This window comes from Vigna umbellata, chromosome 7, assembly GCF_029865625.1.
Source record: "Vigna umbellata cultivar VRB3 chromosome 7, Vumbellata_1.0, whole genome shotgun sequence".
NCBI lineage: Eukaryota > Viridiplantae > Streptophyta > Magnoliopsida > Fabales > Fabaceae > Vigna > Vigna umbellata.
Genome location: NC_142171.1, coordinates 48175625 through 48247713, shown reverse-complemented (window position 1 = coordinate 48247713; position 72089 = coordinate 48175625). Strand labels below are relative to the sequence as shown.

General features: G+C 34.7%; 4 protein-coding genes and 2 pseudogenes across 4 annotated transcripts; 3 read left to right on the top strand and 3 right to left on the bottom strand.

The window, feature by feature from the left end:
• Positions 1-8779: 8779 nt before the first annotated feature.
• LOC148196473 (uncharacterized) lies at positions 8780-10459 on the bottom strand. The gene is made up of 7 exons (XM_088095399.1): positions 10010-10459; positions 9702-9922; positions 9463-9621; positions 9283-9387; positions 9145-9218; positions 8957-9054; positions 8780-8875 (listed from the first exon to the last, which is right to left on the bottom strand). The coding sequence occupies exons 1-7, from the start codon at positions 10271-10273 to the stop codon at positions 8780-8782; spliced, it is 1017 nt and encodes a 338-aa protein (XP_087951525.1). The 5' UTR covers positions 10274-10459.
• A 3063-nt stretch (positions 10460-13522) lies between these two features.
• LOC148196472 (uncharacterized) lies at positions 13523-16259 on the top strand (annotated as a pseudogene).
• A 10048-nt stretch (positions 16260-26307) lies between these two features.
• On the bottom strand, positions 26308-27507 carry LOC148196471 (uncharacterized; annotated as a pseudogene).
• Positions 27508-31762: 4255 nt separating this feature from the next.
• Positions 31763-47976, bottom strand: LOC124830837 (WAT1-related protein At5g40210-like). Its single transcript, XM_088094066.1, has 6 exons — positions 47665-47976; positions 47473-47586; positions 44435-44660; positions 32591-32749; positions 32328-32479; positions 31763-32246 (listed from the first exon to the last, which is right to left on the bottom strand). The coding sequence occupies exons 1-6, from the start codon at positions 47901-47903 to the stop codon at positions 32084-32086; spliced, it is 1053 nt and encodes a 350-aa protein (XP_087950192.1). The 5' UTR covers positions 47904-47976; the 3' UTR covers positions 31763-32083.
• LOC148196470 (uncharacterized) lies at positions 39917-41293 on the top strand. The gene is made up of 2 exons (XM_088094065.1): positions 39917-40556; positions 40653-41293. The coding sequence occupies exons 1-2, from the start codon at positions 39917-39919 to the stop codon at positions 41258-41260; spliced, it is 1248 nt and encodes a 415-aa protein (XP_087950191.1). The 3' UTR covers positions 41261-41293.
• Positions 47977-56287: 8311 nt separating the features above from the next.
• LOC148196469 (uncharacterized) lies at positions 56288-57209 on the top strand. The gene is made up of 3 exons (XM_088095398.1): positions 56288-56584; positions 56717-56941; positions 57024-57209. The coding sequence occupies exons 1-3, from the start codon at positions 56288-56290 to the stop codon at positions 57207-57209; spliced, it is 708 nt and encodes a 235-aa protein (XP_087951524.1).
• Positions 57210-72089: the final 14880 nt, after the last annotated feature.

The following is a 72089-nucleotide window of genomic DNA, read 5'->3' as shown; positions in this document are numbered from 1 at the left end:
GTATTAATATTTTATGTAATGATGAAATTAATAGTATAATACTATTAATTAGAATCGTTACACAAAGTACTTATTTGTGAAAACTCAATGAGAGAGGAAGAAGCAAGACACAATTGTAAATATAAACAGGAGATGAGAGCAGACCACATGAGTAACTATGTTAGTGAAGGAAAAACGATTTGAACAGAAAACAAGAAAAAACATAAAAGAGATGAGCAATGAAAAAATTATGAAATAAAAATATTTTTCTTAAGCTAGTAAAAAATACTATGTCGAATACTAAATTAAGAGTGAATTATTTAGTATCAGAGTTTTTTTATAATATGATAAATATTTAATATGATGGTTGTTTTAATAATTAGTATAATAATGTTTTTCATAATTATTATTATATTACATGATAGATAAATTAAAAATTATTATAATAAATACTGATTATGTTTTTATGGGATGACTTTTGTGTGGCAGAAATATATAAAAAAACTATAATTATTAATAGTTATCGTGGTAATTTTTTTTAATGTAATATATATTTTAAACCTTTGAAAGGAAGTGTAAAATATTTTAATTTATTTTTTTACATACCGTTATTTGAAATTTTATATGAAGTTATATATATATATATATATATATATATATATATATATATATATATATATATATATATATATATATATATATATACGCCTCATGCTAATTTTTTATTAAATAATATTAGTTTAATTTTTATATAATAAAAATATGAAAATTATTTATAAGTAAAAATAGTTATATAATCATTTAATATAAAAATAATAAATATAACTTTTTATGACCGTGTAAATAGTTTATATTGTTAATTGTCAAAACCAGTAAAATCAAATATCAGAACCATTAAAATCCAAACATGTGTCGTTAGTGGAATTCACGTGTCAAGAGGAAGGCTCGACACTCAGGTGAAGAACGCCAGGTGTCAAGCAAAGGAGACCCGGGGAATCAGTTAGTGGAAAGCAGGTGTCAACTGAAGAGGTCGTTCGTTGTGACGTGTGCAGCAAAACTTGGATTTTTCAGAAAAACACTCCACTCTCTGCATGCACCCTCTTTTCAGATTTCTGAAGAATCCCAATCTCTCCTCCTCCTCTCTACATCCTCTTCATCTTCTTTCTGAGAAAACACCCACTTTCTCTCCTCCGATCATTATTCCGGCACCGTAGAAGCACTTCCGGCGTCAAGGGCTTCCAGATAAATCGTTCGGTTTGTGAAGCTGGGCTGGTAAGTCTTTCTCTGCGCTCTGTCGTTCGTTTTCCTAAACATGCAAACCCAGTTCTGGGTTCGTGCATGGATCACCATTCTTAAAATGAGTGGTTCTGATAGTGTCGGGTTATCACTTGTTGTAGTTTGAATTTGTCGAGCGTTGACGGTGGGAGAACCTGTGGTGGGGAAATTGTATTTCGGCATCTGGGAACGTTCGGTCACGCTCAGAGGTAAGGGAAACTTATTTAATTTAATTGGTATTTGTATGTTGTTGTACTGGATGAACGTTTGTTATTTGACTGAATTACTTTGATGCATGATGATTGATATGATTAGATTGCATGAACGTTCGTTTGTTTAATGAGTGGAAATGAGATATGGTTGAGTTATGTTTTAATGCATAAAAGATATGAACCTTATATGATATGGATTGTATGAAGTATGAAAGTTGATCATGATATAAATGTATAAAGTTATGAAACTATATGTTAAGAAAGGAGATAAATACAAATAGATTCTGAATATGAAATTTCTCATATGAAAGTGTACGTTCGTAACTGAATGGTTATTGACCGTTCGGTTTTTCTGGTAAACATAGTTCAAATGGGATTCTTTCATTTGGAGAGAATCCTAGTTGAGGACGAGCGTCCTCGTGTGGTAATACTATGCTTGAGCGTTCGACCAAGCACAGTTGTATCTGGGTATCCTTTGATAAACTCAATATATATATATATATATATATATATATATATATATATATATATATATATATATATATATATGTAATGGTATATTCTCGTTGTTCGTAAACACTACTTCGATAATATCTTATTCTATTTATCAGGCCTTTTATTTTAAGTTCATTAGTGCTCAGTCTTACACCAAGAACTCGTACTGAGTAGTGCTCGGTCTTACACCAGGCGCTCGTACTGAGTAGTGCTCGGTCTTACACCAAGCGCTCGTACTCGTTTCTTGTATAATCTATCTTGATGAAAATAGCGTTCGTTTAACTTCAATAGAATTTTATTCTCTACCGTGCTCGGTCATTTACTGGCATTCGGATTTCTTGATGTAAAATCAAATAAGTTAAATATTCATAAGCGTTCGGTTTCTTCATGAGAATTCTTCTAAGTATTATTGTTGGAATATCTTGAAGTGTCTGTATCGAATTGGTTCCAGCCTAGAGTTCGTAGCCTTTGGCGAGGTCTTTTCAGCGTTCGGTCAGAGTTATCAAGAGTCGGTTCATATAATTGATTCACTTTGTAATGAACGTTCAGTTCATTCGTTCCTTGCTATATCTATTACACTCGGTTCTCTCTCAAACCGAGAGTAAACCTCTCGGTCTTATTCTATTATGTAACTGGAGACCTATCTGTCTCGTCTCAAGTGTTCGTCCTCGTTCTGAGTGAGGATTTACGTTCAGTCTGGCGTCTTTATAAATTTTTGATCAAATAGGAAATTGAAATGGTTGAAAGTGAAAGTTGAAACTAAAATGATTGGTAATGAAAGACAAACTTGAGATGATTGATAAATAATGATGAAGAAAATATGAGATGAATAGAATGTTGTGGATTTGTACGAGCGTTCCAGGGAGGAACGACTCAGGATTGAGAATTAAGATTTGTAAAGTATGACTGTGGTTATGCTAGTGCTGACAGTTCATCCTGATGTTTCGTGAGTACTCGTCCTCACGTAGAGGAGGGTAGGTCATGTGTGGAAACGGCAGGAGGTCCCGTCCTTAGGGGTACTTTGGATGAATAGGATTAACCTCGGGTGGCAGCTGATGAGAGTATTCCAGTTACTACATCACCCGGGTGCACGAACGCCTGTAGCTACACAGATTTCATACAGTCCAGACAGTCAGTCTAGTACTAGGCTTCGTATGATATGTATGCTAAAATGTACTTTGTTTTGTTGGATTGTTTGGAATGTATATTTATCCATGAATTAAATTACATAAGCTTACCCTGCGTTTCCTGTCGTGTCTGGTTTTGTACGTCCGTCCTTGTCATTGTAATGATCATCCGTGTGGATGTGAGCAGAAGGAGTCGAGCTGCTGGATAAGGCGCTGGAAGAAATCGAAGTCAAGACCAGAGAGTAGGACGTTTGGGCAATAGTCTAGTTATAGTAAGGTGGACGTCCGCTCACCTTTCCTTTTGTTTAAGTATGAACGATCGGTATTGTTATTTTGTAAACCGGTCGCATAGTTTGGGTAGTGAGGTACGACTTTAATTTGTAACTCTTTCTGTAAGGCCGTTCGACCATGAGCGTACGCTCGTCTCTAGTGTAAGACTAATCTGGATTATTATTAATGTAATTATTCTATCATATGGTTTATTGCTGTATTTTGGGATGTTACATTAATAAAAATATATGATTTTTTAAAATAATATTATTTTAAGACTTAAAAATAAAATATATTTTTCTAAAATTAATTTTATCAAATGATCAAGTAATTAAAAATCATAAAAAAAAATATAGTAGAAAAATAATGAATTATTTATTTATCTTCTTCAGTTCTATATTTTAATCTATATATATAATTATAATTTTTGATTATTTGGCATTAGCAAGAGTAAAATATATGGTTTCTTTCACATTAAATTGTTAATAATATAAGGTGTTTTAACTGTTTGGTTCCTTATTTTTTTTTTTATAAAAAAGTAACATTGAATAAATATTTAGACTGATACATGCACATTTATGTTATATGTCTTACCACCTATCAAAGTAAAAGTGGATCACAAATGTTATATTTATTGAGGGGAAAAGTAAAAAGTAAATATAAATTTTACTTTTGTAAATAAAATCAAATATAATTAAATTCAAACTTGACCCGTTACTTTTTGCTACGAAAAATGGATTAGGAGATCATATGATAAGATACAAAGATGAGAAATAAAGTAAAATTAAATTAAAATAAAATAAAAGTGTTTCTTGAAAATATAGGTAATTTATTATGTTTAGATACCTGAAAAAGAAAAAGAAAAAGGATAAAGTAGATTTTTTTATTTTCTTATAATAGTAATTTAAGATCATAAGAAATATACTTTTTATTATAATATTTTTAATTTGTTATTATCTTACAGAAATTACGATTCAACATTAAAAGCCTTCCCCCACACTCAAACAACTACAAAATTGAAATTGTCTTTCTATCGCTCTCATTGGCTGGTTTCCATTCAAATCATACAAAAGAAAGGTCACTCTACCAACCTCCTAAGAAATCCATTTTACCAACCTTGTAAGAAATCATTTTTCTCTTGACATTAATGAAATTTAATACTAACTTTATTGGACCGAAATCTTACAACAAAAAGTAAGCAAAGGAAAAAGATATGTAATCACCTTTTTGGATACTAAGAAAAAAAAGTTGGGAAAGTAATAATGAAAATGTATAAACAAGTATATAGAGATAAACAAATATAATGGTGAAGGCATCTATATAGAATATGTTTAAATGATTTTTTATTATGTTAGTTTAGGAGAAAAAAATAAAACTAGTTTTCAAAAGGTTAACGTAAGCTTATTTACAATTTAATGACTTCAAAAATTTTCTACATTACTTCTTGAAATATTTATTTTTTTAAAGCATGCATAAATTAATTTTAGGATAAATATGTTATTTATATTTGAATTTGGACACAAATTAAAATTCATCATTGCTTTAAAAGTTTAATACAAAATTTAAAAAATAAATTAATATAGTTTTTTTAACTTGTCAACCTTCTTTTACCACTAGTATAGAAAGAGCTTTAGACGTCTGTTATTTTGGGCTTTTAATGTCAGATCCCGATCCGATGTTTTTATGAGTGACGTTAATGGGACGTCAGACTCTACAGGTCCGACGTTTTTATAGACGTCAAATTACACCAAAACCGACGTCTATAGACGTCAGACATGACATTAACCGACGTCTACTGCAGCTAGTGTCTTTGGGTAGCGTAGTAGCACTTTCTTCCTTTGCTTGTTTCGTCATAAGAAAAACTTGCGTCTTTTGGACCTTTTACAGCATTTCAACCGAAAACCGAATCTGGGTCCTTGCTTAGTTCTAGGTTCGGTGACATGAGAACTAGGCAAGGACCCAGGTTCGGTTTTGGGTTGAAATGCTATAAGACATCCAAAAGACGCAAGCTTTCCTTACCAGGAAACTAGCAAAGGGAGAAGGTGCTATTACGCTACCCAAAGACATGAGAAAAATTGCACCAAAACACAACGAAGACTCATTTTAATCGGTTCAAATGGAAGACAATCCATCAAAGACTAATTTAATCGGAGTAAACGTAAGTTTAAACGGTTAAAAAGAGACAAAACACACCTGGAAATGCAATGTCGCGAAGAGAAAAGGCGAGAAGGAAGACGATGAAGTGCGCGTAACCGCGTGTTCGATTTCTGATGTAACAAGAACCCAGACGTCGGGCATAGGGGGCACCGACGTCTATTCTCGACTAGACGTCGAGGACCTCACTAATATGACGTCCATGCATTTTAAAAATTAATATTCATGGTGTATATAGACGTCGGACGTAAGGGTAGCTGACGTCTAAAACAACTTTTCACCTACCTTGTCAGGCCATTTAGACATCGGATGGCGGGATCAGACGTTCATATGGTGGAAAAAATAACTTTTCACCTACCTGTCAAGCATATAGACATCTGTGACAGGGGACCGACGTCGGTAATCGTATATAGATGTCGGGGATGGCGGGATCGGACGTCTATATGGCGGAAAAAAAGAATTTTTCATCTACCTGTCAGACATATAAACGTCCGTTAGGAGGGACACCGACGTCTATAATATTAGAGACGTCGGGGACCCCCCTACCGACGTCTATATGCCCAACTTATTTATGAAATTGCCACCGGTTAATAATTTACGTTTGTTATTATGTGGACCGACGTCTACGGGATGACGTTAAAGGCCAATTCTGCACTAGTATACATGTTAAAAAGTGTCCTAAATTTATATTTGAATTAAAATATGTTAAATGGTGTAAATAATTTAAATATTAGTTTAAAATATTGTTTAACACGTAAAAAGAATTCGCATAGTTAGATTAGAAGAATTACATCTATTATTTTTAGTGCTTAAATTCAAAGTTTGAAATAAAGATAACTTTAGAACTTATATCCTTAATGTTAACTTATAATAAAAATTAGTTAATTAATTATTTTATTCTTTATCTCTTAAAATTTGTTAATACAAAAAATTTCTATCATGAGTAATAATGTTAGAAAAGACAATATGAATAAGGAAAATAGAAAAAAAACATAGAAGAGAACATCAATTAAAAAAAAGTGTGAAATAGAGAGGTTTTTCTTAACCTAAGGAAAACTTATTATGTCTAATACTAAATTATTAAGAGTAAATATTTAGTATGAGACATATGATAAATATTTAATATGATGGTTGTTTAATAATTGGTATAATAATAATTTCTTCATAATTACTATTATATCATGATGGATAGATTAAAAATTCTTATAATAATTAATATTATCATATTATCTTAAATGATGGTTAGTAACAAAACAATAAAATATATAAGAGAAATAATTGACATAAGAATGATTTAGTATACAATTTATATATTTATATCCATGACTACATTATAAAGTATTTATATTTTTGTACATTTCAAGTTTTAATCTTATAAAGTAAAATGGAGAACAAAATCTTATAATATTAACATCTTATAATATTAAGAGATGTGGGATTACATTAAACTCCACAATGCTAACTATATTTCCACTTGGAGCTTGATTTACATTATCACTTAGTGTAGTTGCCTTCACCATCAATTATTCTTGAAGGTCAGTTGAGACAATACAAAACCTCAATTTATTTGTTGTGACAATCTTGATCAATATATAGTTGGATTCTTTGTACCTATAATCTTCGACAAAGAAAAATCTCCATCATTTATCAAGTTTCTGATAAAATGATACTTCAATTCAATGTTCTTGCATCTATAATGAAGACTTGGAATTTTAGCAAGATATATAACACTTTGACTGTCAGTGAACAATGGAGAGTCACTTGTTTTGAAAAACCTTATTATTTTCTTTTGGTAGCTTAGTCAAAGACCATGTTTAATTCTTCTGAAGAGGTTTTATCTCACTTTTCATTGCTAGCTCTCACTTAATATATTCATCTCCCTACATAGCCTCAACAAAATGCTTTAACTCACCAACATCTTTCAACAACAAGTAGTGTAATGAAAGAGAATACATTTATGGTGCTACAATTGTTCTGCTAGATTCTAACCATGACTTCGGGAGTTTCTAACTCTACTATCTGTTCAAGTTCTAATTCAGGCTCTACCTCTATATTTTTTTCTTCTAATGATAACATCATTTTTTGAAATTTCATCTAATGATACTTGTTTTGGCTATTTATTTGAAATTATGAATTTTTCACTCCTTTCTTTATAGAACATGGTGCAACAAAGGGAAACGACAACAATTGTTTTTGACAATATGTTTCGGCCTTCGAACCGAGGCATATACTGGTGAGGTAAAGAGGTGGGGGACTTTTGGCCTCGGTTCCAACCGAGGTAATATGTCAAAGGTTTCTGCTTTGGTTCCCTTACACTCGAAGTAGTAAGAAAGAAAAAAAGGGGGAAAGGGGGAGAGGGGTTATTACCTCAATTCAACCGAGGTAATAACGTGGGCTTATGGTAGCAGTTCAGGCTAGAACCGATGCTAAAGCCTTTTGTTTTTTTTAAATCACGTGCCTCCATGCCACCGGTTGTGGTTGAACCGAGGCGGTAGATAGGCTTTCTGCCTCAATTTTTGCCACAACCGAGGCCTATTCTCTTGGATTTTTTTAACAACAGGTATATTTTTGTGATATCCACTATCACAAAAACAAACCTACATATAAAACATAATATATACAACACAAAATCAATATTTACAACACAATGTTTAAAGGATAATGTACAAAGTCTAATAACTATACATCAAAATGTGCTAATGTATTTTAAATCCTAATAACTATGAACTATTGAATAATATAATTAAATGCTTTACAAGTGCCTTCCTTAGGAAATATGTCAAAGGTGGGGGACTTTTGGCCTCGGTTCCAACCGAGATAATATGTCAAAGGTTTCTGCTTCGGTTCCCTTGCACCTGAAGTAGTAAGAAAGAAAAAAGGGGGGGGGGAGGGGGGGAGAGGGGTTATTAGACTGGTTCAACCGAGGTAATAACGTAGGCTTAAGTTAGCGATTCAGGCTAGAACTGATGCCAAAGCCTTTTGCTTTTTTTTTAAATCACGTGCCCCCTATGGCACCAATTGTGGTTGAACCGAGGTGGTAGATAAGCTTTCTGCCTCGATTTTTGCCACAACCAAGGCCTATTCTCTTGGAATTGTTTTTAACAGCAGGCCTATTTTTGTGATATCCACTATCACAAAAACAAACCTGCATATAAAACATAATATATACAACAAAGAATCAATATTTACAACATAATGTTTAAAGGATAATGTACAAAGTCTAATAATATACATCAAAATGTGCTAATGTATTTTAAATCCTAATAACTATAAACAATTGAATAATATAATTAAATGCTTTACAAGTGCCTTCCTTAGGTATGTAAGTGGCTTCTCAGGAAGTGGAGTAGGAGTCTTGAATCTCTGCACAAGACACATGATATTAATTAATGTATATGAATTCCAAATGATGGAGAAAACAAAATTCATTAAATCTAAATATACTGTTTCCCAGCCTCTTGTGATATGGGCACAAATAATATGTGTCATCCAATACATTACGTAGTATCCACACTCATATGACACACTCTGTCTATTACACTACAATATATCATCACAGTTGTAAATAGTTAGTGAAATTCATTAAAACAAAACAAGTATAAGAAAGTATGACTTTAACATATGTCAAATCTTGAGAGCAACCCATGCAAGCTTTCTACCGTTAGCGGTTGATCTTCCAACCAACATCATACGTGCTGCAATAAAACTAAAAAAAAGGCTTTTAGCATTCATTTATATAACAAAGAAAGTCCAAACATTGAAGTTCTTACCAATCAACTGCTTGTCTCAGATGTTTGGGAGGAGACTTGTGCAATGAGCAAAACCACACAGCATAACTCTCTGGTACAGAAACAATAAGTAGATGCCAATGGTGCCTGAAATTGATAATAATTTAATTATTATATATTAAAGTCACATATGGAACTTTGAAGTTAACAAACTTCAGTTACCCAGATATATAAGGAATAAAATATATGTCCTTACCCCTTGCAAAGCTGCTTGTGAGATATGTTGTGATGTCATCAAAATTATTTGCTTCGTGAGTGACTTCGGGATCAATGAACCCATACACATCATTGTACCCCAAGTTGTTACTTACACCAAACATACTAAAATAAAAAATTAGCTTTGATATAAGTATACTTGATATATACATCAATTTTATATAAATAATTGCTCATAGACTTACATCATCCATAGCTGAATTAATGTGATATTCAACTCTTCTCTTCCCGATGCAAGCTCCCTGACATCTTGGCTATGCAGGTATATTGGGACCTTAGAGCCTCTCCCAAATACATTAGCATCATATTCAACCTTCATAGGCTCATTTGCAATGATGTCACAAAGTTGCTGCAGTGCACCAAGAGGATCGTCCTCAGATAAACGAATCTTCTTCTGTCCATGCGTCTGTTGTTACATGGAAAAATAGGATAAGTTTCGACATCAATAACATGTAAACTTTAAAATTGAAAAGTGTAAAGTAGAAGTCCATACCGGGGGGTCAAACACCAAACCAACCATGTGTTTAGGCCAAGCGATAAAAGATTGGAATGCTTGTGCCAAAGTGAAAATCTCATCTCTAGGTAGAGGAACTAAGGCATCTGGTATGATAATATCGTCTATTGAGATCTTCACCTCATCCTTTGATAACTTTATACCATGAACAATAGTCGTTGCCTGAAACACTGTTGCACGAGCTACCAACATCGTCCCGGTACCATCTAAAATGTATAGCAGATATGGACTAGCATCATCCATGTGATCCCTTGGGACGGCTGATGTTGAACAACTTCCTTTCCCGCTTCCCCTTGTCAAAGTAAATGTTAGATTATACAAATAATAAATTATTCAACTTAAATGTTTATTAATTTTACTTGTGGGAGGCACAATAGGTTCCTGTACTGGAGATGGCTGCAGGCGCATCCCATAATTCTTAAATTGTTGTTGGAATTGACGCATAACTGTGTCAGTAACTTCTATAGTGACTTCATCATACAATTTTGCCCTAAGCTCCGCCCTAAGCTTTTTTGAGATCTCTTGTGTCAGCCTTTGTTCTTGTTCTTTGCTGTATGCATATGAAGTCTGACGTGAAGAACTCCCAAAATAATCTCTAATGCCTACTCCAGTACCAGCAGCACGTACTCGTCCAAGGGGCTCAGGTCGTCCAATTGCAGTGGTAACAATATCCTGGCGACCCTTTGGAGTGAATTCACCTTGGGAACATAAAAAAAGCATTATTCTTTAAAAATTTCAATATAGTATGTATAATGAAACTATTATTATTTTAGGAATAATGATAACTTACAATTCTTTCAGATATTTCTCGTGCAGTCTCAGAAGACTAGTCCTCCGATGATCTTAAACGAGCCAACTTCCATTTCTCATGCCGAGAAGGTGGGGAAGGAGGTTGGGGACTACCACCCTCAGATGAGGGTCTACCTTCTGCCTTTTGCTTGAGGATTTTATCCTCAAGCTTCTTATACCTACCACGAGATAATAGGTGGGGGGTTTTATTTTGGAAACTTATTCCTTGTGCTTTGGTTCTTGTTGCTTATCACTTATAATGATTTAGTTCATATGATATAAATTTGTTAACGAGGAATTGACACTAGTGCAAAAAACAGCGTATAACGTCACGCGTTCAACGTTTAACCACTCAATAGCCAACATTAAAAATGACCGGTGACAATTTTGTAAATAAATGCAATTGTTAAACGTCATTTAGAATTATAATTCAACGTAAAAGGATATAAAACGTCAAATGCCTCAGCGTTAGACGTCAAAAGGTTAGTGAATTCAATAAAAATTTGAGTAGGAGATTGAAAATTCATTCACTTTATCTTAGCGCGCGAGACCCTCTTCTCTGCTCAAACTTTTCTTGAACGAAGTTTGACGACAATCAGATGTAATCTTTCTTTCATTTGATACAAATGAATGTTAATTAACTACTTTAGGTATGATTTTCATTTTGTTTTCACCGATTATTTTCGTGTTCTTGTCCTTCATAGACACATTCTACTTTCGCTCCTACTAGTGGCAACACTTTATTCCAATGAACCCACCTTTTGAATGTTAGTTTTCGTTTTGGTTTTACTTATTTGTTGAACTTGTTTGTTGTTTTTTTGTTGAACTTGTTTGTTGTTGTTGTTTAGTTGAACTTGTTTGTTGTTGTTGTTTGATTGAACTTGTTTGCTTTTGTTATTTGTTGTTGATTCTATATTACCGTTCATAGTTCTGCTTTTTAGGTCTCGTAGAGTTATAAAAACAGATTACAATTAATTAAAAATAAATAAAAAAAATTGCTTAATGTCGTATATTGACAAAATTCGTCGTTAAACTAACGTTGTATATTGATAAAATTTGACGTTAAATTAACGTCGAATTTTTTAAATTCGACGTCAATTTAACATCTCCCAATATGACGTCGTTCTCGAATTCGATGTGAAAGGCAAAAAATATTCGACGTTGTATGTTGTTTTTGTACTAGTGTAAATAATATCAACTATACTAACCTGTCATTCCTCTAATGTCCGACTCTCTACAAATTGGTGCCAATTCTCCTCATCAGTGGTCTTATATTTTTCACGTGGAGACTCATTTTTTTTGGCTTTAAATGATCACATACCAATTATCTGCATTTGTTTTGGCTTTAAATGATCACATGTCAATTCTCCTCAACTGAAGACATCTGCATTTGGGCTAGATGCCATACCAATGATCACATTAACACCCATAGGTGTTCTTTCATCACTATTTCTTCTGACCATCAGTTGTCTCAACCTACTGGCTCCTCTAGCAGGTTTCGATGAGGGAGTCTCATCCCCTGATGAATATGGATGGTCAACCATATATATGTCAAAATAAATAACATGAAATATTAATAAAAGACTTATGTAATATTATATAATTTAACAAAACATGTAATAGGGGTCATATGAAATATTAATAAAAGACTTATGTAATATTAATAAAAAACTTATACACAAATTTGAAATTCATACATAAAGATATGGATTGGTAATATGTATATTCCCTCATAATGAGAGCTTCAAAAGATTACATTGATTCCCTAACAACAATACAAAGTTTAGTTCACCATATTCATGGTGAAACTAGATGAACAATAATGAAAGAATGGAAGAGATAGAAAAACCCTAGAAAGAGAAGAGGAGAGCCGTCACCATCTCCAATTCTACCCCCAAGGGGTGAAAAGTGTGTTTCTGCTTCCTCCCAACCAAAGATACAAACCCTAGGACGTCCTAAAATTATATACTATTCTAAAAAATACAGAAAATTAGGCCCAAGCCCATAAAAGTAACAGAAAATCGGTCCAAGCCCATTTGGAATGGCGCTCAGCGGTATTTTACTGTTGAGCGGCACTAGCGCATGATGCATTTTGCCCCCCAGCTGCTGTTTTGCCCCTCAGCGGTGATTTCGGCACCTGAAAACTGCCGCTCAACGCAAAATTACCGCTCAGCGCCACTCGGTCGCAACTTTTTCTACATTCTGGTTGACTTTTCTGGTTGACTTTTCGGGTTTCTGGTTGACTTTTCAGCATTCCAATCATTCGGTACTTCAATTCTTCTTTCAAATCATTCAATTAGCCTACAAAATAAAGGGAATCTTGCACAAAACCATTAAATTCACCTTCAACTCTCTTATTCACAAAACTAAAGCAAAAATATGAGTTCAAGGCTAGTTTCTAAGTCTTAAAGGTTGCTCTTGGTATCAATTTTAAGCATAAAAATAACGGTTTTTCAACTGTTATCAAATGTCTAGGCCGTGAGTCTCTAGGAAAACGATACTTGGTCTTACCATTTATTATTACTTGTTACAATTCGATACACTTGTCGAAGTGTTAACACATCACACATCAGGAAACAAAAAACATGTCGGAAGAAGGACCGACCAACCCCACCTAGAAGAACACTAAGAGACTATGCTATGCAATAAGGGCCAATATATTTTTCTAGCATAGTGATATCGCCCACCACCAAAACATTGGAAATGAAGCCAACTATCCTTAGCTTAATCAGTTCTCATCAATTCACTAGAATGGATAATGAAGATCCATATATTCATCTTTCTACATTCTATAAACTGATAGGAACTATGGGATTTGAAGAAAGGGATGTTGACCATGTATATATGCATTTGTTTCCTTTTTCTTTAACAGGTAAAGCAAAGGAATGACTTAAATCACATATAAACCAGAGTGTGAACAAGTGGAGTGATATAGATTATTTCCACCTTCTCGTTACATTAAGGCAAAAGTTGAGATTTCTACTTTTAGGCAAGGACCAGATGAGCCATTTTGTGAAGCTTGGAAACAATTTAATTCTTTATTGAGGAGATGCCTAAATTATGGGTTTGAGGATATTGCTCAACTAAATATTTTCTGCAATGGTCTGAGGCTAGACACCAAAATGATATTAGATGCAGCTGTTGGAGGAACAATGATATCTGTTGATGTAGAGCAAGCAACAAGAATCATTGAGGCACTATAGACCATCAAAACATAATAGACAAACAGTTCAACAGAAAGGAATGCTTGATCTTAGTACTACAAATGCAATTTTAGCTCGGAATAAAATTCTGACTCAACAGATTGAAGCATTAACCAAAAAGATGGCTAATTTACCTGAGCAGTTAAAAGCAGTACAATCTTCTCCTAGTCAACAACCCATGAGATGTAACTTCTGTGGAGGTAACCATCCCAATGGTCATTGTTCATATCAAAGTATCCCACAAGAAGGAGAAGTTCAATATGTGAGAAATTAAGGAAGAACAAGTAATTTCTCTAACAATAATAACCTTTCACAAGGGTGGAGAAACAACAAAGTCAGAATTTTGGATGGAAACAAGATGTTGGTCCTTCAAATAGAAAACCTCCTTATCAGCATCAACAACAAAATCCATCTATGTATGAAAGAATAACCAAATTGGAGGATACTCTAGAAAAATTCATGCAAGCTTCTATGACCAATCAGAAAAATACAGAAGCTTCAATCAGAAATCTTGAAACACAGGTTGGACAGTTGGCTAAACAACTATTAGATCAACATGCAGGTCATTTTTCAGCCAACACTCAAACTAATCCCAAGGAGCATTGTAAATCAATTACTACCAAGAGTGGTAAAATTGTGGGAAGAGGGATCGAAGAAAATCTAGTTGTGGAGGAGGAAGTTTTGGAGCAAAAAAAGAAAATGAGAAAGAGAAAAATGAGTGTGAGGGAGAGGAAGAGAAAAATAAAAGTGAGTATGTGAATAAAAGAGAAGAAAAAGAAGAAATAAAGAGAAAAAGAGGGAGAAAGGTGAGAAACAGGTACCGTAGTTGAAGAACATACCTTACCCTTAAAACCCGTCCAAAAAGGATAAGGAAAGGCAATTTGCAAGGTTCATGGATATTTTCAAGCGACTGCAGATTAATATTCCATTTGTGGAAGCTATGGAGCGGATGCCAACCTATGCAAAATTTATGAAAGAGATCTTGACAAAGAAAAGAAGATTTTCTGAAGAAACAATGGAGCTTGAAGCAGGCTGCAGTGCTATAATCCAAAAATCATTACCTCAGAAGTCCAAGGACCGTGGAAGTTTCACCATTCCAATCACAACCAGGACATTGCTAGTAGGTAAAGCATTACTTGACTTGGGTGCTAGTATAAATTTGATGCCTTTGTCCATGCTAAAAAGAATAGGAGATTTGGAAGTAAGGCCTACACGGATGACATTACAGTTAACTGACAGATCCATGAAATATCCCTATGGTGTGACAGAGGATGTCTTGGTTACAGTTGATAAATTCATGTTCCCAGTTGACTTTGTGGTGATGGATATTTAGGAAGATGTTGAAGTTCCTCTAATACTGGGAAGACCTTTTATGAAGACTGCTAAGGTCATTATTGATGTTGATGATGGCAAACTAAAGGTCAGAGTGCAGGATGATGAAGTCAACTTTAATGTTTTTGAAGCAATCCAGCACCCTAAAGACAAACAATAGTGTTTCAAAATGGATGTGGTAGATGAAATTTGTTTATCAGCCAGGAAACAATTGACAAAAGCAAGTCCATTGAAGAATGCTTTAATTGTTGTTTGTGATGAGTTGGAAAACGAAGATGAGAAGAAAGTTGATGAATATTTTATACACTTGAATTCTGCAAAAGCAATTGCATTGAATGAAATACAATATGAGAAATTGTAGCAAGAAAAAAACTGAAAATCAAAAGTTGGATGACGCATTGTGGGCATATAGAACTGCTTATAAGTCCCCTACTGGTTTATCCCCATTGCAGCTGATATATGGTAAGTCATGTCACTTGCCAGTCGAGTTGGAGCACAAGGAATTCTGGGCCTTGAAATTTTTAAATTTTGTTTCAAAAGCAACAAGAGAGAAAAAAAGATTACAACTGTAGGAATTTGAAGAAATGAGATTCAATGCTTATGAATCCTCTAAGCTCTACAAGGAAAGGATGAAAGCTTAACATGACAAGAAAATTTTCAAGAGAGAATTCTACCCAGGCCAATCAATGTTACGGTTCAATTCCAGGTTAAGGTTATGTCTTGGAAAACTCAAATCAAAATGTTCAGGACCGTTTCTTGTCAAGGTTGTCAAACCTTATGGAGCTATTGAGTTAGAGGATCTTGAAACCAAAAGAAGCTGGGTTGTAAATGGACAAAGATTGAAGCCTTACTTTGGTGGTGAGGTTGATAGACTTACCACAATCATCCAATTGGACAAAACGTAATGATACAGGCGTCAGCCTTGTGACGTTAAACAAGCGCTTTTTGGGAGGCAACCCAATGTTTAATTATGTTTTCGCATTTGAATTTTATCTTGTTTGTTAATTATGTTTGTGTATATATTATGTGTTTGTATACAAAAGGGTAAGTTTTAACATTTAAATGTCTCAAAAGGGGAAACCATGCATGCCTAAGTGCTTTTTGTACCCAAATGTTTGTGTCATGCATGATAATAAGTTTTGGTGCCAAAATTGAGTTTATTGAATGTTAAAAATTGCCTTGTTTTGCCCAAATTGTGAAATTTAAGTTTAGGAGTTTGATTTTTCATTTGATGATGTGAAACTTCTGGGAATGATAGATAATTGGTTGAGGAATAGCTTGATATGTGTCTTTGGATTAATTAGATTGAATTCATCATGAATTGGGTGAGTATTGATAAGGTTGAAACACAAGTTTTGCTGATAATTGTGCTTAAGCGAAAGAAGACTCGCTTGGGCGAGAATTGAGTTTCAAATTCCAATCTAAAATTGACTTTCCTAGGCGAGATTTATGCTAAAATTTGGGGTGCCCACAAGAACATTTTCGCTTAAGCTAAACCTTGCTCACCTGGGCAAAAATGTCCTACAATTAAGGTTGAGCCACTAGAGCTTTTGCACTTGGGCGAAACTGGGTTTGTCCGAGTGAAACTTTTGAAATCCTGTATCTAGCTTAAGCGAAAATGTTTTAGCTTAAGTGAGAAAACGTGACCCTATGTTAAAACTTAGAAAAGGAAGAGTTGGTTCATAACTCTTTTCTCTACAAAATCGTGCTTTCTCTCCTAAAAATATAGGGCGCGAATTATTGGTACAGTAGCACAAAATTAACTCACCAATCCCTTCCTCCCTTTGCTAACTTCCCTATTGGTACAGCCGGATTCACATCGGGCTTGGGACCTTCAAAAGGAGGAGTTTCAGACTGATTTTGATAGAGTTATAAGGGGAGATTGACACACAACAATATTCCAACCTCCAGAACTCAATGAAATACGTTTTTTTTTGTTTTACTACAAAACTTTTATTTTAGTAATATTATGCTTTAGTTGTTTTGGTTAGAATATACAGTTTCAATTACTTTTTGCTTAATATTGCACAAAGCACATATACAGCTAAAATGAATATTTTGGAATTATAAGAAAATATTTCTTGAGGAAATTGGTTAAAGAGAAATCAAGTTTCAAAAAGTGTCCTAAGATAGTACAACTGAAAAAAAAAAGGAAAATTTTGGTTGAATCCATAGTTAAATGGGATTAGGATATTAGTGCTGGATAATTGGTTAAGATAATCAATTGTAACAACAAGTGATATACAAAGGAAAGAAACCATACACAGAACCTAGTGAGTGTGTGAATCCTTAAAGAATTTGAGAGTTTCCACTATTTGTTGTTAAGTTGATATTGCTTGAGTTTTCATTTGGGTAACATCACATTTGAAGCATGGAAATGATCAAGGTAGTTTTGTTGAATTTAAATAACTCAGTGCCAAACATCCAACCTAGGAATAATCATTCTTTTGTGATAGCCCTTTTGAGCCTAATTGCTTTGAATTATGCACCTTAACCTTAACTTTAATTAGTATCCTTTTCCTCTGCACACTTTAGGGATATAGAGCATATGTGCATTTTATTCAATTTTAAAATGGGAATTGGTTGGTGGAATTGTACTTAGAAAAGAAAGGGGCTGAGTATTTTATACTATAATTCACTCCTTAGTGTTCTATAGAAATGTATCTAAAAAACAAGAAAAGGAAAGAAGAAAAAGAAGGAGTGAATAATGAATGAAAAAGAAACATTGGGTTTTGAGGTATGAGATGGGATGAATTGAGAGTAGAATTGGAAGTGGGTTTAAAGTGTAGTTATGCTCTCTTTTCTAAAGTTGTGCTTTTGTTATCTTGAAAAACCATAATTCTTGGATTGTGTGTGTGGTTTGATTGAAAATGACTGGCAATTTTAATTTGTTCAATTTCAGTGGAAATGAGAGAAACACATCCTTGTAAGATTCAAGAGAGAATTTCCTTGGTTAGAATCAATGGTTCTTACAATTGATTGTCTTGAAAAATTTGCTGCACTTTTATCCTGCGTTTATTTAATAATTGGATTCACCATTTGCTTCTGATTTTGAATCTGTAGTTTGGAATGTACAATTTGTCTTGTAAGGATTATGAATTTGATTTCTCAAATAACCAATTTCAAAGTTTGAGTTTTGAAAAGTTGTTGGGATCTTATTACTTTTCTTTAGGACAAGCAAGATCCTAGGTTGGGGGGAGTTGATAAGTCCAAAAAAGTAGTAAATTTTCATATGAAATTTTGGCCCTTATGTTTTAAATTGTGTACATTTGTATCAATTCGCCCCAATCTAAGAAATATGAAATGTAATCATATGTTTCCGAGTTGTTGATTAAAAGGAAATCATTTGATCCCTATTTTGTATATGTTCCAGGTAAATTAAGAGAGAAGAGAAAAAAGAGAAGAGCAAATCCTGCAACAATTCGCCCAAGCTAATATGATCTAGCTTAAGCAAGATTCGTCCAGGAAGCCATTACTTTATAAGTCATTCTCACTTAAGTGAGAATAATTTAGCTTAAGCGAGACTGATCTATCTTCTCAAAGAAGTTTCTTCTCGCCTAAGCAATAATCATCTAGCATAAGCGAGAATTCGCGCAATATATAGACTCACGAGTTAGAAAAAAAGAAAGGACGAAGAGAGCGGCAGAGAAAAATATCACGAGTTATCCAAAGAGTTATTATTCTACTTTAGCAGTAGGATCTTCTTCTTCATCTCTTAGAAGGCTAATGACTACCATGAGTGGCTGATCTTTTCTATTGGGATTGAATGTAATCGATTCGAACTCGGATGTAATATGGTGATATTTATGTATAGCATTTATGTTTTTATTCAATATTGGTATTTTTGTTATGCTCTTAGTGCTTGATTCCATCTGAGCAATAGTTTCATGAATGTGGGTTTTAGACGTGACTGAAAAGTATTTCTAAAATCTAATCTGAACAAGAATACTTGATATCTTGTGATGCTAGGGATAAATTTCAGTTTATCAATTGCTTATAACCCTTGAATATAATGCTAGACAGTTTGTTGGATATGTGAGGAATCAATACTCAAGGAACTGATGTTATGAATTTTATACACGAGGAATCGGTATAAATGACTTCTGTGTGTTGCATCAATATTGGTAATTTCAATTGCTATATGTTTATATTCATTCAGATTGCAGACAAGTGAGATAGATGAATTCAATCCCAACTTCTCATATTAAACTTTCTTTAACTTATCTATTGTTACTATTTTACTTTTAGGCAACGTAGTATAAATTATCAAAATCCATTATGAATCAGATTGAATACCCTTGTATATATGTTGTTTGATATAAATTTATCTATTTAATTGAAGTTGTTCCTCGTGGGATCGATACTCTTACTTAAAAATCATTATACTACATTTTATTATTGGTACGCTTGCCAAAAGATTCAACAGTACTTCCTCTTCATGCACAATGCAGGATATAAGTTGTAAATTATCAAAATAACTAGCCAACAACTGTGATTGGTACTTAAATTACCAAATGGGTTCATTCCATCAGTGGCTAAACCAAGCCTCAGATTTCTACATTCTTGGCCAAATTGGGGGAATTGTTGATCAATATTTTTCCATTGCTTTTAATCAGCTGGATGACAAAGCAACCCGTCAATTTTTCTCTGATCTGCATGTCATCTAAGGTTTTTAGCATCTTTTGGATTCGCAAACAAACACTTAAGTCTGGGCACAATTGGAAGGTACCAAACTACTTTCAAAGCAGATCCATTTTTTTCTTTCTGACCATTATCTTCACTATTGTTTTTTGACTTGTATCGTGATAACCCACATTTTGGACACTTTTTCAAAAATTCAAACTTTTTCCTATATAAAATGCAGTCATTGGGACAAGCATGTCTTCATCTGGTCGATCTTCTTCCATGTTGGAATCAATAACATTTTCAGTTTGGGAGACAGTCGGAAAGTGTATTTCTTCGCCGTGCGATATCCATGTTGTATAGCATCGTAAGAAACCATCACAGATAACATGTTCCCTAATTTATGTTGCGTTCAACTTTCTCCCATTCAAACAGTTCATACAAGGACATCTAAACTTCACTTCATCATTACTTCTACCCTCATTACGTTGCGCAAATTGTATAAATTCTTCTCCCCCTCTCTCGTACTCCGCACTAATGCGTGGTAAAGTAATCCAATTTTGATCCACACGTAAATATTCTACAAAATTACAATCATACAATCATACAATCATACAATTATATAATATATGCAACATATAATCAATTCAATCATAAAATCATACAATTAATAATCATTCAAATGATCAATTCAAACATTCAATGATACATAATTATTTATATTCAACATACAAAAAATTAAAAATTAATAAAAGAAAATTAATAAACACAATAATAGGAACCTAAGAGCGTGAAGAACCAGACAACAACCGAGAAGATGCGACAACCTGCGTTCTTAAATAGAACAATTTTCAAAGAAAAAAATAATACCTACACAAAAATACAACAAAATGTAAGTTTCATAATCCAAAACAATAAAAAATGCATCAAACCAATCCAAAAATGCAAAAAAAAAAACGAAAAAAACCTTGGCAACCAAAGCCGAATTTGATCCGATACAAACGTTGACGATGAAAAATGAGGAAGGAATCCTTCTACAGTAACGACGGCAGCACAACAAAGGCGTAAGGAAGCAAGAAGAAGGCTCGCGGCGACGCAAGGAAGAAGAAGAAGTTCCAGAGGTGATCGCTGGAGAAAAAGGAACTATTTACATTTTCGCGATATTTTAACTCTAGGCAGGGGATACTACCTCGAATAAATTAACAACCGAAGCAGTAGGGGATCTACTACAGTTGTTGACCCTCATCATTTTAATATCATTGCAAGGCTGACGGTCAATACTGCAAACATGGAGGTAAAGCCTGCGTTGATACAATTGGTGAAGAACAACCAATTTAATGGACTGTCTCATGAAAGTCCATATGACCATCTGACAACATTCAACAAGATTTGCAACACTGTAAAGATCAATTAAGTGTCGGATGACACTATAAAGCTTAGTTTGTTTACTTTCTCATTGGGAGGCAATGCTAAGTTATGGTTGAATTCTTTCCCAAAAGATAGCTTTACTGAATGGGAAGTCGTGGTGGCTGTTGATGGATTGGCAAGTGTACCAAATCGCACAAGTAATATAAAATGGTAAGACCAAGTATCGTATCCCAGAGGACTCTCGACACTAAGCAGTCGTGTGATAACTCAATTAATTAAGACTTAAAGAAAATGAGATAATTGGTTTCAGATGCAAAGACTGAAAATTAAATATGAATGCAGTTTGATCAATAGCAGAATAACATAGTGATGAACGGATGTTGTTTGTAATATGAGATGAATATGTTGTTGGGGTTAGATTTCACCAATTTACCTCTCATGTATGTAAGAATTCTTCTTTATGCATTAATGTTAACGTCACTCACTAAATCACTTAAACCCGATCCTTCGGCGAAGAAGCCTGTCCTTAATCACCAGTTCATGCAATTCCTAGCATTCCTAGTAATTAAATGTGAAGATCAAGAGCTTTAAGACGACAAAGACTAATACCCTCATCCCTGAGCAATATTACTCTTGGGAGAATTCAACAAGAACTTGAATTGTAAGGAACCTCCCGACACTCATGCAATTCTTACATCATGCTATGAATGAGTTAAACAAAGCATGTAATAATCACAGATGAAGTACTCTAACAATTAATGAAAAAGCATATGTTATTGAGAATCAATTCAAATACATGAGAGTTGACAAGGTTACATCATTCCCCAACAACAAATAGAGTTTAGTTCACCATAAACATGGTGAAAATAGATGAATAATGGAAAAGCATGAGATAGAAAAACCCTAAAAGTAGAGGATGAAAGCTCCCGCATCGAAATCCGCCTTCAGAGAGGGGAAGAATGTGTTGTTGTGCTGTTCCAGCCAGAGATACCAAACCTAGGACGCCTGAGTTCTTTAAATAGAGCGCAGACAGAACAAAAACAAAGCCCAGGCCCGTGTCACTGGCGCTCAAGCCCCACTTAGGGCGCTCGGGCGGTGAGCGATGGTCTTTCACGCTTAAGCCTTACAGATGACACCAAAGCTTCGTGCCTCTGGCGCTCAAGCGCCCAAAAAGGGGCGCCCAAGCGGTGCACAACACTTTTCTGCGCTTGAGCCTCCTTAAAGGGCGTCCAAGCCTCGAGCATTCCTACTTCTGGTGCTTTTCCAAGCCTTTTTGAGCTCCATATGCTTGGCACTTCATCTCTGCTTTCCATATTATCTCAATTCCTGCCAAAACAAGGGGAATTAGTCATAAAATCATCAAATTCAATCTCAACTCTCTTATTCATACAACTTAACAGAAAAACATGATTTCAAGCAAGTTTCTAAGCAGAAAGGGGTGCATTTGGTATCAAAATTACATCACAAATAACAATATTTTCAATCGTTATCACAACCCTAAACTTAGAACTTTGCTTGTCCTCAAGCAAAACAGATTGTAACCTAGCTTTTTAGAACAATCACTACAATGACTCAACCTTTTTCAAAAACTTTTTCTTCTAGGACAAGAGATCACTTTTATCAACTCAGCAAGAAGATGTCAGTCAAGATGAGCAGATGCCTTAATTCAAGCAAAATCAATGTGATGCTCATATACTTCAACAAATGTTATCCTTAAGAATGATCAATCAACCAAGAAAAGATGTAATCAGAAATTCAAAGAACTACTCCTCACCAAGGAAGGTGTTTCACTCAAGCACTCAAAAGTGTATCACTTAACTAAAAGGTGTATAGTGAGGTGCTAGTGTCTTTTTCACTACGCTATCACAATGTCACACAAACTAACTTTGCCTTTCATTTAACCACAATCAAACATCATCACAAGGGCTTTTCATGGCTTGTAACTTGGTTGGGCTAAGAAGGAAATTGGTTTTTCTGGTCAGCAAAATCCTTTAGTTAGGAGAGACATTTATGATTTCATCATTCAAGCACAAACTCTCTTTATTTTTCCCAGCTTTCCCTTGCATTGAGCTTTTCTTTTTTTTTCTTTTCATTTTTCTTTTTCTTTTTCTTTTGCTTTTCATGTATTCACTCCTTAGCTCAATGCTTTTTCTTTTCCTTTCTCAATCTTTCCAACAACCCTAAACTTGAACCTTTATCAATACCTCACAAATGTTCTCAACTTAACTTAAGGTAAATATTTTCACAAAGGTTTTCAAAAATTGCATAAGGCTCAAGGTTCAAAGGTTGAACAAATTGTTTTCCTTTCAATGGCCAGAAATCATGTGAAGGTTAAGAAGAATAAGGGATAACAAAAGATGGCCTTGATCATATGAAACCTGCAAGCAAGTAGTTCAATCACAGAAAATTTGGAAAAAATCATTCATGCTTCCAAAACAATAGCAATTATTCACAAAAATTCTGAAGCCCAAAACTCACACAGGTAAACACCCTGCTCAGTATCTCAATCAAATTTTACCTCAAGCACCTGTTTCATACACTGTGAGCCATCACCTGTATATCAGCATATCATACTGATGAGTCAATATTTTCTTGACTTCACTTAGTTTATTATACCGAATTTAATTAGGAAATTGTGCTTAAATGTCCAGTATTTCTCCATTTTTGCTAATTGTGCTTAATTTGACCAAAAATTCTTATTTTAATTAATTTAAATTATTTGAGGCTAATTTTTTGCATTATTAATTGTAGGGAAATTGTTGGATAATATTTTGGGACATTTGGACTGTCACATAATTCAAGACTCTCCACAAAAGAAATCTGTACAAAAAAGGAGAGCTTGATATCTTTCATGGAGTAAGCATTTCAATTAAAACAATGGTGTCACGGGCTAGAATGCAAAAGTTCACATGCTGATCCCAACGGCCCACAAGCATGTGCTGATTCAAGAGAAGAAGCGGATTGAATGAGAAGTGGGCAGCCGCCCCACACGGCCCACACTTGGAGCGTCTAGCAGGCCTTCATGCTGCAGCTGTTGATTCACTTCATTGGGAGAGGAGTAGCACGGTCATGGCCTGGTCCAGCACGTGAATTGGATAAATTCTGCAGACAGGAGCTTTGCACGTCCACATGGGAGGAGCTCCAAAATGTAAGGTGCTGAATTTAATTGAATTGGTGCAGCAACCCATATTGAATCACACGTCCAACAGCTTGGAGATAGGCATCCAACTGCCAACCGAGAATGAGGAGCGATGATGAGCTTTAGGTGTGTGCTTGGAGAGAATGGATGTGTAGCGATCCAGCAGGTTTGCACGTCCAGCAGCTTGAGGAAAGTGGTGCTGTTAACGCACACGGCCTGGGCCCGCCCATGGACAATTCATTTTCGGAGCATCCAACAAAGCACATGTTGGAATAAAAGGAGCAGTCGCCACCCTAGAAAAGGAAGTCATCTTTCATTTAGAGAACACACGGACACCACGCATGGAGGGTTACGGCTAGAGGATTCATCACTTTGCTTTGGATGTTTTTAGTTTCTTTTTATTCCAGCACATGTCACGGCCTAGAGCAAGCACACGGACAACAAGAAGCACATCTCATTTTCTTTCTTTGGAAGCACACGGTGCATTGGGGGACAGCCGCCACCACGGTTGGAGCTCTCGGTCACAACAGTAAGCAATGTAGTGCACGGGAGAATGGGAAACACTGTTTTAAATTTGGTTCATGCACTTTTGAAGCTTGATTCCAGCTAGCACCGTCTAGTGGAGTGCACGGTTCTTCTTTCTTTTAAAGTGGGAAGCAGCCGCCTTGAGAGGAGAGCACGGACATTGAAGCTGGAGGTGTCACGGCCTGGAAGCGCTCTCGATTTCTCTCCAGCAGCAATAGGGGAATTAGTTTTTCTTTCTTTAGATGCATGAACGGTGATTATTTTGGATTGCACAAGCGCTTTGCAATTGCTCAGTTCCATTCTCGGTTTGCATCATTGGTCTTTTAGGTGCTCACGGTGATTGATTATGTCTTCCTTTCTTGGAGAAAAGTGGAAGAGAAAAGCAATTAAATTTTCTTTTAAAAAAGAGTGACGCGGATTTCAATTTGGAGAGCATGAGGCACACACGGTTATGTCCAGGGAGAAAGAAAAAGCTCCAAAGAGTTTCATTTTACTAGCTTTAAGCTTGCACCTAGAAGTATTTTTTCTTTTTTGTGTTCGGTTATTATTGATATTTGTATACATTCAGGTTAAGTAGATTACTAATCTATATTATTCCTATATTATTCCTGTTCAAACATTTATTTTTAGTGTTGTTTCCGTGATGAATGTGTGGGATAGATAACTATAATGAGCATTAATCTTTTTAACTATTAAGTGTTGCATTTTAATAACTTTAATTGTGTTTGGATATTTATCTTTTGCATTGTTTAGTTTACTTTTTCAGTTCACTGTGCTGTATATTATTTAGGTTTATTGTTTCCGTTCATTATGCTATTTATTCTATTCACCTTCTTTATTTTCCTGCATTTCCAATTTCCTCATTTGCTTTAGAGACCTTTGGCCTCAATGTAGAACCGTTCGGTCATCTGTAGGACCATTCGGTCTTCATGCTTTGTTCATTTATTTCAGTGTTTTCAATTATGTTTGGTTGTATTTAATTTCCAGTTTTAACTTAGTTCATTTCTAATCACAAAAACACTTTCAAAACCCCCCACTACGTGTTGGACTTAAGCCTCGAACCACATTTGGTCCTTGAGAGACGACCTAGGAGTCACTTCCTAGCACTATACTACATTTATTTGCACATCAAATTTGTATGGGCCACGACAGCCCCATCACATACATAATCTCAACATCAATCAGCATACTAGAAACAAAATAAATTTTAACAATTAAAGCAATAAAAATAGTAAAATAAAAGAAATCCTTTTCTAGAACAAAAGTGGCATCCATCAGTGGATGCCCAGTACAACTCATCACTTATCATCAGAGTCCTCTTCCTCCTCAGCTTCATTATCCTCATCCTTAGCATCCTCATCCATGGCTGAAGCTTCAGCTCTACCACCCTCTTGTGCTGGGTTATCGGGCCATGCCACTCGGGCTGCAAAGTCCTCTTGAGATATGAATTGTCTCTCAAGGAAGCCGGACGTTAGTGTCCTCAACAACTCCTCCTCGCCCCTGTATAACGCACCTAGTGTAGAATCTAGTAGAGAAAAGTACATGTCCCGCATCTGAAAAGGAGCGGCCTATTGAATTGGCTCCTGAGCTGGTGGTGGTGCTCTCTTGTGTGCCCTGGGCTACTATGGTGGTGGCGTTGGGTGGCCTGGCTCATCCACTGCGCAATAGTGTGAAAAGTAAGTTGCGTCCAACTCCTTTCTTGGATTCTACAGTGGTGGTCTAGAAACATCAATACCAACAACCTCACAAAGATGAGTGATCAAGGAGGGGTGTCCCAGGGGTGCCTTGCTGCTTGCACCACAGGCACAACTTTGGATTTCATCAGCTATAACCTTCCCAATATTAATGTTGAGGCCCCTGAGAACACAGTAAAGGAAGATGGCCCTTTAGACAGTGATGTCAGACACATGGGAGCATGGCTGAATGTTGGCATGAGAGAAAGCCATCCAATACTTTGTCAGAGGTGTCAGATGGGGTGTTATGAAGTGGATGGGTGCCCCAGACCTATTTCTCTGAAAGTGCCCTCTGGGCACACATAAAGTCTGCTCCACATCCTCACAGTCTACTCCTTCCATCATGGACATAACATACTGGCACTGCTCCCCCTCCCAGTTTATACCTAGAAAAGAGTCAATAGTGTCAGCATCAAAGGCAACTCTCTTACCCCTTACATAGCTAAAGTACATCTCATCCTCTCCCCCCAATGCTTTTGTATTTGTGTAGAATTCTTTGACGATGTCAGCATTGGCAGGAGAGGGGTAGGTTGCCAAGTGGCCCTAGTCTCTATTGTTCAGCTCCCTTTCAAATTGAGGAGCCAAAGATGGTATGTTGACCACCTTCCTCTACATCAGCAGTCTCCTTCCTTCCATAGTTGGGAAGTATCTCTCATGAGCGGGAGTTCTGAACTTATTTGAATAGAACTGCTCCTTCTCCTTCCTCTTTGTTCCCTTGTCTTTGGTACCAAGGGTTTTGGTCCTTTTTCTTGAAGAGGAGGTCATTCCTGCACAGAGAAATTCACAAAACAAACACATAAATCATCAAGCATTAGTCCCCAAAAATCAACAAACTCTTCTCATTCAGAATGAGGCAAAACAGAGAGCCCTCAGCATCACCTGCATAGAACTAGAAAGCCATAAAATAGAACAAACACTAAAGCAGCCACTGTCGCGTCGCGCTCGGGCGCCCCTTAGGGGGCGCTTGAGCGGCGCGCAGTGCAATCAAGCGTGGCGTTGCTGCATTTTTCACTTTCCAAAACGCAATTCTACTCAGTCCAATTAACACATTTTAATCAGTCCAAACAATGGTAAATCATGCATAAACAGTACCAATCATCAAAAATCAAACATTTTCATCAACATTCTTCAAACATCAAACTTTTAAGAGCTTAAAACACTAAATGGCATGACTTACTTGGTTGGAGACAAGAGATTAGTGGATAATGACCAAACAATTGGAAGAAATCTGAACTTTACAGCAGCCACACACTCCGAAACCCCAAACTTGAATGGTTGAATGGTGCAAAATGGTGAGAAATAGAGTTCTTGGTGGAGGAATGAGGGGAAAAGTAAGGAGAGAACTTAGGATGAGTGTTTAGGGAGGCTAGAGTGGAAGAAATCTGAGAGAGGAGGCTTCGGCGAAACCCTAGGGCGTAAAAAGAAGTGGGCTGAAATCCCGCTTGAGCCCCAACTTAAAACCTACTCTGCAGTCACGCCGCCCGGGCATCCCTCAAGGGGCACTCAAGCGGTGTGCGACACTTTTCTACCTTAGCTGTTTGGCTTGTTTTGGGTATTCCTGGCCTTGGGTTCTCAAATTCAACTTAGATTTTTCAAGTTTCTTTTCCCTAGTCCTCACAACAGCACTTAAATCAAACAATTAATCTCTCTTCACCCCTCAAATATTCAGTTATTACAGACTAAGCACACTAGAATCAAATAAACACAAAATAAACAAAAACAGAATTCAAGTAACAAAAATCCAAACTAAAGAAACAATAATCAAAATAAAAGTTTTTAAAATACTGGGTTGTCTCCCAGCAAGCGCTTCTTTAACGTCACTAGCTTGACCCAATAGGCTTATGTCACATCTTTTATCTTGGTGATATCTTTTCCTTCTCTAAACCAACTGGTCTTCAGTAACTTCCTGTTCACATTTTTTATTCTCTTGGAAATTGGAGATTCAATCTTTATCAGTCCATCAGTCCTGAGTTCTTTCACAATCCACAACTTTTTGTATAATCTCACTTGAAAGCCTGGTCTAAGTTCTTCATGTTTCTCCAGGGAATCTTGATGAACATTTTCTCCTTTGTTGTCTTTTTTTTCTTCCTATACCTGTGACAGAAAACACCTTTTACCTTTCTTACCTAGCTTTGCAACTTTAGTCCTAATCTCCGGTGCATCTCCACATGCAGCTTTGAGACTAGTCTTCTTTACCTAGATTTGCTGCTCAACATTGAAGACATTGAAAATCACCTCCTCTTCTTGGTCTTTGATAACGGTTGAAAATACCGTTATTTGTGATGTAATTTTGATACTAAATGCACCCTTTTCTGCTTAGAAACTTGCTTGGAATCACGTTTTTCTATTAAGTTCTGTGAATAAGAGAGTTGAGGTTGAATTTGATGGTTTTATGACTAATTATCCTTGTCCTGGTTGAAAATAAGATAATATGGAAAGCAGGGATGAAGTGCTAAGGAGATGGAACTCAAAAAGGCTTGGAAAAGCACCAAAAGGGAGGGATGCTCGAAGCTTGGGCGCCCTTTTTGGAGGCTTGAGCGCAAAAGAGTTCAACTCACGGCCCGAACACCCATTTTGGGGCGCTTGAGCACCAGAGGCATGAAGCTTGGGCGCCATCTGAAAGGCTTAAGCATGGAAGAACACTACTCACCGCCCAGGCGCCTTTTTTGGGGCGCTTGAGCGCCAGATGCATGAAGCTTGGGCGTCCTCACTGAGGCTTGAGCGTGGTAGACCACCGCTCACCGCTTGGGCGCCTTAAGTGGGGCGCTTGAGCGCCAACAACACGGGCTTGGGCTTGTTTCTGTTCTGTCTTCGCTCTATTTAAAGGACTCAGGCGTCTTATGTTTGGTATCTCTGGCTGGAGCAGCACAACACCACACTCTTCCACTCTCTGAAGGCGGATTTGGAGGCGGAAGCTTCCATCCTCTACTTTAACATTGGCATGTTTCGCAGACTTTATGGCCTCCGTTATAAGGGAAACCGATGCTATATACCCCGTATGACTTCGGTTAAGATAAAATCGAGGCATATACATTAGCGAAAATTTCAAAAATGTCACCGCGTCAACTTATGTTGCTATTTCTAATCAACCGAAGCATAATAGGCACATTAGAATCTTGTTTTTTTTACTACTATTACATTTATACTTTTGATAATTTTCGTGTTTTGGTCATTCTTAAACCTGTAGTCATAGATGTCAGATCCATAACTAATGAAATAATATCACTTTTTCTTAGGATCTAGTTTAGCTCTAGTATTAGAGTCTAATAAAATATATGAAGCACAACCAAAACTTTTAGGTGTGAAAGATTTATCTCATTTCCATACCATACTTATTTAGGTAAATTGAAAGGACTCATGTTGTGTTTATTGCATAATATCTAGGATAGTCTTAACTGGATTCTTATGCATCTTGCAACAACAAGCTTATCTTTCATTACCTTCAAATATTCATCTCAAAAAATGGTGTAAAACTAATGCTTTTGCCTCATTATAAAAAGTTATCTGCTGAATAACTACATAATAATTGTATTAAATTCACCGTCAGAGTTATCTTACACTTTATTAGATGACTTCCCTTGTTCCAATGTCATTGCTCCCACATTGTTTGGGAATTTAACATAATTCAACATACAATATGTATGCCTACGTTCGTGACTATATTATGAAGTATTTGTATTTTAATGTACTTTAAACTTTACATTATATTATAACGAGAAAAACAAAATATTTTGAAGATTGAAATGAACTTTATACCAATCAAATAAGTAAAAAAAAAGAAGTGTAACATAGGAATGCCTCTTGAAATAAAATGAAAACATGACGTAATAAAACAATGAAAATAAAATTTTTAGGTTATCTAATAAACTATAATAAAATAATTTTACTAATTTAAAACGAGTGAGAACAAAATAAAATTTACATACTCGTCATTGTTTTCGTATCCAGTTTAAAATATGAAGTCATAGTTTTATAAATCCATCTTCCTAATCGGGACTAATTAGATCCACAAAAACAAATTTATTTATTATCTTTTAATAATGCTCAAATTTTATAGATTACAAAACCTGAGCTAATAGCACTATTGCTTGAATTTCCTATTGGTCATTATAATGACAATGCTCTACACTCAAACTTGGTGACACCCGTTTCAGTGTGCTCATACGACAAATTAATAAATGTATAGAAACCACAAGAATAGCGGTAGAAATTTTCACATCTATTTCAAAATCTAGATATTTTCCTATTTTAACAACTCAAAAAAGTGTTCTTTTAGGTTTTAATGTAAGAAATTTCTAAGAAAAGTGATTATTATAATTAATTTTGTTGAGTTTTCAATAAATTTTTGAATTACCTTTTCATTATTTATTAGAAAGTAAAAAATACTTTAAGAAAACGTTATCTCTTTCTAAATGTATCTCATTTTCTTTATCGACAAAGAATTATATTATATACATAATACTTCAACTCGTACACCTATAAAGGAAAAACCATATGTAGTCCCTACTCTTAGTCTTCCAAAATATCTCTCACTAATAAAAAGGAGGATTTAAACTCGCATAATAGGTTGACTTCCAAGAGATCTTTGCCGCTTTAATCACAGTAAAACTTCACTTCACCTACCGCATTCAATTTGTTCTATTCCAATACAATCATAGTATAGTAAAACATTGACTAATTCTACAAGGGTTATAATAGTAGTTGGGGCATATACATATACATATATATATATATATATATATATAATATATACATATACATATAATATACATATACATATAATATACATATACATATATACATATAATGTATAGATAGAGATAGATACATATGTATAGATATATACATATGTATATATATATATATACATATGTATATATATATATATATGATCGACATAATTGTATATTACCTTTTTCGTCATCCCTCCCTCACGTAGATACCGATATGTTTTTATCTAAATATACTAATCATGTGAATGATATATAATGCACTCAATAGAATATGTTAAGAAATTAAAGGAATATTAATGTTGTCAGGCACTTAAATGTACTCAATAAACAGAACTTTAATGTGAACATACAAATTACATGGAGTTTTTTTTTTTTTTAAATTAACACGGTCACTTATATCACATAAATATATAAGAATAAAGTAGAAATAAAGAATGTACTACGGCTTATTTTCCATGAAAATTTTATTCAAGAATTGGCAGTTGCTATAGTTGTGACCGGTATCAAGCACTCTTGAAATGGAAGGCAAAAACATTTAAGATATTGGACTTCACTTCAACTATCTAAGAATGTCTGTCTCCATCAAAGGATAAAAGTCCTCAAAGCTTTTATGTTATCATTGTGTCTTTGCTTGTATGCAGTAAGAGGGTGGTTTCAGATGAAGGGATAATGCCATAGGCTCCATCTTTTTGACTAGTCTTATTTTCCTCTTGAGCCTGACCCCATAATACAGCATAAAATCCGATAGCTATTACAGCACATCCTATCACACTGCACAATGAATCAAAATCCGACAACTTATTAATTACGAAAAATCTAACGTTATTAATTTCTTGCTATGCATGCACATACCTTCCAAGATAAAGAGTGTCTCCCAGAAATATAATCCCCATAACAAGTGCAAACACAATTCCTAAAGGACTGAACATAGCAACATATACAGCTCCCATCTTTCTACATGCCCATGCATCAACCACACCTCGTGTACATACTGTTATAATGGCCTGCATACAAGAATCACAAAAATAACTACAGCAGTAAAATAAGGTCCGAATTGTGCAAAGTTATTGGTCTGCTGCATCAAATAGTTTGTTCTGCAATAAATCCAAACTTACTGTACACAATATGCACACCAGTTCCATATCAGGCTTAAGTATCCATGCCTTGGGATTTTTCTCTGCAATGAAAGCAACTACGAAAGATAGGAATAAAGAGAAACTGGTAGCAATGCTAATTAGAATTAGCTCCTCTGGGTAGTCCTTAATTGTCCATGTCTGCATCAAAAGACTCATTTTTGTTATGTGTGAGGACAAAATGACATTGCAGAAAAAAAGAAGTACATAAGAGAATTAGAAGAACGGAAAATGAATAAAAAGATTTAAAGGGACTAAATTTGACCTTAAACTCTTTGAGAAGAACTAAAAACATGTTTGTTCATAGGAAAACTTACCCAACACAACAAGTATCCTAATCCTAAGCAGTATGATCTGACAAGGTTTATTGAACGATATTAACCTAAAATGATTAAATAATATTGTATGAAGTATTTATTATATAACTATCATATATTAACCTAATATATCACTAAATTCTCTATAGTTTTTAATATTATATATATATATATATATATATATATATATATATATATAAAGGCATTATTATTATTATTCTTTTAATTTAACATACTATCCTTCCGGGAGTTGTTGGTGAGAGTTTCAGAGTTGTTTTCCTTGCCTAGTGTGTGTATAGAGCTAATATGAAGAAAATTGTGTAATTGTGTGCTTGTTGTTTCAAGAATATTATAAATGATTTTATACTTAAAATAATTTGAGTATGTGATAATAACGATAATTGTTATGAGGTGATTAATTGAGATGTGTATATGTATATTTATGGTTTGTAAACATGTTTATGGTTGATGAATATGATGATGATGAGTATGTCTTGATCATGTGCATGATAGATATACGTAATTCCATGATTCTTGTGAAGATATCCCATGGTAGTGCCTTGTAGTATTTGTATTATTGTAGGAGCTCAGTTTTTGGGATTTTCCTGACACTCTAATGGTCATCCATTCTCAAGTAGAGAGGGGATCATGTGGTAAGAGTAGCAGGTTCGAGTCTGAAGGCCTTTACCTTCGGCAAAGAGTGTTTTAATGGTCTAATCTTGTGTGGTAGGTTGGGTGGGCCAATTGTTCCACCATTACAAGTGTACAACCCGTCATAGCTCGACAATAATGCATGTATTCAGATTTTGAGTCTAAATGTCTTACCTATTTAGGTGTTGTGTTTGGTTGAAATGAAAATGTTATATGCTGCTTTTAGAATTCAATGTTTTATCCTTTTGGATATTAGTTTACCCTTGTTGTATTGTTTGTTTGTGTTTGTTGTATGTGTGGATTATCACCAGATTGGTGTCAAACAAAGGTAAATGATGTTTCTATGGAGGAGGTACTATGGAAAGATGACACGAATGTATATTAATAACACTCTATTTTTTTATATTTTTCATTGTTAAAAATAATTTCTTAGGGTTCTTTAGCTTTTATTTTTTTAGAAATAGAATAGTTTAGTGTAAAATGGTAAAAACAACTTTTTAATAAAAATTTTGTTAATTTTCTCTTTTTAAGTAAATAAAATTAGTTTTTGAAATAAATAGATTTTTTTTTACAAAAAATTTCGAAAACAAAATAAAAATATATTTTAGAATTGGTTATAATTTTTTACTCTTTTTTAATACATATTTTTTCTTTTTGCAGACTTCTTTTTGGGCTGGAATTAAGTAGCTACATTGAAATTGGGTCGTTGTTAGGTTTGACTGATGTGCACCAGCCGCGTTCTGGTTTCTTATTGGACTGCTGTTGGGCTGCTAAAGCTGCTTTGAAGCAGTTGGGCAAAAGTTTGTTAAGCAAATATGGATTGGGCTGGCTAGACCATGGGCTCCAATTAGTAGGACGACGCCGGTTTGGCATTGTTGCTGCATAGGAGTCTCTTCCCCTCATTTTCATTTTCTAATGGGCTTGAGCAATTCACTTTAGAGAGGAGAGAACCCATAGTTAGGGCTTCGAGTAAGAGAGATAGAGGAGCGCATCCTGACCTGAGAAGACGACGCCAAGCTCGCGATGCTACCTGGAGAAGAAGACCTGACTGGAGCTGCCACGTGGAGAGAATCAAACGGCAAAAGGAAAGCAAGGATGCAAAGTGAAGGTTGTTCGTCCGATAATGAAGCGTAGTGAGCAAGGTTTTCCCTTTTCCTTCTTTCATTTTTTTCAACCCTATATAAAGGGGTTTTTCCATCAAGTAAATAGGCTGGGATACTTTTTTTTCGCTACAAGTTTTACATTCTTTAGATTAAGGTTTTTAGTCTTAGTTGCTACTGGATTTCGCAGAGGATTTCATGAGAGTGACATATCGTGTGCTTCCTCTGTGGTTTCTGGTATTTTGTAATGTAGCTTTTGATTCTAATAAATTGTTGATTCTGTTTTCGATTCCTTATTTCAATTTTGTTCCTATTCAGTTTATGATTTTTGCAAGTGTTTTGTTTTGAAAATGAGTTGAACTCGTAAATCTGCACATCTGTGATTCCTTTTGGGAATTAAATGACTCCATAGTGAGCATGAATTATCGAGATGTCTTCTCGAGTGGGATACGAGTTCAATGCATAAAGATCTACATTAGATTTATTTTCTATTCTTTTCTTTTTTATTATTTGTACTATGTGTGATTTCAATTTTTTAATTGGACTTTGGTTGAGAAAGTTAAGGAAAACATACAAATTTCTACATCTGTTTTGGATGTAATAGGACCCCGAAGTGGGCCTAGATTTTCAAAAGGTCTTCTTGAAATATGTTAAACTTCATAATTGTTAGACTAAGTCCAATTTCAGTCTTGTATTTTCTTTCTTGTGAAATTGTGCATTTACCTATGAATTCAACTATGCTTTGAGATTGTTCTTTGCTTTTGATAGTGATAGTTGAAGTGTAGTTTGAGTTTTGATGTTCTGGTTGTTTACTTTGAGTATTTTAGAGTTCATGATGGTTTACTTTTGTTTCAGCTTTTATATTTTTGATGTTTTGATTTTTGTCCAGTTATAATTGATTCCTACCATTGCATTTCATTTGTTGCATGTGTCCTTAAGTTCTTTTAAGTAGATTGATTCAAACTTTTAGTGTAACATATACATACTATTCATTTGTAGGTTTAGTTGCATCATTTAGATATTGCATTTATAGTTTTTAGGTTATGTTATTAGGCAGTAACAATGTTCATTAGTTTTAGGATAATTTTAGTTGCATTTAAATGTTCATATTAGCTTAGGTCATGTTACTGTTTCTATCTTAGGGAGCTTAGATTTCTATTTTTTTTATTTTCCTTTTATTTCATATTCTTTCTTCTTCTAAAATGATTTTAGTTTTAATTCTTTTCTTCTTAGTTTCATTCATTTTAATTTTTCCCACCTGTTTAATAGTTAGTAAATAGAATAAAAGCAAGAATTAACTAAACACTTAAAACTTAATTGTACCGAGTCAAAGGATTGATACCTAAGTTATCCCTATACTTCATTAGTGGGGAAATCTAGCTTTGTTCTGATTTTGTGATAGCTTGGGGTGGACCCGTTCTTCCACCATAGTTTGACAATAACACATGTTAAATTTATAATTATTAATGGGTTACTTTGAAAATATTTATTTCAATTCATACGTCTTGATAAATAACCCATTTGATACGCGGGGACCAAGGCTAATTAGTTTAGTGTAGTATTTCTTTTACTTTTATTAAAAGCATGTGTAAAAGGTGTTAGGCATGTGCTGGATAGGAGGGACTTTTAGTCCTATATATAGACATGCCACCACCTCTTGTAACACACTTTTGAGAATAATGAATTAAACTTTCTGTAGAGAGAACTCCAGAAATTAATTCCCTTGAAAGTCAAAGCTAGAGAATCCCAAAGGATCTCCTCTAGCCACCTTCCATTCACACTTCATCTTTCATTTTCCATTTACACTCCAGAACTCTCTTACCTCCACGTAACCATTGGTTTCTCCATTCTGCACCAGCCGCGTGGATTGACTACTCCATCGCTGCCACGCGAGCTTATTCCTCGCGAGTTTCCATCAGCACAACACTGCATCTTCATTTCGCGAATCTTCATCTACATCACTCGAGAGAGAGAGCTCTTCCACGACGAACCACACTGTCATCGTAGAACCTCACCTTTCTCGCCGATTAAAATCACCTCTCCACCATTCAAATCTGTTTCCGTTTCAAACCCTAGGTTTTCAACCGAACAAACCTCGAATCTATGGTTTTGTTCCTCGCTGTTCATCTTTGACTCCAAATCCCAGGGTTCTTGGACAAATCTGTTTCTTCCGCTGTTTCCCGGATCTTCATCTTGATCGAATCCAGATTTCACGCCGTCTTCCGATGTAGCTCAAGCCGTCAGCTATCATGTGGTATTCAGAGCCTAGGTTAGGCGCGTCCGCTTGAGCTAAGTATCTCGTTTCTCTCTGATCTGAGTTACTCTTCGTCGATTCTCAAATTTTCTGTCTCGATCTGTTCTCTGTTCTTGAGATTCAATCTGTGCGTTTGGTTTTTTTTCAAATTTTCCGTGTTGTTGATTATCATTCGTGCAATGTCTTGAGTATTTTACTTTGTCTTGTTCAATTTTTTGGTTTCTGTACATCAATTACTGCTTACAGTAGGTTCTGGTTGAGTCAATTTGTGTGTGCCAGATTTACTTTGAGTCTTTTCTTCATCTTAATCGGTCCAAAATTTTGTTTGAGTCATTTTATTTGAGCATCATATTCTGTTTTTGTCAAAGTCATGTTCAGTTGCTTATTTGTCATAAATTCTGGGTTGAAACCGTGTTTTGATTGAGCTGAACAATCTGATTGAATGTTCCTTATCTGCTCTCCATATGAGCTATGACAAACTCGCTTAGAGCTCGAGTGCATGATGGATGACATCAGATTCAACTTTCAATTTTTTTTGCAGTATTATAATTGCCTTTGTGTTGATTTGCAAGTGAACGAGAGTTGAACTCTGTGAGACATTTGAGCAAGTACCATGTGCATACCATATAAGTAATGACTTGCTTAGGCAATGCTTGATTGCACTGAGAAAACTCCAGCAGAGTTCAAATTGCAGTTGGCCGATCTGCACATGCTTTGCTTGAGTCCTTTTTTTTATGGTTTTTAAATCTGTTTGGCATTTAGATCATTGCTGGACATCTTGCATTAATTTTCTAGTGTTTTGTTCAAGAATTTCTTGTGTCCAGAAAACTGTGAAAAAGTTTTTTTGAATCATTGAGTCAAATTTTGGTGAGTTGATTTGCTTGTTTTGAATGAATGTGGGAGGCTGGAACATCAAAGTCAGGAAGTAATTTGTTTCTGCATCATTAAGCTATTAAAACCAGTTTGAAGTATGCATTAAACTTACTGATGCAAAAATAGTATGAGTTCTAGCTGCCATACATATTTTCATGCTTTAAACCACCATATTTTTGACATGTTTCATTCACAAGTTGCTGCAGCAGATGTATAATTCTGATTCTGGTTTTGAGCGTTGTAATTGGATTGTAGCAAAAGGAATGATCACATTATCTATAGCCTAAAAATATTCTTCAAAAGATCAAGAAAAAGTTCTGAAAAGCCAAATAGGCCTGTGCAATCCATATTTAAAAAAAAAAAAACTAAAACACAGAATCAGACTTTGGAAATTGGACCTAGGTTTATCTTTGGCAGTCCAGCAGCTTCTTGTTTGTCTTTTCTTGCTTTAAAAATCTGATCTAGCTCTATTCATTAAGTTCCATTTGAGTGCTCACTTTGATCAAAAGCTGTGTTTCTTGCTTGTCAGTTGATTGATTATCTAGTTTGTCTGCAATGTATGTGCAATCTACTCTGCCCATCTTTAATTGAAGCTTTTCATTGCTTATTTCATCTGGTCTAGAGTTTCCTTGAGAAGAGTTTAATCTGCTGTTATTTCCATTACCTTATGATTTGTTTTGTCCTTCACTTTACCTTGTTTATCCTAACCATTTTCCTGATTGAAAAATCTGTTTCCATTCTGGGTTTTTCTTTTGGGATTTGAAAGAAGGTAAGTGTGAATGGTAGCATTTTTAGGTGGTGGTGATCCACAGGATTCTCTGGCTTAGACTGAAAATTTCATTTGAGTGCCTTAAAATGTTTTAAAGAGAACTCTGGGTGCTGTGAGATTAGCGGCTATTGGCATTTACAAGAGTTCAGTTTCAACTAACCATTTGTTGATTGTTCATTGTGCAGGAAACGAAAATGAGATGATCAGAGTGGAGAGTTGTGACTGTTTAAGAAGTTATTGAAATCAATTTAGTTCATAAACTGTTTGATGAAGTGTTGCAGCAGATAATTACTGAAAAAAAAAACAGCAACCTAAGCACTTCATGAGGAAGCTTTGAACTGAAGGGAGTTTCTTTTACCTTAAATGGATTCTGTTTTGATTAAACTGCTCTTGTCATAATCAGTTGTGCATCAAATTGTTTTTAATTGCCAATGCATCCTCCAGTTTTAAGAAGTGATTAAAGCACCTAAATTCCAGTTCTGACTTGGCGGTTGAATTAATTAGGTGTTGCAGCAGATAATTACTGAAAAAAAAACAGCAACCTAAGCACTTCATGAGGAAGCTTTGAACTGAAGGGAGTTTCTTTTACCTTAAATGGATTCTGTTTTGATTAAACTGTTCTTGTCATGGTTTTTAATTACTTGTAATGTGTGAATTGTTGATGTTGGTCTGAATATCTGTGCAGGTTTTCTGTGTGCCACACATTGAAATGGACAGTCAATAGGAGCCTTTCTCTGCATCAAGTGTACAAGCCCAAGAAAGAGTTGAACCCAAGAACTAGAAGACCCCAAAGTTGTCCAGAAGCAATAAGTCTAAGTGCGTATAAAGGATTTGAAGAAAAGACATGCAGTAAGGAACTGTTTGGACCAGACCGTGACAGCTGTTTGCATCCTTTGTAATTGTTTTCTTCATTTTTATGTGTAATAGGCTTTTTGTGTTAGTTTTCTTAATTTCATTGTAAAAGGCCATTCAAAGTCCAAGTGTCTTGGAAGAGTTCTTGGTGCTCTTTCAACTCTTGGCAAAACTTTTCTTGTTTGTGTTTAAATTTTAGGTCTTACGTTTAGGGTGATTTAGGCTAAAAGGGATTAAACTCTAACCTTTGTCACATTAGAGTCCGAAAAGTCTCGTCTTTTAGTGTTTAGTTGTTGTGATTGTTTGTGAGTTGTGTTCTTTGATTTTAAAAGTGATTTTAGTTTAAAGGATAACTAGTAGTAACCTAAGACATTTCTGGCAAGGTAAGACTTGGTACTTAAGCAGTCTTCATGACTCACCTCTCTTACCTGGGACTTGTCTAAGTGTGAATCTTGTAAATCTTTTACACTAGAAAAACTTTTAGAAACAAAGATGTCTTGTTATTCATATAGGTCTTCTAGGAATTTTAATTTTGATAAGCAACTTAGTTACAAAGGCATCAAAAGAGAACATGATAAAGCTAGAAGGAAGTCTTGTTCATCTTATGAATTTGATAGGATTGAAGATGATTTGTATAAACAAGCTAGTGAAAATATTCCATTCTTTGGTGATGATATTGGTGCATTAACATACCTAGCTTGGGAAAAGGAAATTAATGACATGCATTCATTCATGGTGAGAAAAGGTAAATATGAATCCTTCTATTCTAGAGATAATGAATCTTATATTCTTAATCTTTACACTTCTAGTTTTAAAAAGCATGCAAGAGAGTGGTGGGATGATAGGCAATACCATGTTACGATGGGTAGAAAATATCCCATTCATGATTGGAATGAATTGAAAGCTTGTATGAGAAGAAAGTTTGTGCCTCGAGAAATTGAAAGAAACTTAGAACTTATGAGAGAGCTTATTAGAGAAGGTGAGTCATTCATTCAAAATTTAAGTGGGTTCTTCCGTAGGGAAAGTGAGTTTCTAGAAAAACTTAGGAGGCTATGGGAAGAGACAAGCAAACATAGAATTGAGAGATTAAAAAGAGAAAAACAAAAGCAAGAAGTAAGAGAGAAAAGAGAAATAGAGAGAAGAGAAAAAGAGAGAAGAGAAGAGGAAGAACGAAATAAAAGAAAAGAGGAAGAGAGAAAGGGAAGAGAAGAAGAGAAAAGAAGAGAGCAAGAGAGAAGAGAAGAGGAAGAAAACGAGAGAAGAAAAGAGGAAGAAAGAGAGAGAAGAGATGAGGAAGAAAGAGAAGAAGAGAAAAGAAGAGAGAAAGAGAGAAAAGAAACACTTAGAAGAGAAAAGGAAGAAGTTGAAAGGATAGAAATGGAAGAAAAGAAACCAAAGCAACTAAGGGCAACATCTCCTCCTACATTAGAAGTTAAACTCTTAAGGGGAGGTTTTCTATCCTCTCACTTTTATCCATTTATATTTGAATTTTCCAAATTTCACTTTTCTTTCAAAGAATTGGCCACTCCATCTTTAAAAATATTATCACTTTCAACACATGCAAAGTTCCAACTTGGGTTATGGTTACCTTTATGGTTACCAATAACTCAAGCTACAAATAAAATTTCAAATGAAGAAAGGTTTCTTTGTTATATTAAAATTAAAAATTTCAAAATTTGGAAACCTTCTTCTACACATATTCTTTTATATATCTTATTGGGTCAAAGAAAACTAATTAGAGATATGTTTGATGCTTATTGCAGATGGATATTTGACCCAGGAGGAACCCTTATGAAGCTAACAAAAATAAGTCTTCAAAAGCACCATCAGATTTGAGGACAAATCCTTTCCAAGGGGGAGGGGATGATACGCGGGGACCAAGGCTAATTAGCTTAGTGTAGTATTTCTTTTACTTTTATTAAAAGCATGTGTAAAAGGTGTTAGGCATGTGCTGGATAGGAGGGACTTTTAGTCCTATATATAGACATGCCACCACCTCTTGTAACACACTTTTGAGAATAATGAATTAAACTTTCTGTAGAGAGAACTCCAGAAATTAATTCCCTTGAAAGTCAAAGCTAGAGAATCCCAAAGGATCTCCTCTAGCCACCTTCCATTCACACTTCATCTTTCATTTTCCATTTACACTCCAGAACTCTCTTACCTCCACGTAACCATTGGTTTCTCCATTCTGCACCAGCCGCGTGGATTGACTACTCCATCGCTGCCACGCGAGCTTATTCCTCGCGAGTTTCCATCAGCACAACACTGCATCTTCATTTCGCGAATCTTCATCTACTTCACTCTCGAGAGAGAGCTCTTCCACCACGAACCACACTGTCATCGTAGAACCTCACCTTTCTCGCCGATTAAAATCACCTCTCCACCATTCAAATCTGTTTCCGTTTCAAACCCTAGGTTTTCGACCGAACAAACCTCGAATCTATGGTTTTGTTCCTCGCTGTTCATCTTCGACTCCAAATCCCAGGGTTCTTGAACAAATATGTTTCTTCCGCTGTTTCCCGGATCTTCATCTTGATCGAATCCAGATTTCACGCCGTCTTCCGATTTAGCTCAAGCCGTCAGCTATCACCATGTAGCAGCATGTGATACATGAAAAGGATGACATGGTAGAAGTAGAGGATGATCATTTAACAAAGCTCATGGCAAAATTACCTAGATTGTCTAAAGGACCAGTAGAATTGTACTAGGATTTAAGAGTATTTAGTCTCTAGTGTCATGTGCTAGTATATATCAATTTAAATGATGCACTAGAGATCATTAGGGGTGACAAGATGTTGAATATTTCAATTCTTCAATTATGGTGCATGTAAGATATCTCATTGTCTTCCATACGAATTATATTTAGATTGTTAGTTTTTAACAACTTAACTTTCTTATTATAGGTAAACGGACACAGTCATTGTGGACCAAGGTTGGTCTTCGATGTACGAGTTTGTTGAACCTCATGTGATTCAACCTTCTAGTACATACTTGAGAGCAAACAAAATTATTTGCAAACATGGATGACTGAATTAAAAAGAGATATATACCTTGCGACATACATTGATGTGTCACTAGTGCAGTTTGGGGAAACGACAGCGTGCACACGAATTCATGCCATTAATGTATTCCCATCTTTCGTTCTCCTCTCATCTTCTTTCATCCATTCTTTTTTTCTTCTTCTCTCTTCTCTCTCTCTCCTTTCCTATCTAACTGCTCCATCTTAGGCCTAGGTTTTGTACTGACCGAGGCATAAACCTCTTTCGACACCGGTTCTGTATAGAACCGAAGCACAAGATCATGTGTCAGGCCAAAACTCAGTTTTACAGAGGCGCAGGTGACTTTTTCAGAGACTATTAGGCACCGGTTATGATTTGAACCGAGGTAAAATGCTCTATATGCTTTGGATATTCTTAAACTGGTGCATATAAGTTTGTGAAAACTACAAGCTTGCCACCGCTTTCGGATAGGCTTCGGTTTTTCTTTGACCGAAACCTATTAGGCGAGTTCAAAAGCATATCTTTTACTAGTGTGTATGTGTTACGAAATGTAAATAGGTCTCATTGGAAATTGATGGTTATCATTCCAAGACAATGTAAAATTCTATAGTTTTGTTCCTTACACAAGAGGATGAAAAATGAATTGAAATTCATGCTACAAGCGTAAGTGTTTCTCTTTTTATGTTTCAAATGTTACAAATCTATGTTGAAATGGTCTTTTTATGATGAATATAGTTATATTAATATTATCCTATGTTTTCAATGTAAATTGAGTTATGGGTAAACTTAGAGGTTAGCTAGTTCAAATCCCGTGTCCAAAAGTTATAACTCATTTATAGTTCTTATTCCTTTTCTATGTTATTGTATGATTTACATGTGTGACTATTTAGTTTGTCATTTTAGTGTAACTAGCAGCTACATTTATGGGAACGTGACTACTAAGTTATGTCTTGGATTGAGGTAATTATACTTACCTTCCATACATTACAAATCAAATTGACCTTTGAACATTTGTAGAAAACATAATGAATTTGACTTAATTTTGCAATGCTTCAAAAATACATAACCTATATCAGAGGACACAATTAAGAAGATACAACAAGAGTGAGCAGCTTATCTTCTGTAGAGATAGACTTAGGACCCATCGTCATCCCTTTAGGAACAATTTTATTGTTGCTGAATATAAAAACTAACTTACTTTTGATAATTTAAGTTTTGGATTGCTTTTTAGATTGTTTAGTATTATAATGACTTGAAACGCATAATATATATAATTTTGTGATGTTTTTGGAAACTTTTTTTGTATTTCAGGTGTGGTTTTATTGTAAAAACAAATTTATTTAAGAAAAAAAACCAAGTGAGACATCGATTAGTGTCAAAACTGACGTCTAAATGCTTCCAGTGGCTCACCCTAGGCTTTTCTTGCTTAGTAAGGTAGAGGCGCGCTTAGCACAACTCAACGTCCGTTTACAGGGGGCTCTGACGTCAATTTCGACGTCAATTCATGTTCAATGAGGAATTTAACGTCAATTTAACGTCAAATTAACGTCTTTCAATATGACGTTAGAGCTAGGTTGGACATTGAATGTCTAAAATAACAAACGTTAAAGTCCTTTTTTGCAGTGGTGGATGATTATGAAGTAGATGAGAGAAAAAAAGAAAGGAAAAAAAAAAAGATGAGGTGGAAGCTTTACTATAAGTTACACACATCTTAACAAGTGACAACAAATCTGAAAAAATTCAGTAACCAATTTTTTGATTAATTTTTTAGCGTAAGTAATATGTCAATAAATTCAAATTAGTGACAGAATTTTTATTATTAACAACAAACTAAACTCATCATTAATATGTAATTTTTATATAGTGTGAATATCTTTGAAAATCTCTTAATCATCTATAAACATAAATATCCATTTTATTATCGCCTAGTGTATGTATGTATAGGGTTTAGTTAGAAATAAATTCTTAATGTAGATTATAGTTTGAATGGGTAGTTAAAGCTATTTACCTGAATAACAATTAAGACTGAAGCAGTAAAGGTAGCAGTTGATAGGATACATCCTCCTAGTAGCCATTGTGATTGTTGAGATGAGAGAAATAAGTTGTGTCGCATCACATGAGTTGTTATAGGCAAACCTTTGTATAAAGTCACCGTTAATGCCCCTGCAATTGAGACCACAGTCCCAATGGTTTTTGCTTGACTGCTTCTTAGTTTTAGGTCCAGCTTTTCCATCCTAAATCCATCAATAGGTTCAACCTCTAATTACTTCATATAAATATCCAAACATCTGATTGACCTAGCATTTTCAGGAAGTAAATTCTTCTTCTAACAACTTTAATGTTTTCCTCTTGTTTCGAACTTTCCTTCAGATTTTTTTCATCCTTTTCTATTTCGTGGAAAAAGATAAATTAATCACATAGGTTGCCTCATTCTAAGTTTAAAGGTCCCTCAAATATATACACTTTATTATTTCGTAAAAGAATTATTAGTTACAGTTTATCTTTATTAATTTGGTATTATAGTTTAAAATTTATATAATTATATAATTTCTTTATTATTATTTAATGTTAAAGAAAAATATATATTACTTTTATATTAAATTATTAATAATATTTTATTTTTGTTTTATTAATTAATTTTTGTAAAACATATTATGGCGTGGTTGAGATAAGAATGAAATATAAATTTTACATCTATTAAACAAAAAAAGACAAAAAAACGACCAACTCGTCCAACTTATATGAAATTTAAACTTTAAAAGAATAAATGTTTTTATGTCTCTCAAAAAATTTTTAAATATTTTTTAGATATTTGATTTTGAATTTTTATTTTTAAATAAGGTTTTTACTTTCGATTGACCCTAGTTTATGTGCTTTTATTACCTTTATAGCCATATGAATTTATTTTTATGTGGATTATTTTTATCCTGTGGATTTTTTTTTAGCCTGTGATTTTTTTTTAGCCTTGATTGATGTAGGTCAGGGCAACCCATATGAGCTGCATGAAATTGACACATATAATTAAAGAATTAATTGTAATATCAAAACAAATATCTAATAGGCTTAATACCCTATTTTGTCCTCAGTTTCGTTCGACAATGTCAAATTAGTCCATCCTTTAAAACGTGTGTCAATTACGTCATTACTTAATAAAATTTATATCAATGAACCGTTAAATCCGTATAAACGGCGTTAATTATTTTTCTCTCTCTTCTATTAACGCCGTTTGTATGGATTTAAAGTAAGGTTTTTCATTGATATAAATTTTATTAAGTAAGAACGTAATTGACGCACGTTTTAAAAAATAGATTAATTTGACATTGTCAAATGAAACTGAGAACAAAATAGAATATTAAGTCTATCTAACAGTAGTCCCTACCTTGTCGTTTATTTTCTCCTCCTATCGGCTGGTTTCCATTCAAATTAAACACGTGACAGATCACTCAACCAACCAGTAAGAAATCTTACGACAAAATGTAAGCAAAATGAAAAAAAAAATGCAATCACTTTATTGGATACTAAAAAAATAAAGAGTGGGAAAGAAATAAAGAAAATATATATAAACAAGTATAAAGTGATAAACACGTATATAGAATATGTTTAAATGAGTTTTTTTGTTATGTTCTTTAGGAGAAAAATTAAAAAAAAAATATTAAAACTAGTGTTCAAAAAGTTAAAATCAGTTTATTTATAATTTAATTTATTAAACAAATTTGCATTGCTTCTTGAAATAATTATTTGTTTAACCCATGTATAAATTAATTTTAACTTATAACAAAAGCTAATTTATTTATTTTTTTATACTTTATCTCTTAAAAATTGTTATGCAACAACTTTCCTGAACATACCAAATAATCATTTTAAGTTGGTAATTAGAATCTATCATGATTGGCTTGATAGTAATTAAGTCAAAATATTAGACATAATTCCTAAAATTTAATTCATTCTTTTTAATTGAATGACGAAAAATGATAGAGTGAAAAGGAAAAAAAAGACAAAAGAAAAATAAAATATACTTATTTATAATTAAATTGTTATATTATTATATATTCCTTATAATAAAAAATATAACTATTAATAAAATATTTACAAGCATAGTCTAAATATTAATAGAATGTTTTTATCACATAATGTTTTCGCCTAAATCTCTTCAAACTTACGTGGAAAATTTAAGGTATGTATAATTTTTCGTGTTTTTTTATTTTACTTCTGTATCTACATTTTACTTTCCATATATTTCTCTCGTGCTTTACTTTCCATAATAAAAAGACAGAAAATTTCTGGCTACCTTATAAATCTAGGTATTAACTTGTATTTGTGTATATTTAAGGAGTATTAGACTTTAATTATTTTTCTTCTTTAAAATAGAAATATCTAAATTTTGGAAAATAAAATTAATTTTTCTCCAAACTATATAAAAAATAAGTAAATAAACTCAAGAAAAAATTAAACTGATTTCTCTTTTCCAATTTGTCTGACTCGAGTCTCTTTTGTTTCTATTTTTGGTTAAATATCTGTCACTAGTCCTTTCATGTTTCAGTCTCGTCATGTTTTTCAACTTATTCTCTATCTTACTTTACTTTTAATTTTATATTTTAAATTTTAAAAATACGCAAAAATTTTATGTAACTAATCTATCTCACTTATATATTATAAATTGATTTTATCTCTAAATGATATAAAATTTTTCAATATTTAAAATATATTAATATAATAATAAATAAATAATAAATTAGTAAAAAAAATAACGTGTATTATGATAAAAAATATGTATTACAATATTTTTTTTATTCTAAAATGATTTATTTCTGATACATTAATTGTGAATGTATAACACATATCGCACGGATAAAGTCGATATAATAATATAAAATCATTCTAAACTTAATTAGTTCTTACAAAAGTGGATTGATAAAGGAAAATTATTTGTACTTTTACATTAAAAATTGACTTTATATTTACTCAATCAAATAAACGTGTGTCTTACCAGAGCTATATCCAGACGGTTAGAGAAGGCATTATAACAGTAAAGAATCGAAAACAGACCTGAAAACAACGGCGATTATGAAAGTGAAAGCTGGAATGAGATCTTCTGTGGCTGAGCTGAGAGTGGGGGAGCCATATCCAAGGCCAATATAAAAGAGCGTTTGAATGAAAACACTAGAACAAGAACAAAATCATTACAGAGGAAAATTACAGGAGAAGAAAACAGGATTTAATGTTGTGGTGTTAGTATACCCCAAGAAGCCAAGGAGAAAAGCTCTGAAGACAATGGAGTTATTGAGCGGTGGGGGAGATCTGTTTCTGTAACGAAGGGTTGTTGCGGTTAGCAGGAAACAGAATCCGAAGAGGTTGGAATAAGCAGCGAAAACGAAATTGCTCATGCCACTGGACAGGTTTGCTTTCACCAGAGTGTTCAAACCCACAGATAAAAACACTGCCGTAATCATCACCGTGGTTACGTCTCCGCTCGGCATTATTTTTGTCTCTCTGCTCTCTCTCCCTTTCTATCTCTTCAATGCCTGTTATGTTGTTTTCCGTATTCTCTCCCTCAGTGTAGAATATGACCACGTGACTGTGGAATGTGGACACCATTTTTTCTATTAAATTTATTCATATTTTTTAACATTTAAAAATAAAAAATTATTCTTTTGACACGTTTACATCTTTTTATAGTCCTTTCACATTGTTTTTATTTACATTTTTTTTTAAAATATAAAATTTACGTTTTTATGACTATTTTATCTTTATATTTTATATCAAATAAATATAAAGATATATCATACTATATTACTTTTTAAAAATAACTCCATGCTCTATCTCTTTTTTTTTCTTTTTCTTTTTTTCAAACAACACCAACTAAATGAAATAAATCATGAAAAGAAAATCAATTATTGACTTTCTTTTTCAAAAGACGTATATAATAATGTTGAAAAACGTAATATAAAAATACTACAAAACATCTAAAACTTGTGGTATAATGTGAAGTAATAATATAAATAATGTGGCATAAAATATTAAAATATTGTTATCTATCATTATAAATATTTTATGCAATAAAAAATAAAAAAATAAAATTTATTAAATTTATTTATAATTTAAAGACTTAATTAGTAATTTCATTTTTATATTAATATTTATGATTTTTTCTTATTTATTTGTTTTTTAATATTTATTAAATAAATTTAATTTGGTATTTTCATTAAATTTACGTTAATCTAATTTTAAGAAATCATATGTAAAAATTTTTATAGAAAGGTGAAAAAATGTGAAAAGAGATTATGGAAGAAAGATTGAAAAAGATAGATAGGTCAAGGAGTAAAAGAAGGTGATGAGACTATTCTTAAAAGAAATCAATATACCTCACATTTTATTAAATAACTAGTATTTTACCCATATCAGAACATATTTATGTAAATATATATATATATATATATATATATATATATATATATATAAATATATATATATATATATTTATATATTTATATTTATATATTTATATATTTATATATTACATAAAATATGAAAAACTTAAATATTAAATTAAAATAAAATGTGAAATAATAAATACCAATATTAAACAAAGAAATATCATAATATATTCAAGAAGTAAGGATTGTAGTGAAAAAAAATAGATATGGTTGTTGTTTAGATAAAAGTTAAAAAATATTAAAAATATACAATAATTTTAATATTTTGATTTTTTTTTCTAATTATGTGACTTTCAAATCTTTTTTCAATGTATGAAAAAGACAAAATTATTTATTTCAATTTTAAGTACGTCGGGAATATTTAAGGTCAGTCATTCTTCATTTGACATATTGTTTGTTTTTGAATTTGTACTTTGTCACGATTTTGTCCAAAGATGGAAAGAGAAAGGAGAAATGAGTATTTAAATTGTCTTTGAATTTGACTCTTAAGTGATGTAAGATTATTAGACGTTATAGGAACATAAGACCCTAGTTGAGGTTTAAGAGAAATTAATGTTCATCCCTAATAGAAGGCTTAAAGGACTGATGATTCGTCTTAGAATTATAGAAAAGGGTTTTGAATGAATTGATTTTATCATTGGGTTACAGTAGTATAAATAAACAAATTGATAACGTAAACTGGAAAGAGTCAATGGAACAAACTCCCCAATTTATCACTAATATTTAACCTAAATAAAGGGAAATTAGATATACAAAAGCTCTCGCTAATAAAAACTAATTACTATAATTTAAAACTAATTATTGTAATTGATATCCTCCCGCAAGTTGGACGATCTGGAAGAGACATGCAACTTGGACAGTAATGAGTCAAACCGAGGGTGAAGTAGAGGCTTTGTGAGTATATCAACAAGCCGATCATCAGTACACACAAAGGACACCTGAAACTTGCCTTTTTGAACATTTTTACGAACAAAATGATAGGCTAAGGCTATATGTTTCATCCGAGAGTGGAAAACAGGATTAACGCTGAAGTTGTGGCACCAAGATTGTCACAATAGATAACAAAATTGGTTGTGGGCATGTGACCAAGTTCAGTGAACAAGGATAGGACCCATAGAAGCTCACTGATCGTGTCAGCCATGGCTTTGTATTCTGCTTCGGTTGAGGAATGAGCAACAGAGCGTTGTTTCCGAGAGCTCTAAGAGATAGAAATGCTACCAAGATACAACAAATAATTAGTGGTGGAGATATACTCATCCTTATCACCAGCCCACTCTGCATCTGAGTAAGCATGAAAGGTTAGTGAAGTAGTTCCCGATATAAAGATGCCTTTGTTGCAAGAGCCTGCCAAATAACGGAGCACCCATTTGAGGGCAGATCAATGCGCCGTTCTGGGGTGTTGCATGAATTATGCAAGTTTGTTGGTGCTAAAGGCGATGTCCAGGCGAGTAAGACTTAAGTATTAAACACTTCCCACAAGTGCACGATACTCAGTTGGGGAAGGTAAGAGATCATCGGAATCCTTGAGTAATTGAGCACTGACGAACAAGGGAGTAGATGCTAATTTTGTGTTAACCATGCTTGATTTATGGAGTAGATCGATGATGTATTTCCTTTGCGAAAGAAATAGTCATATAATGGAAGGAATTACTTCAACGCCCAAGAAATAGTTAAGACAGCTAATGTCTTTCAGCGAAAATCAAGCAACAAGGGTGGAAATAAGGTTCGACAACTCTATAAAGGAACTCCCAGTGACAATGATATCATCAATATGTACTAATAAATATGATGTGGAACCTGATTTTCGGTAGATGAAGAGAGATGCATCTGCAATTAATTGACAAAGCCAAGAGAAAGTAGAAACACTTGAAGCTCTGTATACCAGGCGCGGGGTGCTTGCTTTAGCATATAGAGTGCCTTTTTGAGGCGGCACATATGATTAGGGAAACTTTTGTTGACAAAACCAGGGGGCTGGAGCATGAAAACTTCCTCTTTGAGCGTCCCTTGAAGGAACGCATTGTTGACATCAAGTTGGCGGATGGAACATCCTTGAGGAACTGAAAGTGTGAGGACAATGCGAATGGAGACCGGTTTAACAATCGGACTGAATGTATTTGTATAGTCCCAACCAGGGCGTTGGTGAAAACCTTTGGCGACTAGCCGAGCCTTGTATCGATCAATCGAGCCATCGGGGTGTCTTTTGATTCGAAAAAGCCATTTGCAGCCAACCAAATTTTGAGTAGAGGACCGACTGACAAGTTCCCAAGTGTTGTTGCGGTGTAAGGCGTCAAACTCACCTTGCATAGTTGAGCGTCAATCAGGGTCACGAAGAGCTTGGGTGATGGTGTTGGGAGAAGAGGGTTGGACATGGAGGTTAAGCTTCTTGAGGGGTTTGACAATGTTGTTTTTAGATCGGGTGATGATGCCACTGATAACGGTTGAAAATACTGTTATCTGTGATTCAATTTTGATAGTAAATCTTTGGTGAGGATATTGGTGCATTAACATACCTAGGTTGGGAAAGAGAAATTGATGACATGCATCCATTCATTGCTAGAAAAAGTAAACCTGAATCCTATTTCCATTCTAGCAATAGTGCATCTTATGTCCTTAGTCTCTACACATCTAGATTTGAAGTGCATGCAAGAGAGTGGTGGGATGAAAGACAATATCATGTTAGGATAGGTAGAAAGTCTCCCATTCATGATTGGTATGAATTAAAATCTTGCATGAGAAAAGAGTTTGTGCCTTCAACTATTCGGAGAAACCTACAATTACTGAGAGATTACATTGAAAATGGTGAAACATTTCTTGAAAGCTTAAACGACAATGGTTTCCTTCTTAGAGAACTAGATTTTGAAATTAGACTTAAGGAGTTAAAGGCTAAGAAACTAGAGTTGAAGGTTAAGAGACTACAAAGAGATGTTGAGAGACAACAAGAGGAAATAAGACAAGAAGAAGAGAAGAGAGAGCGAGAAGAAAGAGAGACAAGAGAAGAAGAGAGAAGAGAAGAAGAAGAGAAAAGAGAGAAAGAAGAAAGAGAGAGAAGAGAAGAAGAGAGAAGAGAAAAAGAAGAGAAAAGAGAGAAAGGAAGAAGAGAGACAAGAAAGAGAAAGAAGAGAAGTAGAAAAGAAGAAAGAAGAGGAAAATAGAGAAAAAGGGAAATTGCTACTGATGGCAAATTCAACTCTACCAAAACTCATGGAACCTAAAAGGGAAGGTTTCCAATTCTTTACTTCTTTTTCAATTATTGTGCACTCTTCAATTATTAATTTTTCTTTTAAATCAATTGTCATCCCATATTCTGTGCAATCCTTTTAAACAACTAACTCAACATAAAAATCAAATAACTTGGGAATATGGAATTCTCCATTTTTCGAAGACTAATTTTCAGAAAATATTTTTCAAAAATACAAGACTTTTCTTTTGTCTTCTTATCTTTGCTTACATCTTCTTCATCATACTCATTTTTTCTATCTTTTGTAGATATATTTTTTATGCAGGAGGAAAACAAAAACCAAAGTTGTGCTTCTTTCTTTCTTCCCGATTTGAGGACAAATCGTTTTTAAAGAGGGAGGGAATGATGGAAACCCCTTTAGGGACTTCGCATCCAAAGAAGTATCAACTTAAACTAAGACTAAAGAAAGGGAAGTAGAATAAAGACTTCTAAAGTTCTTTCCTTATCTAAGTCTTAGATGGATTCTCTTTAACTAAATTCATTTACATTATTTTTGTAGGACACTAATAAAGGCTGGGAAGTATGCCTACACATCCTAGGAAGCTTGCCAAGCAAGGGAGCACAAAGGAGGCAAAGAAGAGTGCATTTTGCAGTCAGCCGTGTAGCTTCTCCTCTTTGAAGCACGTTTTAAATGCTTCCCACGTGAAACATGTAGCCATCTATAAAGCTTCTCCTGCACGCCTCTCTTAGCTTCATGCACGTTGTAAATATGTAGCTTTACTTGCACGTTTTAGAGCTTCTCTTCATCTATAAAAGAGAGCTTCAATCCTTTGTAAAGAACAACTTGAGTGATATACTGAATTGCTGCCGAATTGAATTTCCAGCCACTTCTCTCGAGTTCAATGCTTTATGCCAGTTTAGCACACTCATCATCTAGCTTCCTTCCCTCTTGGAAGGCTTCCTGAGTTAGAGTAACTACATACATACTTCCAAACCTTCACCAAACAATTCATCGAACACCTACCGTGCACCAGAACATCCATCAACTTCTCCCAATCCGCTGCGTCATTCTGCATCGAGGAGAGCTTTGCCGTGATCGGTGGAGCTGCTTCCATCATTTAGTTTTATGAATAACTGAATAGAGGTTATACTTTATGATTTTATCACTAAATTCCCTTTATTTTGTAGCTAATAATGTGCCTAGAAGAATATTTGATAACAGTTGAAACTACCGTTATCTGTGATATAATTTTGATACTAAATGCACACTTTTTGACTTAGAAACTTGCTTTAACTCATGGTTTTGCTTTAGTTTGGTGAATAAGAGAGTTGAGGTTATACTTAATGATTTTATCACTAAATTTCCTTGATTTTGTAGGCTATTGGAATGATTTGAAAGAAAAGTTAAAGTACCAAATAGTTGGAATGCAGAAAAGTCAACCAGAGTGCAGAAAAGTCAACTAGAGTGCAAAAAAGTCAAGTTGAGAGCCCTTCTAGGGGCGCTGAGCGCCAGCTTTGACCCGTACCTCGCTTGGGCGCCCTAAGTGGGGCGTTGAGCGCCAGTTTCGTGGGCTTGGACCTGTTTTCTGTTATTTTTATGTTCTATTTAAGGACTTGAACGTCCTGGGGACTGTATCTTTTGATGGCTTAAGCATAGAAACACACTTTTCACCCCTTGGGGGTAGATTTTGGGGATGTGGCAGCTCTCCTCTTCCTTGAGGGTAGATTTGGGGATGTGAAACCTCTCCTCTTCTCTTTCTAGGGTTTTTCTATCTCTTTCATTCTTTCATTGTTCATCTAGTTTCTCCATGCTGATGGGGAACTAAACCTTATTTGTTGTTCGGGAAAAGATATAACCTCTTGAACTCTCATGTATTTTGAATTGATTTTTAATTATTTATGCTTCTTTCATTAATTGTTAGAGTAATTCTTCTTTGCATAATGTTTGCTCTGTTTAACTCATTCAGTAGCATGATGTATGATTTGCATGATTACTGGAAGGTATCTTACAATTCATGATCCGAAGAATTATTCCTAGAAGCAGTATTCCTCAAGAATAGGGGTATGAGTTCTGGTTGGCTTAAGCTTCTATTCTTTAGAATTAATTATTAGGAATGCTAGGAATTGTATGAACTAATAGTTAAGGATATGCTTTCTTCGCCGAGGAATCGGGTTTTAAGTATTTTAGAGAGTGACATTGACATTAATGAAGAAGTAGAATTCGTATATACATGAGAGTAAACTTGGTGAAATCTAACCCCAACAACATATTCGTCTCATATTTTCAACTTCATTCATCCATTCTAGTGTTTAGCTTCAATTGATCAAATTGCATTCATGTTTATTTTTATTGCATTTGCATTGAAAACCTCCAAAAATTGTTCTTAAGTCTTAATTAGTTGAGTAATCACATAATTGTTTAGTGTCGTGAGTCCTTTGGGATATAATACTTGGTCTTACCATTTTATATTACTTGATGATAACGGTTGAAATGCCATTATTTTTATGCTTATGAAAACGTTTCAGGATCATTTTCAAGCCATCGGGGTGTCTTTTGAATCGAGGCATCGGGGTGTCTTTTTAGCATATCCAATGAAATACCCACTAATAGTCCTTGGGTCTAGTTTCTTCTCTTGTGGATTATAAATTCTCACTTCAGACGGACATCCCCAAACGCGTACATGTCATAAACTAGGTTTCCAACCTTTGAATAACTCAAAAGGTGTTTTTAAAACAGCCTTAGTTGGGACCCGATTTACTATATACACAGCCATCTTAAGTGCTTCAGTCCACAAGAACTGAGGAAGTTTTGAATTACTCCTCATACTTCTCACCATATCCATCAAGGTTCGATTTCTTCTTTCTGCTACACCATTCTGATCTGGAGAGCCAGGCATGGTATATTGGGCAACAATCCCATGTTCTTGAAGAAATTTAGCAAACGGATCAGGTGCTTGTCCATTATCCGTGTATCTACCGTAGTACTCTCCACCTCTATCTGATCCCACAATCTTAATTTTCTTTTCACATTGTAACTCTACTTCAACCTTAAAAACTTTAAAGGCATCTAAGGCTTCATCCTTAGAACGAAGTAAGTACAGATACATGTATCGTGAGTAATCATCTATAAAGGTGATAAAGTATTTTGGACTACTTGCGTCCATATCCGGACAACAAATATCTGTATGAATAATTTCTAGTAAACTTGAACTCCTCTTAGCACCTCATTTGGACTTGTTAGTTTGCTTACCCTTAATGCAATCCACGCAAGTCTCAAAATCAGTAAAATCCAAAGTACTAAGTACTCCTTCATTTACTAATCGCTTAATTCTCTCAATGGAGATATGTCCCAATCTGCGGTGCCATAAAACAGAAGAATCCTCATTCATAACACATCTTTTTAACCCAGCGGAAACATGCATAGAACTAAAAGCAGCAGCGTTTTGCAATTTAATAAAGTAAAGACGATCGCATAATTCCCCAAAGCCAATAACTTTGGATTTATTCAATAAAGTAAAACCAGAATCCATAAAATTAAAGGAAAAACCCAAAGGTGCAAGTTGTGAAATAGAAATCAAGTTCTTACTAAAACTAGGAACATAAAGGGTCTTTTCTAAACATAAAACAAAACCACTGCTTAAAACTAAATTGCACGTCCCAATGGCTTCAACATGTGAACTCATCTTGCTTCCTGAATAGATGTGTTGCTCACTTCCCATCGGTTTCCTTAGGTTTTCCATACCCTGCAAGGTATTAGAAACATGGATTGTAGAACCAGAATCAATCCACCATGTGTTATGATTAAAACTAGTCAAATTAGATTCATAACAGACAAAAGTAAACAAATTACCTTTCTTTTCAAGCCAATCCTTAAACTTTTGACATTCCTTCTTCATGGTTTGCTGATATGACTAATTTTAAAGCTGCAAGAGTATTTCTGGAAGACTTGAATTGGAAACAGAGGAAGAAGTTTTTGCATGATGCAAAACAGTTTATTTGGGATGATCCTTACTTGTTCAGAATTGGAGCAGATAATCTTCTGAGGCGGTATGTGACAAATGAAGAAGCAGAAGGAATTCTCTGGCACTGTCATGATTCACCTTATGGGGGACATTTTGATGGAGAAAGAACAGCAGAAAAAGTTCTCCAGTTAGGATTTTATTGGCCTACCCTGTTTAAAGATCCTCATAATCATGCCAGAAATTGTGATAAATGTCAAAGGACTGGGGCTATTTCAAGACGTCATGAGATGCCATTACAACGCATTTTAGAGGTTAAAGTCTTTGAGCGCTGGGGTATTGATTTTGAGGGACCCTTTCCACCATCTTTCAACAATGAATACATATTGATGGCGGTGGATTATGTGAGTAAATGGGTGGAAGCCCTGTCTTGTCCCAAGAAAGATGCTAGCATTGTGATTAAATTTCTGGAGAGCCAAATTTTCTCACGCTTTGGAACTCCAAGAGTACTTATTAGTGATGGAGGATCTCATTTTTGCAACTTTCAGCTTGCAAAAGTACTCAAACATTATGGTGTGAGGCATAAGGTGGCTGCACCTTATCATCCACAAACAAATGGGCAAGCTGAGGTGTCTAACAGGGAGATAAAGAGGATCTTGGAGAAAACAGTTGCTTCATCAAGAAAGGACTAGTCATAGAAATTGGATGATGCTCTCTAGGCATATAGGACGACAATGAAGACATTTATGGGTTTATCACCTTTTCAATTAGTATATGGGAAAGCATGTCATCTACCAGTGGAGATAGAGCATAAAGCTTTGTGGGCTCCAAAATTTTTGAATTTTGATCCCTATGATACCCAAAATAAACGCAGAAGGCAGATACTGGAGCTGGAAGAGATGCAGTTGCATGCATATGATTCATCCAGGAAGTATAAAGAAAAGGTAAAATTCTATCATGATAGGAAGCTGATAAAGGCAACAGGTGTTATTGTTCAATTCACGTTTGAAGTTGTTTCCTTGTAAGTTAAAGTCAAAATGGTCAGGACCATTCATAGTAAAGGATGTGCATCCCCATGGAGCAATCGAATTGGTAGATCTAGTTGCTAGTGATCCACAAAGAAGTTGGGTAGTGAATGATCAACATCTCAAGCACTATTTGGGAGGAGAAGTGGAACGTCTTTCCACAGTTATGAAGTTAATTGATCCATGAGCTTATTGGGTCAAGCTAGTGACGTTAAAGAAGCGTTTACTAGGAGGCAACCTAGTTTTCTAAACTTGTCTTTTTATTTTTGTGAACTTTATTTTGCTTTTTTTTTAGAATAGGTGATTGATGTACTTAGTTTGAGACTTATATCTAATGCGATGGTTTGATATTGATTTGCGTGTGATGAGTATTGCTTGATGATGCTTTGATATTATTAATGTTGAGATGTTGCACAAGATGCTTATATACAGGTGGTTTTCCTTTGGTTCTCCATTAATTCCTCCACTAAACGAAGACATTTCTTTGTTAACGATGAAGGCATTGTGGAAAACCAGAGGAAAATGTCAACACTTATGAATTTCAAAAACATTCTCCATTGTTTTTCTAGTTTTTTTTTTCTATTTACTTCCTGTGTTTTGTTTTAATGTATTCTTTCTTGTTTCGTGTTCATGTGTGACGCTATGTTTTGCAAAAGGGGATTTCTTTTAGAAATCCTCTATGATATAGGACGTCGAATAGAAAGCGAATTCTCCAACAACCTTTAACAAAGAACTTAAAAATTAATAAACTTCAGGTTTTAATAAAATGAATACTTTTTAAAGTTGACGTCGCTTATTGTCAAAATTGGACGTGAATCTCTTCGTTTCTACCTAGTAACAACATTTATCATAACCAGGTTCCCATATGAAGTAGACATCGATTAGTGCCAAAATGCGACGTTCATCTCTTCGTTTTTAGAAACCAACAAACTTTCCCATATAAAATAGACGTCGCATATTGTATAAATTGGACGTGAGTCTCTTTGTTTCTAGTAACAACATTTAGCATGACCAACAAACTGCCTTTCCCATATTAAGTAGACGTCGAGTTGTGTTATAATTGGACGTGAATCTCTTTGTTACAATATTTATCATTATTTATCATATTAAGTGGACGTCAAGTTTGGCACAATTCAACTTTCATCTATTTGTTTCTAATGGCAAAATAAACGTTTTAAGACCCATAGAATTTGACGTTTGGTTGTTGGTTTAAAAGAAAAAGAAAAAAAATAATAAAAAAGGGACTGACCCTTTGTCTTCTAGAGGCAAATAAAACGTCGAAGCCCCAACAATATACGCCGTAATATAGTTTGGTTAAAAGAAAAACAAGAAAACATAGTGGTGCGCAGGTTTGAATAATTACCACCATAAACATCATGTTGTCATGGTATTCGACGTGCTATTCTGAACTTATATTTAATCAATAAATCTATCATGTATCATTGTCAGAAACTAGATTTTTAAACCCTTCCTGTAAATCGCTAAATCTTGTTCTTAAATGGCTTCTTCATCTTCACGGTGTGGAAAGAAGGTTGCACAGGTTGTAAGAAATGCTAGTCCAAATGGGTGGATTCAGTGATGACAAAGAATGATACAAATTTGGATGTTATAGAAAACTCTTCGAGGTGGTCCCTCATAAGTTGTTGGATCTGGAATTATTCAGAAGTGAAGGGTTTATTTTTCAAGAATGGCTTGCAGATGTGGGTCTTACAAAATTTGTTCAAATGACCGGTGATTGCTATCCTAACCTGGTAGAAGTCTTCTACCACAATCTGAAGGTTGTCAATGGTGTTATATGCTATCGGGTGAAAGGTGTCGATATTAAAATTGATGATGAAATATGGCTATCTTTTACTGGTCTCAAAGCATAAGGCTTCATGTCTCATGAAAAAATTCTAAACTCAACCAATGGACCAACAAGAAGAAGATTTACAAGGAATTTTTGAGATCTCCAAAAAGGCTAAAGGTATATAAGTTGTATCTACTTGGTTTGAAAATGGAAGAAAAAATGTGTGCTTTTGTACTTGCTTGGGTAATACTACCTAGGAGAGGTAGACGTCATCATCTAACTACTGAAGATTTATTTTTGGTTCATGCTATAAAAACCCGGATACCAATCAATTGGGTTGCTGTTGTGAGTGAAATATTGCCTAGGGATAGGGATAGGATGTTTGGTTGTGTTAAGCTTCTGCTTGTAATGTAGAATTGATTATTAGGGATGCAAGGGATTGTGGTTTAATAATTAAGGATAGGCTTTCTACGCTAAGGGATCGGGTTCTAAGTAATTTAGAAAGTGACGTTAATAAATTAATGAAGAAGATGAATTCTTATATACATGAAAGTAAGGAAGGTGAAATCTAAACCCCAACAACAATCATTTCATATTATCAACCTCATTCATTCTTGTGTTAAGCCTCAATTGATCAATTTGAATTCATATTTACTTTTGTTGCATTTGCATTTAAACACCAACAAAATAGCTTTTCAGTCTTAATTAGTTAAGTAATTACACGATTGTTTAGTGTCATGAGTCTTCTAGGATACAATATTTGGCCTTGCCATTTATTATTACTTGATACGATTCGGTACACTTGCTGAGGTCTTAACAAAGATCAATTTCGAAGGCTTTCAACAAGAATTTCAAAAGTTGAAAACTTTGCGATCATGATTCACAAGAAACTAGATGAGGATGCTCTCAGAACTCCCTCAACAAGTGAATCTGATGATGAAGAAGACACAATAGAAGAGGAGTTTGTGGAGACATCTGACTCAAATTAGGATTTCATTTTTTTAGTATGTTTAGTATTATTATGTTTTTCATTTTTAACTATATTGTTTATCTTTTCGTGGTTAGGTTTTTTATTTTTTTATTATGTTTAGTGTTATTATGACTGCAAATATGGATTTCTTTTTGAAATCCTTGAAGGTGTTTTACGTCCAACTCTTACAAAATACGACGTTTAAAAGAAAAACAAGAAGAAAAAGGAGAAACTTTTTGGCCTCTGGCTGATAAATATTACGTCGCATCTACAAAAACAAATGACGTATTATTGGTGGTTTAAGTTGTTTCCACCATAGGAAATCAGGTAGCTCTGAAATCTTCTAGTAGAAAATAACTTTAAGACAATTTAAAAAACGAATCATACATTGTTAAATGATGAAGTTGAACAACCTTTTTATATAATTATTTTAGATCTTAAAATTGTTTTAGCATTAAACATATTGCGAACATATTTCTTTTTCCTCAGCACTTCCCTTTCAGTAAGATATCTTAACCATTTTTGTTCTATAAAAAACATTTTGTTGACTTGAATTTCAACTGAGGCTGAATGCGGCACTTTGAAATTCAAGTCGGCAAATTGCAATTTAAAGAACAAACATGCTTCGAAATCTAAGGAAAAGAAAATACAAAGGAGATAAAAAACATGAATCCTAATATGTTCAATAGGGAATCAGGAGACAAGGGGTTACGTGAAATGCAAGCTATATTTATAGATGAACTGATGACATCGTGTAATTATGCTTAGTAACTGCCACAGTTCATCATCTTGTATGAACGTTGAAGCCTAGCCAAATTCGACGTTCAAACATCATTCAGTGAAAAAGTAATAAATATCTTTTGATTCAGATAAGAACTAATTGACGTCTAGCCCACCCAAAATTGACGCGAAAAATGTCATTAGTAACAACACGACATTAATGCTCCTAACTACTCCAATTCCCATCACGTCGAAGTCCCACATACTTTGACGTGCTATTGAATGATTAAGAAGTAAAAAGAAAAAAGGAATAAAAAGGGCACGACCTTTGGCTTCTAGCTGAAGAAGAAAGTGTCAAAGCCCTAGAGACTTCGACGTAATATTACTGCTCCGAAATACTCGATTTCCCTTAAGGTCGAGGTGATTCGCACAAATTTAGTATATTAAATGATAGCTAGGGTCGAGGTGGATAAAAATACTAACCCAACTATTGGATATGAATTTTTCCAAGTTTTATGTTTTTTTATCATTTCTTTTTTCATACCATATCCATAATGATTAAGCTTTCTTTTCTTCAACCATTTTTATCTCACACAATAAAATAATATCATATTTTCTTTTTTATTTACATTTCATTTCATGTCTTATATTTATTAAATAAATTAGTTGATATATTTATTACATGGCAATAATTTTTCTCTTTTATTTTCTTGCACAATCTTGTACAACTTTTTCGAATATATGATTGTTGAAAATAGAATGGCTTAGTTTCAATACCAAGAGGGGGGTGAATTGGTGAAACTCAACAATCAGAGTCTTTTAAAAATCTTTTTCACAAAAGGATGAACTTTCAAAACTTTCTTGAAACGCAAGGAAAAGACGTTGTAGTACAGCGGAATATAATCGAATGAGTAAAATACAAAGTCGACTTAATGTAACAGAGTAAGGATAGAAAGATCAAACACTAAGTTCTTATACTGGTTCGGCCAAGCCTACATCCAGTGTCCTTCCACCACAAGAAGCAAATGCACTATAATGATCAAGGTTTTACAACAAGGCTTTTATAGAGACCTCCACGTCAAAAATATAAAACACCTCTCTAACCCTCTAATCAAAATATAAGCATATACAAACAGACTAGCAGCAAGAATCCCCTCTCCTGCAGTCCAAACCCTTTGAGCCACCCTCAAAGTCAAGAACGCAACACGCTCTTCTTCCTGTAATCACAATAGGGAACCTCAATCCAATCTTCACAAGATTGTAGCCTCTGATCTCTTAGGTACACCCAATGTGCAGAAATGATTAGCCTTTGTACGTGTAGTTAACTTTCTCTTCAAGAATCCACAAGTAGATGATCACCACGGTCACTTCTTGTTTCTTGGAGCTCTTTCTCTCTTTATGTAAGAATGCACTTTCTGCAAAAGATATCACAAACTATTACATTCACAAAAGTTCTTACAGAAATCAGATTCGCGTCAATTTATAGATAAACACAACTCTGACGCATTTTAATCGACTAAGCTACTAATGCAGTCGAATATAGCAATTTTGTTATTGTAGTTAGCATCAATCAATATAGTTAATTGAATGTACAAGTAATGTAGTCGAGTTTCATTTAATGCTTGGTCAACATATTTAAAAATATAGCCGTTGTAACTTTTAATACAAGCATTAACAAAATTTCAAAACTGTAACAAACTTAGTCGAATGCAGGTTGCATGTAATCGACTATATAACACAGTGAAACAAAGTTTTGAAAAACTTTCACTTTGAAAATCTCACAACACACTTTGAAAATGGTTTATGCAAAGCCACGAGTTTTAATCGACTTACTTCATAATGAAGTCGACTTAAACCTGTTGTTTTGCCACACAATTAAAAGTTCAACATAAGTGCTTGTGGTTTTCCTTTTATAAAACATCAGACATGCATTCAACAATAAAATCAATTATATAGCACAGTGAAATGCAATGTCTCAACACAATCATGTTCTCAATGCTTATGATTCTTCCAACAATTACAAAGAGAAGATAAAATTTTATCATGATAGGAAGTTGGAAAAGAAGGTTTTTCATCCAGGGCAGCATGTGTTATTGTTCAATTCACGTCTAAAGCTTTTTCCTGTAAAATTGAAGTCTAAAGCCATTCACGATTAAGGACGTCAAACCGCATGGGGAGATTGACTTGACAGATCCAACTTCTGATGATCCACAAAGAAGATGGGTGGTTAATGGGCAACCTCTCAAGCATTATCTGGGTGGAGAGATTGAGCATTTTTCCACAGTTATGAAGTTGGTGGACCCTTGAGCATAATGGTGTTAAGACTCCGGCAAGTGTACCGAATCGTATCAAGTAATATAAAATGGTAAGACCAAGTATCGTATCCCAAAGAACTCACGGCCTAAACAATTATGTGATTTCTTGATTAAATAGGACTTGAAAACAAACTCTTTTAGGTTTAAAATGCAAATACTAAAAAATAAATATGCATGCAATTTGATCAATTGGACAAAAGTACAAAGATGAACGGATTTGATATTATGGAATGAATATGTTGTTGAGGTTAGATTTCACCTTGTTTACTCTCATGTATATGCGAATTCTACTTCTTCATTAATGTCAATGTCACTCTCTAAAACACTTAAAACCCGATTCCTCGGCGAAGAAAGTCTATCCTTAACTATTATTTCATACGATTCCTAGCATTCCTAATAAATAATTCTGAAGAACAGAAGCTTAAGCCAACCAGAACTCATACCCCCATTCTTGAGCAATACTGCTTCTGGGAGTAATTCTCCAGATCATGAATTGTAATCTACCTTCCGGTACTCATGTCAATCATACATCATGCTAAAGAATGAGTTAAACGAAGCAAGCATTACGCAAAGAAGAATTATCCTCACAATTAATGAAAGAAGCATATAATATCAAGAATCAATTCAATACATGAAAGTTTACAAAGGTTACATCATCCCCAACAACAAATAGAGTTTAGTTCACCATTGACATGGTGAAACTAGACGAACAATGGAAAAAGAATGAAAGATAGAACCCTAGAAATTGAAGATAGGAGCTTCCGCAGCCAAATCCGCCTTCAAGGCAGAAAGGAGTGTGTTTCTGAGCCTATTTCATCCAAAGATACAAACCCTAGGACGTGCAAGTCCTTAAATAGAACATAAAAATAACAAAAAACGGGTCCAAGCCCATGAGACTGGCGCTCAGCGCCACACTTAGGGCGCCTAGGTTGTGCGGGTCAAAACTAGCGCTCAGGGTCAGCTAAGAGGGCAAGCAGGTGTGGTGCGGGAAGAAAACTAGCGCTCAACGCCCTTTTTCTGCACTCAGCGCCCTTTTCTGCACTCTGGTTGACTTTTCTGCACTCTGGTTGACTTTTATTCATTCTGGTTGACTTTTCTGCATTCTGGTTGACTTTTCTACAGTCTGGTTGACTTTTCTGCATTCCAACTATTTGGTACTTTCACTCTTCTTTCAAATAATTCCAATAGCCTACAAAATCAAAGGAATTTAGTGATAAAATCATCAAGTATAACCTCAGCTCTCTTATTCACAAAACTAAAGCAAAAACATGAGTTAAAGCAAGTTTCTAAGTCAAAAATGGTGTTTTTAGTATCAAAATTAAGTATCAAATAACGGGAAATTCAACCGTTATCACAATCCCAAACTTAGAACTTTGTTTGTCCTCAAGCAAATAAAATGTAACTTGGCTTTCAAACAATCAATACAATGGTGTCAACACCTTTCAAAACCTTTTCTTTCAAGACAAGTAATTGCTCATATCATCTTATTATAAAGAATATCAATCAAGATGAATAAATGCCTTGATTCAATTAAGCTCATTATGGTGCTTACATAATCACAGAATGTTCATTAGATGCTATACTCATGAATGATCAACCAAGAAAAGATGTAATGATACATACCTGGAACTACTGCTCACCAAGAAAAAGTGTTTCTCTCAAACACATAGGTGTATATAAAGGTGACTCATTCACTCTACTATCACAATATCACATAAATCAACTTTGCTTGTCATTTAACCACAATCAATCAAACTCACAAGCAAGTATCATCACAAGGGCTTTTCTATGGCTTGTAATGTGGCTGGGCTAAAAAGAAAATTGGTTTTTTCGGATCACAAAATCCTTGAGTTAAGAGAGTCATTCATAATTTCATCATTTAACACAATCTCTCTTTCCAAGAAACCATTCTCACTTATTCCCAATTTTCCCTTCCATTGCGCTTTTCTTTTTCTTTCTTTTCTTTTCTTTTTCTTTTGCTTTTCATTTGCTCAACACTTAGCTCAATGCTTATTCTCTTTATTTTCCCAACAACCCCAAACTTAAACCTTTATCAATCCCACACAAATATTCTCAACTTAACTCAAGGTAAAGATTTCAGAAAGGGTTTTCATATCATGTTTAAGGCTAAAGGTTCAAAGGATAGAACACATTGTGCTCTCTTTTATTGGGCTAAAATCATGCATTGGTTAAAAAGGGATAACAACATATGGCCTTGATCATATGACACATGCAAGCAAGTAATTCAATCATAAAAACCTGGGCAAAATCATTCATGTTTTCAAAGTATAGCAATCATTCACAAAAAAAAAACTTTGGAGTTCAATCCTCACACAGGCTAATTCAAGTTCCAACATTTATATAAACATCCTACTCAATATCACAATCACAAGTTTACCTCATGCATCTGTTTCACAATATTGTGAGCAACCACCTGTATATCAGCATCATGCATCATCTCAACATCAATCAATATAATCAGCATCATAAAGCAACACTCATCACAAACATCATATCATCATTAAACCATTGCATCACAGATTAAGTTTTAAGCCAAGTACATCAAATCCTATACTACTAACAGAAGCAAATAAGTTCAACAAAAAATAAAAGACAAGTTTAGAAAATTGGGTTGCCTTCCAGCAAGCGCTTCTTTAACGTCACTAGCCTGACCCAGTAAAGCTCAAGTTTGATTTTCAATGTTGATGTGTTTCTTCCTTTCATGACACCAACATAATCTCAGCATCTTTCTTGTCACCAACTTGACTCTCCTAGAGTAAGGAGCCTCAATCTCAAGAACTCCATTTGCCTTTATATCCTTGATAGCCCATAACTTGTTCTTGAATTTCACTGGTTTGCCAAGGTAGGGTTCATTATTTTCCATCATAGAGTCATGGTGAACGAGTTTTTCTTCCTTATCTTCATCATCTTCCTTCAGCCTTGGAAAGCAACAACTATGATTCCTCTTTACCGTCTTGGCAGCTTTATCAGGTAGACTAGTCACTGATAGAACTTCGTCTTTAGCTTTAGGACTAGTCTTTCTTACTTGTATTGGCTGCCCAGCTTCAAAGACATTGAAAGTCACCTCTTCATCTTGGTTTTTCAACGTTATAACTCCATCATCCACATGAATGACAACCTTAGCTATCTTCATGAATGGCCTTCCAAGTATGAGCGGTATCTCTACATTCTCCTCCATCTCCATCACTACAAAGTCCACCACAAATTTGAGTTTATCAATTTTCACCACCACGTCTTCTACCACACCATAAGGATGTTTAATGGACCTGTCTACCATTTACAAGATTGCTTTTGTAGGTTTGACCTCCAGACCACCAATCTTCTTAAGCATAAATAAGGGCATTAGATTAATACTAGCTCCTAAGTCAACTAGAGTCTTTCCTATATCATGATTCCCAATGGTGCAAGGGATGGTGAAACTCCCCGGATCTTTGAATTTGGGAGGTAGTGTCTTCTGCAATATGGCACTGCAATTACCCTGCACTTCAATTTTTTCCTCATCTATATATTTTTTCTCTTTGAGGAATTGCTTCATGTGCTTCGCATAAGCAGGGATTTGCTGCAGTGCTTCGGTCAAGGGCATAGTAATCTCCAATTGCTTGAAAATCTCCATGAAACGCCCATGTTGCTTCTCTTTTTCATTCTTTGAAAAGCTCTTTGGATAAGGAAGGGGCTTCTCAAATATTTTTTCTTTTTTTCTCTCTTCTCACTCATTTTCTTTTTCCTTCCCCTCATCTTTCTCTTTTCTTGCCCATTCTTTTCTCTCTTCATTCTCTTCTTCTACTTCACTCAACTAAGCTTTTTCTTTTCTCTCAACTTTTCAATCATCTAACATCTTGCCAAATCTAGTCATAATGACATTACACTCCTCCTTAGGGTTAATTGCAATATTAACCCCAAAACTCGTGTCAAACATCTCCTCCAAGTTTCTAATGGTTGCTGCAATGCTCTTCTAAGTAGAAACGTACACTTGCATGAATTGTTGAAGGGTGTCTTCCAATTTTGTCATCTTTTCAGATAAAGAGGACTGTGGTTGTCATTGTTGTTGTGGTAGTCTATTAAATTGCTCAGCTTGCCCTTGACCCATGCTTGGGTGAGGTTTCCACCCTTGGTTGAAATTATCTGGGTGGTTCTGATTACCCATATAATTTACTTTTTCCTGGGTATTGGCTTGCATGGCACCATGTCCATTCACATGATATACACCACATAGCTCAAAAAGTTGATGTTGAACTTGAGAGACACACTGCAACTCCTTCGGTAGTTGAGAGATTTTCTTCATCAGGGTCTCTAATTGTTGAGTCATCATCTTGTTTTGAGCCAACAGAGCATCTTGAGATTGTAACTGAAGAACTCCTTTATGTTGAAATTTAGTAGCCATGTTTTCAATCAACTCATACGCTTCCTCTAGAGTCTTGTATCTAATATTACCTCCAATTGAGGCATCTAGCATCAATTTAGTATGTGAGCCAAGTCCTCTAAGGAATAGAATGACTATTGTGGCTTCATCAAAGCCATGTGTGGGCGTCTTTCTTAGCAAGCTTTTGTATTTATCCCACGCTTAACCTAATGTCTCCTCCATGCCCTATTGAAAAGAAGATATTTCTTGTTTACCTTTGACTGAGGGAAGTACTTATTCAGGAACTTTGCTACCACATCTTCCCATTTAGTGAAACTATTCTCAAGAAAAGAATTTAGCCAAATCTTAGCATTGCCTCCCAAAGAGAAGGAAAACAAACTAAGTTTAATAGCTTCAATCTGGTACATCCTGAATCTTCACTGTATTGCATATCTCATCAAATATGTTCAGATGCTCATATGGATTTTCATGTACTAATTCATTGAATTGATTGCTCTACACCAAGTGAATAAGAGCAGGCTTCATCTCCATGTTGGTAGCATTTACCCTTGTCCTGGCAATACTGTTAAAATACAAAGGACCAATGACTGTTGCGTAATCCTCTAGAGTTCGTCTCACTGGACCCATATTCTGATTGCCAACCATGTCTTCTGTTTCCTGATTTGTGAAGAGAAGTTAGAATTTTTCCTTGCTTTTAGTGCGAATTGTATCCTGCATGCACAAGAAAAAAAACCCTAGAAAGCAATTGTTAGCACAACACAAAAACAAAAAATAAAAAATTAAAACAATAAAAATCAAGTCAAAGCTAATCAATAATAAATAGATAAAAAGATGAAAAGATAAAAAGATGAAAAGCTAAAAAGATAAAAAAAAAATAAAAATCAAGTCAAAGCTAATCAATAATCACACAAATAGAATAGTTAAACCACGAGTCCCCGGCAACGGCGCCAAAAACTTGTTAAGACTCCGGCAAGTGTATCGAATCGTATCAAGTAATATAAAATGGTAAGACCAAGTATCGTATCCCAAAGGACTCACGGCCTAAACAGTTATGTGATTTCTTGATTAAATAGGACTTGAAAACAAACTCTTTTAGGTTTAGAATGCGAATACTAAAAAGTAAATATTCATGCAATTTAATCAATTGGACAAAAGTGCAAAGATGAACGGTTTTGATATTATGCAATGAATATGTTGTTGGGGTTAGATTTCACCTTGCACTTAATTTTAATATTAAAAACACCCTTTATGACTTAGAAACTAGCTTGAAATCATGCTTTTCATTAAGTTATGAGAATAAGAGAGTTGAATGGGTTTTATGCTTGTTTTTCCTTATTTTGACAGGGATTAAGATGAATTGGATGAAGAATTTGAAGTAGCAAGGAGTTGGAGTCATGAAAGGCTGGAAAAGTGGCACATAGAAGAACCACTGTTTCACACCTGGGCGCAACCGCTGAGCGCCAGTCTAGAAGTGCAACCATTGTTTCACGCTTGGGCGCCACCGCTGAGTGCTAACTTAGTTCTGAAAGGACTGTTTAACGCTTGGGCGCCACTGTTGAGCGCTAGTGTGGTTTTGAAAGCATTGTTTCACGCTTGGGCGCCACCGCTGAGGGTCAAAAGAGTGTCGCACCTGATGGACAAATTTATGATCACCAAAATATGATGTCACAAACCTGTTTTACAATCGGCAAGTATGACCGAATCGTTCAAGTAATAAACTTGGTAAGACCAAGTATCGTTCTTCCCAAAGGACTCACGGCCTAGTTTAGTTGTGTGGTTTGTTGATTAGCTAAGACTTAAAGACGAAATATTTGGATTATACTATGCAAAAGACGAAAATAAACATGTATGCATGAGGTTTTGATCAATGACAAAAGCAAAAGATAAACACTTTCAATGAAATATATGTATGAATATGTTGTTGGGGTTCAATTTCATCTTATCCACTCTCATATATTTTAGGAATTCAACATTCAAATCATCATTGTTAATGCCACTCTCTAAAGTACCTTTCAAGAAGGCTTCTCCCTAATTACGAGTTCATATAATTCCTAGCATTCCTAATAATTAGTTCATCAAGTGCAGGAGCTTAACGACAACCAATATAATATTGGGAGAGATTCCCCGGATCTAAACTTCCCCGTACGTGCCCGTATCGACAAAACCAATAATCATGCATCGAATGAGTTAAACAACACAAGCATTAAGCAAAGAGGAAAAACCCTAACTAATGATGAAAGAAAGCATAGGTCTTAAATAAAAGATGTAAAAACAAATTCCATATATGAGAGCTTCAAAAGATTACATTGATTCCCCAACAAACATACAAAGTTTAGTTCACCATATTCATGGTGAACCTAGATGAATAACAATGAAAGAACGAAAGATAAAACCTTAGAAAGGTGAAGAGGAAGCCTGAGCATCCAAGATCCTCCTTCAAAGGGGTGGAAGAGAGAGTGTTTGCTTCGTTTTTGCCAAAGATACAAACCCTAGGACGTCCTAAAGCTTATATATTATTCCAAAAATACAGAAAAATTAGGCCCAAGCCCATAAAAGTGCCAAAAAACCAATCCAAGCCCATTTAGAATGGCGCTCAGCGGTATTTTACCGCTGAGCGATACTAGCGATTGATCCATTTTGCCCCCCAGCTGCTGTTTTGCCCCTCAGCGGTGATTTCGGCACCTGAAAACTGCCGCTCAGCGCCAAATTTCCGCTCAGCGCCACTCGGTCACATTTTTTTCTGCATTCTGGTTGACTTTTCAGCATTCTGGTTGACTGGTTGACTTTTCTGGTTGACTGGTTGACTTTTCTGGTTTCTGGTTTACTTTTCAGCACTCCAATCATTCCGTACTTCAATTCTTCTTTCAAATCATTCAATTAGCCTACAAAATAAAGGGAATCTTGCACAAAACCATTAAATTCACTTTCAACTCTCTTATTCACAAAACTAAAGCAAAAATATGAGTTCAAGCTAGTTTCTAAGTCTTAAAGGTTGCTTTTGGTATCAATTTTAAGCATAAAAATAACGGTTTTTCAACCGTTATCACAACCCCAAACTTAAAACTTTGCTTGTCCTCAAGCAAATAAGATCTAACTCAATCTTCTGCCAATTCATATGATGGTTCACTCATTCAAAAATCTTCTTTTCAACATAAGTAAAGACTTCAATCAAACTTATGACCAAGAGTTCAATCAAGATGCGCACATGCTTTAGTGTTCACAAAGTCATTTAAATTCCAACAAATGCTATTTTTTTATGAATGATCAATTAATTAAGCATGGATGTTCATGTGCTCATGGAATATTTCCTCACTAGGTAAAGTGTTTCACTCACACACAAGTGTATAAGAGGTAATCACTCATTCACTCTACTATCACAATGTCACATGAATCAGCTTTGCCTTTCATTTAACCACAATCAAAAACATTTACAAGCATGCATCATCACAAGGACTTTTCAATGGCTTATAATGTGGTTGGGCTAACAAGAAAATTGGTTTTTCTAGATCACAAAATCCTTGAGTTAAGAGAATCATAACAACACAATTATTCTTATTTTTCCCAACTTTCTTTTGCATTGAGCTTTGCTTTTTCTTTTCTTTTCTTTTTCTTTTTCTTTGAATATTCATATTCTTAATTATTAGCTCTTAGCTCAATGCTTTTCCTTTTTCATGCTTTCCCAACAACCCCAAACTTGAACATTTAACAATACCACACAAGATTTTCTACTTAACTCAAGGTAAAGCTTTTCAACAAGGATTTTCAATTTATGTTCAAGGCTAAGGGTTCAAAGGATAGAACACAAAGTGTTCTCTTTTAGTAGGCTAACTTTATGAATTTGGCCAATAAAAAGGGTTCCAACAAACAGCCTTGATCACATGATGCAAAACAAGCAATTGATTCAATCATAGAAAACCTGGGCAAAATCATTCATGTTTCCAAAGTAATAGCATTCAACAATAACAACTCTGGAGCTCAAAACCTCACATATAAGCTCATTCACATTTGACATACACATCCTGCTTAATTTCACAATCACAATCATGATATCCTGCATTTGTTCACAAAGCTTGTGAATCACCTGTAAAAGCATTTTATGTGCACATCTATCTCAACATCAATCAATCAATAATCATCATCAAGCATTACTTATCACAGAATCACAGTTAATAGCAAACCATCATAACAAACCAGGTTTCCAATAGAGTACATCAAACCCTAATCTAAAACCAAAAATAAATAAGTTTAGAAAACTTAAACCAACAAAAGCATAAGCATATGATAGCATTCATCAGTAAATGCTATCTCAGCTCCTCATCAATCTGAGCTGTCCTCTGTATCTTCCTTCTTCTTGGATCTTATAGTCTTGATTCTTTTTTCCCGATGAGGAGGTGATCCCTGCATCAAACATAATTCACAAAACCAAAAGATACATTGTTAAGCATTAGTAAACCACAATGAAGAAATCAGCCCCTTCAATGATGCTCTCTCCCAACCCCAAACTTAGATGGAAAACTAGTGAGCAAGTGAGTGGAAGGGAGATTTTCTAAAGAGGGATGAGGGAAAAGATGTGGAAAACCTTGGAGAAGGTATGTGGGAGTGTTTGTGCAGAGAAGAGCCTGAAAGTATGAGCATATGCGCAGCTTAGGGTATAAAAATACCCTAATGGGCTTGGGTCCCGCTAAGGGGAAACTAAAGCCCATCTGCGAGAGTACCGCTCAGCGGTAAGTTTCCGCTCAGTGGCACTTTCGTGATGTACTCTTCTCCTTCTTTGCTTAACCTAAGTGCCTCCTAAACATGCCCCTCACTGGTTCCCTGCAATTCAATCATCAGAATACTTATGCAAAACCCTATTACTACTACAATGAAACAAACAAAAACAATCAATCAAC

Excerpts from the sequence above, each read along its gene's own strand:
- LOC148196473 (XM_088095399.1), bottom strand. The coding sequence starts at position 10,273 with ATGGATGATGCTAGTCCATATCTGCTATACATTTTAGATGGTACCGGG. Across the intron at positions 9,923-10,009 it reads GTTTGGTGTTTGACCCCCCG|ACGCATGGACAGAAGAAGAT; the intron begins GTATGGACTTCT and ends ATGTAACAACAG. Across the intron at positions 9,055-9,144 it reads GCTTGCATGGGTTGCTCTCA|AGTGTAATAGACAGAGTGTG; the intron begins AGATTTGACATA and ends ATGATATATTGT.
- LOC148196470 (XM_088094065.1), top strand. The coding sequence starts at position 39,917 with ATGTCTTGTTATTCATATAGGTCTTCTAGGAATTTTAATTTTGATAAG. Across the intron at positions 40,557-40,652 it reads AGTAAGAGAGAAAAGAGAAA|AAGAGAGAAGAGAAGAGGAA; the intron begins TAGAGAGAAGAG and ends AAAGAAGAGAGC.
- LOC124830837 (XM_088094066.1), bottom strand. The coding sequence starts at position 47,903 with ATGCCGAGCGGAGACGTAACCACGGTGATGATTACGGCAGTGTTTTTA. Across the intron at positions 47,587-47,664 it reads TTTCTCCTTGGCTTCTTGGG|TGTTTTCATTCAAACGCTCT; the intron begins GTATACTAACAC and ends TTCTTGTTCTAG. Across the intron at positions 32,480-32,590 it reads TGGTGTGCATATTGTGTACA|GCCATTATAACAGTATGTAC; the intron begins GTAAGTTTGGAT and ends TCTTGTATGCAG.
- LOC148196469 (XM_088095398.1), top strand. The coding sequence starts at position 56,288 with ATGCCATTACAACGCATTTTAGAGGTTAAAGTCTTTGAGCGCTGGGGT. Across the intron at positions 56,585-56,716 it reads ATTATGGTGTGAGGCATAAG|GCATATAGGACGACAATGAA; the intron begins GTGGCTGCACCT and ends GATGCTCTCTAG. Across the intron at positions 56,942-57,023 it reads CCAGGAAGTATAAAGAAAAG|TTAAAGTCAAAATGGTCAGG; the intron begins GTAAAATTCTAT and ends TTTCCTTGTAAG.